This window comes from Pristis pectinata, chromosome 4, assembly GCF_009764475.1.
Source record: "Pristis pectinata isolate sPriPec2 chromosome 4, sPriPec2.1.pri, whole genome shotgun sequence".
Lineage (NCBI taxonomy): Eukaryota > Metazoa > Chordata > Chondrichthyes > Rhinopristiformes > Pristidae > Pristis > Pristis pectinata.
In genome coordinates, this window is record NC_067408.1 from 74,612,746 (window position 1) to 74,677,631 (window position 64,886).

Genomic DNA, 64,886 nt, shown 5'->3' on the forward strand with positions numbered 1-64,886 from the left:
CTGGGAGGCCCAGAAGATTGATGTGATACCTGGAAATATCACGCTGATATATTTTTTTCACATCAGTCTGATTTTACCTCATCTCTCTATTGGAGTAATTTTGATCTTGGGTGGCAATGTAAAAAAAAAGTGATATTTTGGCCTTTCTGAACACTGAACACTAGATCAAGCACCTATTATAGGCTCCATAGATCATGAGAGAAGCTTAATGAATGGTTAATCAGATAGTGGCTGTTTTACTCAATCAACTCGTGTCAAAATGAATCCCCATGTCCTGGTAACTAGGTTCTGATCTGTCATTGTTCCTGATCATATTATGCTTTCTAGTGTAATGCAAGTGTATCTTAGTCCTTTCCTCTTATGCGCAGTCTGCTTTCTCTTGTTTCTGTTGTGATGGTGCAGTTTCTTCCCATTGGTTCATTTGTCCCATCTCTCCAGCTGCCAAAACGCCAGCCTATTCACAAGAAGGAAAATTAAATAGCACTCACTATTGAAGATAGTGCGATATTTCAACAGCCTTATACTTAAATGCAAAATTCTTCCAAATTTCTTATGCAGTTCAGTTGGAGATTAGTTTCAATTAAACAGCATTGAATATTACTGAACTATCACTTTACAGAAATTGCACATAAAGCTTACAATTACATTAATGCCTCACCATTAAAAATTGAAATAATTACCTTTAGGTTGCATATTCTCTGGCTTGCAAGTATCCTTCAAATTACAAATATTATTAAAAATGGGGCAAAACCCATCACAATTGGAACCATATTAATTACTCAGATTACTCTAAAAGTGAGTAATAAATATGATTCCAGTTGTGATGGGTTTTGACCCTCTTATTTATCATACTTGTAATTTGAAGAAAAGTCTTTGTTTTTACATGTTGTAGTTCAGGCAAATGTTATAGTTCAGGCAAATGTTTCATCAAACCAGGCAGTTTCCATTCTTGAACTATAGGTCCATATTCATTTAACTTCATTTGACCTTGGGTAGCTTTGGGGAAATTACAAATAGTGCAGTGAAATATTTCAAATTGATAGTTTTTTTTAAATGATGTTCCTTCTGGATGATCAATTCTGTTGATGAGTGGAGTGTCTTCCCTACTTATAGCACAACCAAGATAAAAATCTTGGAGAACTGAAGATACTTAAATGTGCACGGCTATATTTCATAAGAAAAATCTCTAAAATGGTTTGTTACAAATTGGCTTACAGTTTCATTACACAGAGGAGTTCTTCTGTCCATTAGATCAAAACCCAACAAAAGGAAATCTCTGGGAAGTGTTTTTTCTATTATTTCTTTGCCTAAGGATGAACATAACGTTCAATTTATAAACGTAGCACAACTGGAATATTGTGAGCAGTTCTGGTCATCATGCTATAGGAAAGATGTTATGTGCTGGAGAGGTGCGGATGAGAATCACCAGGATGTTGCCTCAAATCAAGTCTTTTAATTTTGAGGAGGGACTGGAGAGGCTGGGTGGAGGAGTTTAAGAGGGGACATAAAATTATGAGGTATATAGATAGACTGCAGGAAACTTTTCCCCACATCAGAGGTAGATAAAACTAGAGAAAATGGTTTGAATAAAGGGTAAGAAATTTAAAGGGGATTTGAGTGGGACTTTTTTCATCAAGAGAGTGATGAGTACCTGGAATACATTACCTGAGAAAGTGGTGGAAGCTGGTTACTGACAGCATTTAAGAAATGTCAGACAAGTTCTGCATGTACATTATGCACATTATAATAACTGAAAACTAACCTGGCCTCAAAATAGGTCCAACTTCAGGTGTGGCTGCTTGGCATTTTGAGAATGACAATAGGACAATAGAAGTCTATTTTTACAACTGCTTCTTTTGAATAAATAAAAGTTTTTTTTTGTCTAAAAATTCTACTGCACTGTGGTGTGTTGGTGGGAGGGGAAGGCATTGGAGTCTTGGTAGTTTGTATGCTGGGGATGAGAAAGATGGATCATGGCTAGCAATTTAGACATGGTGCGGTACTAACAGTTTGGGACCAGCAATTTGGACGTTCAGGATTACCAGTTCTATCTAGTTTAGTGCACTCACAGCACCTATCATTCAGTTTATGATTCACGTCAGGGGAAATCAGATGTTCAAGATCCTGTATCTGTGATTCACAGTTACACAATGCATGGTTAGACTTGTTACACTGCTGAAGGCATCTTTTTCTGTACCTTACCTTTGTCTCTAGAGTATATTGACAGGGGCCACACATTCTCTGTATGTTCTCTGTATGAATATATAACAAAGAAAAACAAATGGAATAAAAGGAAATGAAAACAATCTTAGCCCAAAGTACATTCCAGTCCCTCTCCTGTCTAATCTTTCACAATGTTTTAATACTTGTTACTTCCTGGTAGTCTCATCTGTTGAGTCAGGGAATGATTCTCAGAGAAGATCTTTCATTTTCATGTCTAGGTACTAAAGCACAGAACAACTTGTGTTGCAGTGATTCAGCCACCTGAAAACTTCATCAGGAAGCAATTAATTCTCCTGATTCAAACATTGCAGAGTTCAATGCAGAATAAAGCTCCTTCTAATCTGTTCATCCCCAAAATGTATTGAAACAGCTCAAACCCATTTAATTTTGAACTATTACAGTCAGATATATTTTGGTTGAATTTAGAGTTATCTGTTAGAGGTGAAAGTACAGAGCACCATCAAATCATTGGACCATCAAAGCCTCTTGTGAAATGAGGCAGTTATATATCTGATTGTGTTTTAAGCTGCTTGAGGTACCTGGTGGGATTGTTTGCTCAGCTCATTACAAGGGAATATTGGGAATTGCTGTATCCATGATAAAGAAAGCCTAAGTATTACCTAATGAGACCGGGAGCTATACTTATCCTCAAAGTCAGAGTCGAGTTTATAGTCTTATGCAAAAGTACAGGTATGTACAGGTTCAATAAAAAACTTGCAGCAGCACTTTGGTTCCCCTCCAGCATATCACAAGATTGATCTGGTGGGAAACCTCTTCTGTCCTACTGCTGAGTTACAATTGTGGTTAGATCTCCATATATACATTCAAAGGAGGATCCTGCTGGTACTGGGCACCTATCACATATCCAGCTGATAAGTAACACAGGCAATTTGAATTATCTGTCTGTCCTCCTGATCATTATCACCTCCAGATTTTGTAGTTAATGGCTGAAAGTTTGAAATAGAATTCTTCAGGAAATGATAAGATAATTTAAAGAAAAATGATTGAAATAAAAACCAATTCAAGATAAGGAAACAAAGTTACCACAGATTATCTAAATGCTGTTAATTTTTTTCAAGAGAAGTCCTTTAAGAAATCCTTTAATTACCTTGGGTAACAGCCAGTCCATGATTCAATTGTATTTCGTAAATTAGATTTTCTTGTTTTAATTCAACCCCTCTGTCATCCTCTTACAAAGATGCTCATTTGTTGATGAACCAGGAAGCCAAGGACTGCTTTTTAAATAATGAAACACCATCTTTGAAAATAATGCTATAATGTTACAAATTACATCCAGTTAACTATGGGAAACCAGATGCCATAAATATATCAGTGCTACTGTTGCCAACTATTTCTCAAACCTATCTACTCTATGTAATTGACAGGGCATTCAAACTGAGCTGAATCCCAATATTAGCTTTTCATCCTAACAAGAAATAACATATATCAAGCTGAAAATAAAATGTTAAGATTAATACACAAAATAGGATAAGTTTTCAAAAGAATCTAAGACTATACATCAGCATTGGTGGTTTTCAGTGTTTATTCATCATTGTAGCTTCCATCACCATTTAAATATTTTTGCATTTACTTTATTTAAATGGAACATTTTGAACATGAAAACATTGAAGAAATACACACAAGACTAACAGTTTAATTCAAGTTGGAACTGAAAAGCTTTGGCAATATTTCAGACTAATACATAAACAAAGATTGATTCATGCAACCAATGTGGGTGAAAATTTTCAGACTACTTCCTAAGAAGAAAATACAAGTTGTTGGAATATAAGCCTCCTGGGCCTAAAAATTCTAGTGTACCCAGTGTAATTCTGACCTGACGCTGGAAATGCCAGCGGTGCCTGAAATCCAAAGACTTGGATGCTACTGAAACAGTGTTCCATATTTTCATTGGCAAAAAAGAGTGGGGATTAGGGGATATGGGGTTGGGGGGGAGAGACCTCAGTTTAGGAAGGTTTGCAAGGTGAGTGGTTTAGTGGTGGGGCTGTCTGCAAGGAAGAACAGGGGAAGAGAGGTTGGGAAGGGTGATCTGCCAGATAGATTGGGACCGGGAGGAGTGTCAACAAGCAAGATCTGGACCAGGGTGAGGGTGAAAGTGAATAATCCGATCAAATGGAGATTGAAGTCAATTTTGGCAACTCAAAACTGGGCAGCAGAAATGTGCATCACCATAATGTGTCAACTCATGGGCCAACATATCCCCTACCCCACCATTGTCGTCAAGCCAGGGGATCAGCCCTGGTTCAATAAGGTGTGCAGAAAGGCATGCTGAAAGTAGCACAAGGCAGCGATGCCAAACTGGTGATGACATAATATGAGTTGCTTGTCATAAAGCAGAAACATCATGCAATGGACAAACCTGATTGATCTCACAACCAATAGATCAGATCAGAGCTTTGCAGTTCTACTACATCCCATATTGAATGATGGCAGACAATGAAACAGCCAATGGGAGGAGGACGCTCCAAGAACATCCACATCCTCACCATTGGCAGGACCCAGTAGGTGAGTGCTGGAGATGAAGCCGAAGCATTTGCGACCATGTTGAATCAGAAGTGCTGAATGGTCCATCTCTGCTTCCTCCTGAGATTTCCACCATTGCAAAAGTCAGTCATCAGCCAATTTTATTCACACCATTTGATATCATGAAATGACCAAGAGCGCCGGATATAGCAAAAGGCTTTGGTCCCAGACAACATCCCAAATTCGTCACTGAAGACAAGAACTTCAGAACTAGGTATGCCTCTGGCCAAGCTGTTCTTGTACAATTACAACAGTGGTATCTATTGAACTGTGTGAAAAATTGCCCAAAAAGTAGGAGAAATCCAATCTGGCTAATTACTGCCCAATCAATCATCCCTCCATCATCAGCATAGTGATGGAAGGTGTCATTGACAATGCCATAAAGCATCTACTCACCAATAACCTCATAGATACTCAATTTGGGCTTCACCAGAACCACTGGTCTCCAGACCTCATCACAGCCTTGGTCCAAACATGGAGCAAAAAGCTGAAATCCAGAGGTGAGGTGAGAGTGATTGCCCTTGAGATCAAGGTAGCATTTGAATGGGTGTGGCTTGAATGAGCCTAGGTAAAACTGAAGTTCATGGGCATCAAGGGAAAAACACTCCAATGGTCAGAGTCTTACTTCGCACACTAGAAAATGGTTTTGGTTAATCCCAGCCCAAGGCTATCACTGCAGGGGTTCCGTAGAGCAGTGTCCTCAGCCTAACCATCTGCAACTGTTCTTACAATGGCTTTCCTTTCATTATGAAGTCAGAAGTGTGGATGTTTAATGATGATTGCACAATGTTCAATTCCATTCTTATCTCTTCAGCAAAAGAACCAATCCATACCTGTACACAGCAAGACCTAAACAACCTTCAGGCAGCGGCAAATTAAGTGGCAAGTAACGTGTATCATTAAAGCTCCAAGCAATGAGCATCAACAACAAAAGGGAGTATAACCATCTTGTCATGCCATTCAATGGCACTACCAAAGGTTCCCCTCCAATTGCTCACCATCCTGACTTGGAAATATATTGCTGTTCTTTCATTGTTCCTGGATCTGCAACTCTCTGTACAACAACGGGTCATTCTCTCTTCTCTCCTCTCCCATTAGGCAGAAGATACAGGAACCTGAGGGCACATACCACCAGGCTCAAGGACAGCTTCTTTCCCACGGTGATAAGACGATTGAATGGTTCCCTTCTACGATGAGGTGGACTCTTGACCTCACAATCTACCTTGTTTGACTTTTCACCTTATTGTCCACCTGCAATGCATTTCTCTATAGCTCTGACACTTTACTCTGTATTCTGTCATTGTTTTTACCCTGTACTACATCAATGCACTCTGTACTACCTCAATGCACTGTGTAATGAATTGATTTGTATGAATGGTATGCAAGACAAGTTTTTCACTGTGCCTTGGTACAAGTGACAATAATAAACCAATACCAATACGAGTACTTTCAAAAGAAAAGTCAGGACAGCTCGAGAAGGAGGCACATCACCATTTTCTCCAGGGCTAATAGTGACAGGCAATAAATGCTGGCCTTGCCAGCAATACCAAGATCCTGCAAAATGAATAAGAAAATGATGGCAGGCATTGGGGATTCATGGAGATAAGGGACCTGTTCATAGGTCTAGAAGTGAGATTGGGGTGGAGTGGTGGCAGTGGGGGCGGGTGGTTTCAGTGTTTGTGTGGTTGGGGAGGCGAGTGGGAATTGCCTGATAGATCACAAGTACGTCTAGGAATTCCAATCTAATCCCAATCTAGCCCTATGTTATTAAAGCTTGGCTGTCCTCCTAGGAGTGCCCAATGCCAGGACCTCCCAGGACAACTTGTTTCAATTTCCCCACAATGTGGCAAAAGGGACACAGCGTGGGGAATGGCATCATCCCATTCATGAACGATGAGGAACCAGTGCAGGCAATGCCAGCATGAAGCACTCTGTGAAGTGTCCCTGGCTGAATTCCTAGGTTGACACAAAATGTTCCAGAGATGGTTGTCATTACACTTCACTCTGGATAAGATCAATTTTCAATTATGTAGCACTGAAAAGCAGTGTTAAGCAATTCAATATCCTGGCCACAGTTCTTTAAATTTAAAGAATATCAGACAAAAGAATCAAGGAGTGAAGCTCTCCCACTGATCAGTGTGCTTCAGTTTTAATGTAAAAATTTCATTATTGGTAAGAAGTTTACATTAACAAAGTATATGTGTAATTTTAGTGAACACAAACCTAATGGATAATGGGAGCTGACTCCAATTAAGCAATAATTTTATTAAGGTGGTTGATATTAAGGGGGAGTTAACATTAAAATACCAGTTAGCAATATCTTGAATTAACAATATCTTTAAGACTTAATTCAGCAAGCTAAGATCCTGAGGAATGCTCTCCTGAACTCAGTGTTGAAGGTAGTGTAGATGATGGGATTTATTGCACTGTTGACATATCCAAGCCAGGTGGTAGCACTGTAGAGTTCTGGTGACACATGGCATTGCTTGCAGTGGGTGTTCAGAATGTGTGTGATAAAAAATGGCAGCCAGCAAATGAGGAATATACCTGTGAGCAGGAAAGACAACATCACAGCATTAGAACAAGCATCCGACAAACATTTCTTGGATGTCATCCTCAATTGAACATGACAGGGCCCCTGATAAAAATCCCTTTATTTCACCCCAGCACTACTCCCCAGTGTAATGTACCTGATCGGCAAACCACACATGTCCACATTTTCCTGACTGTAAAGGATGTGCTTTAACTGTTAGCCTTTAACATGAGAACTTTTCAATTGCAGTGTATTTGACTTTTCTTGTACTGTAGAGTGGAATATTCTGCAGACTCACTTAGACTAGGAGAATTAAGGAACATGTTTCTTCATTGTGACAGCAAATATTCAACTGGGTCTGAAACTTGGTACGTATAATATTGCTAATGTCCACCTGGTGACATTAGGGATGTACTTTCTTAAAGTGGTGACAACCTTAAGGCAGTGATCGCACTTTACATAGGTCAATATAAATAAATTATACCCAGGTCCACATCAGACCTCATTATGGCTTGAGCGACTGCAACAGCCTAGAGCCCAGGTGACTAATAGGTTTTAACTCTCAGTGAGCCATCTGCTCGATTTTGCCTGGTAGGTTTCACACCTGGGAACTTTACAAATAACTTGACCCAAGTTACTTCAGGCCACAGTGTGCTGACTGTAACAGGCTGATATGCAGGCCCTGAGTGGAGGGTTGTGCGGATGAGGTCCTTTTGGCCGGGAGTGACCAATGTTCCCAAATCCCAGGACCATTGTGACAATCGCAATTTAGAGGAGACACTGAAATAAATCTAGAGATTTCTCAGGTTTGGATCGCCAGTGCTGTGCCTTAACAGGTGTCCATGGCACCTAATGGCCTCCATGTAATATCCAGCTGTTGGATGGAGCTTTGAGAAGGGCTCCCAGTGAAGAGCTCAGTAAGTATGAGCAGTGGAATGGGAATGAGGAACTCCCTGATTAATACGGCAAGCTGAATTACAGTTGGTGCAACAACAGAATTATTATTGCAGTGAAGATACGTATTATTAACAAGTTCTTTTATGTAAAGAAGTTATACAGGTGACGCCTGTGTTATGGCCATTCAGGTTATGGAAATTCACCCTTACGGAATTCACAAATTACTACTCAAAACTCTGAGATACAGAATAAAATTTGCTCTTATGTAATTTATGTTGGGAAAAAAATTAACTAAATAGACATAAAATGTGAAAGAAACAACAAATTTTGTCTGCTTTTATTTTTTTCAACTCGCATTTCTTGATGCATACACAGATAATGTAATCTTTTTTAGCACGGTAGGTTCAATTTGCTGTCTAGCAGGTTTTTTCTTACAAGAGTTTTTCATGCTATTTACCCTTAAGCCGGCTGAGACAGGACCAGAAAGTTTATGTTCAAGTTGTACACCTAAACTACCACTGTTGTTTATGAGTTATATAATTAAAGTGTTTTGCCTATATTTGATATGCACTTAAAAGTGTATGTCTGCGTTCAAACTGAAGGCTGGGAGGTGAAAGCCATCTGCAGTCACTTGCGTCTCCAAATGCAGCCACTGGCCACTTAAAAGATTTGCTTTATTAGTTTCCAAAGCAAATCTCTTTAGTGGCCCACCGCTGTGAGCCAGCAGCTGCAATACTCATCATTACTGCTGAGAGAAAAACATCCCCTGGGAACACATCTCCACTTATAACATAGGATTTAATGGGAAATAAGGTTTTGCGTTACAGAAAATTACAATATGGATGCTTTTTTGTAATGCTACTCCTCCATAACGCGGGGGTCGCTTGTATCCTATTCCAAACACAGAACTGCCAAGTTTATAAATCTATAAAGATTTTGAATGCCCACTTTATATGAAAGCAAATAGAAAGAATGAAATTTAAATTTGGAAGCTAGAAGTGTCCAATGACACAGAGCAACAAATAGAATGCTTGACTACATAGCTAAAACTGTCCCACACCAGTCAGAGGAAACTGTACCTGAGCTCTGGTTAGACACACCTTAAATATTGTATTACATTCCGGTGAGCCAATCCATGCAAGACCTCAGAAGATTAGAGACAAGAAAGACTGATCCTTGGCATTAGAGGGCTGAGCTACGAGGAAAGAGTGTAAAGAAAACTGGAGCTTTTCACCGTTGAAAGGAATTAAGTGTATGATGATGTCATGGAGATGAAAGGCAGAAACTGGCATTGACCAAAATCTTTAACACTACTTCAAACTAGGTCATAATAGAGTCAAACTGATGAAGGACAAAAAGTGAATTATTAATAGGACTTTCATATCATGATTCATTCTCTAATGCTCCAATAAGCACTTGTATTGATGTGGCAATAACTAACTACATTATCTTCCAGATTCTCTTGAACACTTTCATTAAATAATAACAAAAGCAATATAAATTGTAGCTGCCACAATGTGTTCACTCCCATTATGGAGCCTCCTGGTATTCATTTAGTAATGCACAAGTACTGAACAGATCAAAGGCATGGAATGGACCTGTACTGGGGACAAACAAGTTGGAATTAATGAAGAAACAAATCTTACAATGAAGGAATCAGTCTTATAGTTCTGATGAAGGGTCTTCAACCTGAAATGTTAAGTCATTTTCTTTTTTTTCACAGATGCTCCTAGACCCGCTGTGTTTTTCTTACAATGGGGGAGGGGGTGTGGTTGTAGGATTATTCTAGGAGGACTAGGTAAATGACTGGAACAACATTTTTTTACCTCATTGGGTCTCCTACAATGAATGAAAGCTCCCGTGAGGCATTTCCTGACAGGAGCTGCACTGAATGTCTTGGATGAACCTCTTCTAGTGTATTTGGAATGTTTCTATAATTGCACATAAATGCTTCTCAGTTTTGTTCATCAACAATTTTTTTAAAAAAGCATACTCTAAATAACTACAATCATCTGTGGCCCTCTACTACACAGCTTACACAAATGCCATTCGCCCATATCAGTTACATAAATACGTCAGTCATGGACATTTCTTGCCATTTATTGCATATGAGAATTTGAAACTGAAACATCCATAAAACATAGGTTACAATATTAGGCCCCATAATACATGTTCCTTGGGCTACAGCAGTGCAATTGTTCTATTGGGACCGAATGAACATGTTTCTGGGTTATTCCCAAAGTCCTTGATGCCTTTACATCCTTATTTAATTTTCTAAGAGAGGAAGTAAATGACTGGACACTTACCCAGCACAACAACCAACATCCGAGTTGCTTTTCTCTCTCTCATCTGCAGGTTCCTACGTTTTAATATGGGTCTTAGGGAAGTTGCGGTTTTTCCACTGGGCAGGTTTTTCACTTCGGACGCATGCTTCGCTGCACAAACGCTCTTTCTCTCTGATTCTTCAATCCCATTCTCTGATTTTGTAAACAAAGCCTGGCTTATGCTACAGTAATTTGCAATTTTGATCGGGGAAAGCAGCTCGTTTTTTGGAGATAGACCCGTTTGCTTGCTAAATTTCAAACAAGCAAATGAATGTAATCTTCCAGGAAATTTTTCTTTCATTTCCTACCATTAAAAAAATTGTCATATTTAAGTAAATCATCTAGCATCAATAATTTGAAATAGCTATTAATTAAAGTCAAACACGAAAGCCCAACACTACCTGAAAGTAGTCTTGTTGGATATATTGCAGTGTTAAGGCAGTGAAATGCATGAAAACACAATCAAGAGCAGAAATGTAACCATATTTAAATTTACTAACCAATTGCTTTTCCTAGTTTTTAGAGCAGGTACGTTAGGAACAGGTTTTACCTTAAAGACTCAGAAATGTGTTAATAGAGTCCTCTGTTAGCACAATACATTATTTTTATTTTTTTCTGTACGGTGTTCAGAGGGAAAGGATTTTCCAGTGAGAGCTGAAACATAAGCAGATGTCAGAAACAATAAGAAGACCGGGTAAAACTTGAGGACAATACAGACTCATTCTTTGGATCATCTGAAAGTAAAAAAAAACTTGAATTTATAGAACCACTCCCACGATCTCAATGGATAAACAACAACAACAATTTCCATTAACATAGCATTTACAACTCATCCTAAGATGGTTCACAGTTGCACTGCCAAACAAATAAAAAAATTACATTGACTCATATGAGGATTCGTTAGGGTAGATGACCTAAAGCTTTGTCAGAGTGGTAACTTTTTTATGGAGCATCTTGAAAGAGAGGTAGAGAGATGATTAGGGAGGACATTTTGAAGCCCAAGGCAGCAGAATGTATGGTCATCAATGGTGGAGCAATAAATTCTGGAATGATCAAGAGGACTGAGGTAGAGGAGGTTGAATATTTTCGAAGGTACAAATTTTTTTTTAAAAAGCATACTCTAAATAGCTACAATCATCTAAGGCTGGACAAGAATGAAGACCTAGTAAGGGGTGAGAACATGGTGAGGTTTGAAAGCAAGAATGAGAAATAGTTCGTCTGGATCTTTTACATTTCCTTGAAAGAGCAGACAGACCCTTCCTCAATGTTTTGAACCAGGAATGTAAATTTGTCTGCTCACTTCACAAGTGCTGCCTTATGTGCTGAATTTTTCTTTTTTCAAAGTGACTTAAGTTCATTAGTTTCTCTTCCTGTTGATACACAGTGATCCAGTACAAGTGCGACAGCACCCCTTAGCTGGACAACCCTTCCCCTCTGAACACTGCACAGAAATAAAGAAAGTAATATTACACTAAATGAGTAACCTGTACCTGATGAACCCAATGTAAAATTCAATATTCATAGGTGTGGATTGTAGTAGATACAGAGGGACTACTATAAGAAGAGCAGGCAAGTTCTCTCCATTGTCATCATCAATATGTATCTGTCAACCAACATCACTAATCTGGTCATTATTATTGTATCTGTGGGATATTGCTGTGTGCAGAAATTGTAGTCACACTTCCTACTAAAGCAGGGACCAAAGTAAATAAAGCAGGGACTAAAGTAAATAAACAATGCCTAGATTTTAAAATTTTAGTTATTTTTGTTTGTTAATGCTCCTGTGAAGCACCTTGGTATATGTTTGCTATGATATAGGTGTTATATTAATGGAAATTGTTGTTGTTGTTAATTGTTGTAAATGGCTTTGAGGCATCCTAAGGTCATGGAAGCAGGTCTGTAAATTCAAGTCTTTTATGTTCAATTAAATACTCTGAATCTTTCTCAACCTGAAATGTTGCCTGGTCTTGTAATTGCTTCCAACTTACCATTTTTTTTTAACCTAGCTGAATGATTCTCCAATTCTAAACACTGTATAGTAATATATTGTGCTAAAAACAGTGCGCCATTGCTGAATTTCTGAGCCTTTGTGGAGAAAAAACCTCATCTAAAAACTGAGAAAATCAATAAGTTTGTAGATGAAATAAAATCACATTGATGTTCCTAATAGTGATCATATTCTCTTTATGCTTAAACAGTGCACCATATTCAAGAAGACTACTTTTGGGTGGCATTTTCCCTCTGAGCATTTGGATCAGTGTAACATTTAGTAACCTGGAGAATAGTGCAAACAAAGGGATCACTGTGTATTAAATCTTGGATCCAGGGTTTGAATTGCAAGGGCGGGTTCAACATTCTGTAGCCTTTACAAAGCAACCCAAAACTTTAATTCTCAGCTTTCACATGAACTTTACTAACACCTGCTTTACAATGCCCCTAATATCTCAGACTAACCATTGATAGAGAACTAAGGTTACAGGAAGTTAAGTTCTTGGGCAATTTAGTTGAATACAATATCTTATAGATGCTTCCATTTACCATGAATTCTATGCACCACCTTCTTTCTTTCTATGGTTGATGTAGCTATACAGCAACAAGTATAATCTTACATTTAAGTTGGATGATTGCATCAAACACAGCAGAGTGTGTCACTAACTCTAATGTGTTTGTGGATCAAGCATTCTTCAGTTTCTTCTGATGTCCAAAGTTGCACGCTGCAGAAATGTTAACTTTCCATTTGACCATCAACTATCCAGATTTGCAAAGATACAGTCAATGAGTCATAGAGTATAGAGAAATACAGCACAGAAACAGGGCCTTTGGTCCACTGATCCCAGGTAGACCATCAACCACCCAGTTACACATTCTACATTCCCTACAACTCCCCCCAGATTCTACCACTCACCTACACACTAGGGGCAATTTACAGTGTCCAATTAACCTACTAACCTGCTCGTCTTTGGGATGTGGGAGGAAAGTGGAGCACCCAGAGGAAACCCACACAGCCATAGGGAGAACTTTGCAAACTCCACGTAGGCAGTGCCTGAGGTCAGGACTGAACCCGGGTCTCTGGCTCTGTGAAGCAGCAGCTCTAATAGCTACACCACTGTGACTCTTTTGGAAAGTCAAACCCAGGGATCCTTCTATATTGGATCTTTATTACCGGTTTGTTTGTGAGTTCTTCTAGCGTCTGTTCAGCCTTCCAAGCTTTGTCAGAGTTTGGTTTTCCTCAGTGGATGGGGCCAAATGACTTGCACGACGTCATATGATGGCGAATGACTTTGATTGTGTCCTGATAGATAGGCAGATATTTATTTTCCTCCACTTGTTGTATTTCCCAGAAGCAACAATGGGGAACAACAGTTGCCAGCACAGGCAGCCACGGTGCTGGAGGGTTCCAGTGATACCTATCACGGATCTGAGTATGACCAGGGTATAGTGCTCAGTTACAGAGTGCACAAGGGCCATCACTGATGACCAAAGTCCTCTCGAGCAGGTGAGGCTTAACCTTTGATGTTAGCCTCAGAGGTGGGATCTACTTATGCAGAAGGAATCCTCCCCAATCAATCAGTTCACTCTGTCATTCTCCAGGTGCTTTCTGTTATTTCCAAATTCTCTCCTTTTTTTCCCCTCTCTTCCTCTCTCTCAACTTTTACCATTCCCTTACTTTGTGGATTGGCATTGCCTGCATTTTATACTTTCCATTTTTGCATATGTGAATTATTCTTAGTTTCTAAATGAATTCAACCATATCACTCCACCATCGTTTTCTTTATCCATCTTTCTGCTACCATCTCAGTTTGATTCAATTAATTCCTCTCTCAGTCATATGGTTGCCGCTAGAAATGTATTCCTGATCAGCTGCACTAAATATGTTATAAAATAACATGTGTGTGGTATAATTGACAAACCAAAAATAAATTGCAGATGCTGGAAATCAGAAATAAGAACAGAAAGTATTGGAGTTACTCAGGAGATCTGGCAGCATCTGAGGTAGAGAAATAAAGTTCACAATCAGGTTACTCATCTTCCATCAAAACCTTTCTGACAAATGATCATTGGCCTGAAATGTTATCTGGTTCTCTCTTCTGATGCTGACTGACCTACTGAGTATTACCAGCATTCTCTTCTTTATTCCTCTCAGTTGTACTCCGCCTCTGAAATTCAGCTCGGTTGAAGCCAGTGTAACTGAATTTCAGAGGAAGTGTCTGATGACCTGTTGCTACAACGTAACACTGAATAGGGATTCATTTCTTGTAAGTTTTAATTCTGTTTCAGGGCTTGGGAAAATAAATTTGGCTGCATTGTTTGTGGCAAGGTTCTTCAGATAAGATGTTAAACATAGTGCCGTCTGCATCTTCCCATGCATTAGAGAACATTATTACCTGTGACAGATTCATAGAGCTTCACAGAGTCTATTTAAAGAATATCTGGTCACTTTCCTGGTGTCCTAGGAAATATTCCTCTCTCATCTCACACTAAAAGATAATTAATTGAACTTTAATCTTATTGTCAGTGATAACTTGCACTGATGCACTTTGTGTTGTTTCTGAAATGTAATAAGATATTACATCAATGGATGTTTCTTTCTTGGCATCAAATTCTCTAGGCAGCAGAAATCCCAGAAGATTTCTCTTGAGTGCTGGATGAAACACTTTATTAGTTTTATCACCATAATCATTCTTGTCAGTTTAGCCTTATATGAGTTCAGTGACTGTTCCATCAGCCATTCTCTTGACCAACTAATTTTTAAGCATCTGCTGCAGTTTTACGCAAATATCTACAGCTATTGCCCTGCTTTAATGTTCAAAGTCCTACTTTTACATCAGTAGAATGTAGTTGACCATTCTTAGCATTTCATTGTTCAATTATAATTAATAATCTGAGTAAATTTATGGATACTTTTCACTGTATTTTGCAATTTATTATTCATCCTATGTGCAGGCCGAATAATATCCCTGTCAGCCATCCAGTATTATTAGATTCCTCATGCAAATCATTGTTAAAACCATTTACTTTATTTACATACTGTTTCTTCCAAAATTATTTCATTATCATCCTTAGTTTCATTTTTTTTGGCCTTAGAAAATTATCCTTTCAAGTAACTCCCAGTAATTTTGAGCATCAGTGTGATGTAGACTGATTATTAATTTTACAGTAATTTTGGAGCCATTGCTAATTACCTCTTTCATTTTTAGCTGAACACAGAAGGCAATATGTACACTGTCGTCCTTTATAATTTCCACTAACAACATCAGGTTAAGGTTCTAACTTCTGCTTTTGTGCTCTGCAGTGTTAATTTCTCATTGCCACCATCTTTCAGGGACCTGAAATGCCACCTGCTGATGTAGATGGTTGATAACCCTGCCAGAAGTAAGTAATGTGTGTTAATACTACACACATCTGTTGCATCGGGATGTTTGTGTTATCAGTGGCAGACCTGGGCAGCTTGGGCAAGATGGCTCCATAATTATGGGTGAAGTGGTACTTAAAGGAAAAATGACATTTTTACAGGAGTGAGAGCGAAAGCGGGAAGCAGTTTGGAGAGCAAGTCTCGTTGCTTAGCTAATTGGGCAGCAGCAGCCGATAAAAAGAAGGTAAGCTCAAGCAGAGTGGCCATTGTGGAGCAGCCATTGTGTGGGTGGCTCAGTGTCAGAGAGGGACCTTGAGGCTTTGGCTCGAGAGGCTTCGGCGAGAAGAGGCAGAATAAGTGGGTGGAAGCTAAGGTGAGGTTCAGGTAAGGTCTTTTTTTCTTATTGCACAGTTTAGAGCACTGGGAATGGCCAGGCAGGGCAGTAGTTTGCTCCTCTTGCAGGATGTTGGAAATCAGGGAGACCTCTAGTGTCCTTGACAACCACACTTGCGAGAAGTGCATCCGGCTGCAGCTCCTTACAGACCACGTTAGGGAACTGGAGCTGGAGCTGGATGAACTCCGGATCATTCAGGAAACTGAGGAGATGATCAACAGGAGTTACCGGGAGGCAGTTACACCTAGGTTGCAGGATGCAGGTAGCTGGGTGACTGTCAGGGGAGGGAAAGGGAACAGGCAGTCAGTGCAGGGTACCCCTGTGGCCGTTCCCCTCTATAACAAGTATATAGTTTTGGATACTGTTGGGGGGACGACCTACCAGGGGAAAGCCACAGCGGCCATGTCTCTGGCACTGAGTCTGACTCTGTGGCACAGAAGAGAAGGGGGCAGAAGAGGACTGCAGTAGTGATAGGGGATTCATTGGTTAGGGGAACAGATAGGAGATTCTGTGGATAAGAACGAGACTCCTGGATGGCATGTTGCTTCATAGGTGCCAGGGTCAGGGACATCTCAGATTGAGTCCACAGGGGAGGGAGAGCAGCCAGAAGTCATGGTAGACATTGGTACCAATGACATAGATGGGAAGAGGGATGAAATCCTGAAGAAGGAATATTGGGAGTTAGGAAGGAAGCTAAAAATCAGGACTTCAAGGGTGGTAATCTCTGGATTCCTGCCTGTGCCACATGCCAGTGAGGGTAAGAGCAGCAAGATATGGCAGACGAATGTGTGGCTGAAAAGTTGGCGCAGAGGGCAGGCTTTCAGGTTTGTGGACGATTGGGATCTCTTCCGGGGAAGGTATGACCTGTACAAAAGGGATGGGTTACACCTAAACTCGAGAGGGACTAATGTCCTTGCAGGTAGGTTTGCTAGAGCTGTTGGGGAGGGTTTAAACTAGGTGGGCTGGGGGATGGGAACTAGAATGTTAGGTCAGATGATGGAGCAGTTGGCGTAAAGCTAGGTGCATTATGCAGAGAGACTGTGAGGAAGGATAGACAGTGGATAGGTCATAAACGCAGTAAGTTGGATGGGTTGAAATGTCTACTTTAATGCAAGAAGTATAAAGAATAAGGGTGATGAACTCAGAGCATGGATCAGTATGTGGAATTATGATGTTGTGGCCGTTACAGAGAATTGCCTGTCGCAAGGGCAGGATTGGCTGCATGATATTCCAGGGTTTAGGTATTCAAAGGGATAGGGAAGGGGGTAAAAGAGGGGGGAGTGGCATTGCTACTCAGGGATAGTGTCACAGCTGCAGGAAGGGGGGACATTGTGGAGGGATCATTTACTGAGTCAGTGTTGGGGGAAGTTAGAAACAGGAAGGGAGCAATCACTCCATTGGGAGTATTCTATAGTACCCGCACCCACCCCACCCCCCCCCCCCACCCCCCCAATAGCCACGAGGACACTGACAAGCAGATAAATAGGTAGATTTTGGAAAGGTGCAAAAATAACAGGGTTGTTGTCATGGGAGACCTCAACTTCCCTAATATTGATTGGCACCTTCTTAGTGCAAAAGGTTTAGAGGGGGCAGAATTTGTTAGCTGTGCCCAGGAAGGATTCCTGACACAGCATGTGAACAGGCCGACTAGAGGAGAGGCCATACTGGATCTAGTACTAGGCAATGAACCTGGTCAGGTGACAGACCTTGAGGTGGGCGAGTATTTCGGAGATAGTGACCACAATTCCTTGACCTTTCGCATAGTCATGAACAGGGACAGGAGCAGACGATATGGGAAAGTTTTTAATTGGGGGAGGGCTAATTACAATGGTATTAGGCAGGATCTTGGGAGTGTAACTTGGGAACAGATGTTCTCAGGGAAATGCACCTAAGAAGTGTGGAGGCTGTTTAGGGAAAACTTGCATGGGGGTCTGGATAGGTTTGTCCCACTGAGACAAGGAAAGGATGGTAGGGTAAAGGAACCATGGTTGACAAGAGAGGTGAAATATCCAGTCAAGAGGAAGATGGAAGCACACTTAAGCTTTCGGAAGACAATATCAGACAGGGCTCTTGAGAATTATGAGGTAGCCAGGAAGGAGCTTAAGAGGGACTTAGGAGAGCAAGAAAGGGACATGAGAAGGCCTTAGTGAGTAGAATAAAGGAAAACCCCAAGGTGTTCTACACATATGTGCAGAACAGGAGGATGACTGGGGTAAGGGTAGGACCGCTCAGGGATAAAGGGGGAAACATGTGCCTGAAGGTGGAGGAGGTAGGGGAGGTCCTTAATAAATACTTTGTTTCAGTGTTCACCAGGGAGAGGGACTTTGACAAATGTGAGGTCAGTGTAGAACAGGCTAATGTGCTGGAGCATGTTGAGTTGAAGAAAGAGGTAGTGTTGGAGCTTCTGAAAAACATTAGGATATGTAAGTCCCTGGGACCCAGGTTACTACGGGAGGTGAGGGAAGAGATTGCTGGGACGTTAACGATGATCTTTGCATACTCCCTGGCCATAGGACTAGTACCAGAGGATTGGAGGATGGCAATATTGTTCTCTTGTTCGAGAAAGTTAATAGGAATAATCCTGTGAATTATAGACCAGTGAGTCTTACATCATTGGTGGGCAAGCTATTGGAGAGGATTCTTAGGGACAGGATTTACAAGCATTTGGAGAAGCATAGTCTTATTAGGGATAGTCAGCACGGCTTTGTGAGGGACAGGTCATGCCTCACGAGCCTAATTGAGTTTTTCAAGGAGGTGACAAAACATATAGATGAAGGTAGAGTGGTGGAGGTAGTGTATGTGGACTTCAGTAAAGCGTTTGAGTAGTTTCCCCATGGTAGGCTCATCCAGAAAGTCATGAGGCATGGGATCCATGGAAACATAGCTACGTGGATTCAGAATTGGCTTGCCCACAGAAGGCAGAGGGTGGTAGTAGATGGAGAATATTCTGCCTGGAGGTCGGTGACCAGTGATGTTCTGCAGGGATCTGTTCTGCGACTCCTACTCTTTGTGATTTTTATAAGTGACTTGGATGAGGAAGTAGAGGGATAGTTTAGTAAGTTTGTGTATGACGTGAAAGTTGGAGGGGTTGTGATAGTATAGAAGGTTGTCGTAGGTTACAACAGGATATAGACAGGATGCAGAGTTGGTCAGAGAAGTGGCAGATGGAGTTCATTCCGGAAAAGTGTGAAGTGATGCATTTTGGAAGAACGAACATGAAGGCAGAGTAAAGGTTAATGGCAGGATTCTGAGCAGTGTGCAGGAACAGTGGGATCTTGGGGTCCAAGTCTATTGATCCTTCAAAGTTGCTTCACAAGTTGATAGGGTGGTCAAGAAGGCATATGGTGTGCTGGCCTTCATTAGTCAGGGGATTGAGTTCAAGGGCTGTGAGGTAATGTTCTATAAAACTCTGTTTAGACCACACTTGGAGTATTGTGTTCAGTTCTGGTCACCTCATTATAGGAAGGATGTGGAAGCTTTAGAGAGGGTGCAGAGGAGATTTACCAGGATCCTGCTTGGATTAGAGAACATCCTGGTAAAATCTATGAGGAAAGGTTGAGCGAGCTAGGGCTTTTCTCTTTGGAGCGATGCAGGATGAGAGGTGACTCGATAGAGGTGTATAAGATTATGAGGGGCATAGATAGAATGGACAGCCAGCACCTTTTCCCCAGGGTGGTAATAGTCAATTCCAGAGGACATCCATTTAAGGTCAGAGGAGAAATATTCAGGGGAGATGTCACAGGTAGGTTCTTCACACAGAGAGTGGTGAGTGCCTGGAATGCACTGCCAGTTGTGGTTGTAGAGGCTGATACAAGAGGGATATTTAAAAGGCTCTTAGATAAACACATGGAATTAAGGAAAATGGAAGGATATGGCTGTGCAGGTGAGAAGGGTTATATTGATCATGTAGGAGGTGTTCATATAGTTCGGCACAACATTGTGGGCCGAAGGGCCTGTACGGTGCTGTACATTTCCATGTTCTAATTGAAGAAAGTTGCGGTAGGTGGACAAATGATTCCAACAGACTTCAGAAAGATTAAAAAAGGCAGGTCAACACATTAGCAAACATTTGTTGGGATAACACAAGAAAATAGGAGCAGAGATAGGCCACCTGGCCCTTCAAGCCTGCCCCACCTTTCAACATCATCATGACTGATCTACTCCATGCCTCAACTCCTTCACTCTGCCAGATCCCCATAGCCCTTAATTCCCAAGTCTTAAATAAATCCACCTCCACTTTAAGTACCTTCAATGATCTGGCCTTCACAACTCCCTGAGGCAGAGAATTCTAGAGATTCACTACTCTCTGCAAGAAGAAATTTCTACATACCTCAGTTTTAAAGTACTCGCCCATTATCTTGAAACTACATCCCCTCCTTCCAGACTCTCTTACTTGTAAAAACATCCCAACATCTACCCTGCCGTGACTGTTTAGGATCTTATATGTTTCAGCGAGATCACCTCTCATTCTTCTAAACTTCGAAGTTCAAGAAGTGACAAAGACAAACGACAGGAACAAATGGAAAATCTAAAGTAAAAACAAAAAACACAGGAAAACCTCAGCAAGTCAAACAGCATCTTTGGAAATAGAAAATGAGTGAATGTTTTGGTTTGATAATCTGATGAAGGGTGAAGAATCCAAATGTGTGGGTGATGAACCAACCCAGACCTGATTCCCTATTCTGATGGGTGCCAGTGGCAAGCTCTTGCTCACTTGAGGTGGTGTTATTTTCCATTTCTTTGCAGCATCCCTATAAAGTTGTCAATCAACTGCCAATAATGATTGGTGGTAGCTTAAGGGCACAGCTGGATGATAATGTCAGCGCTGTACCAGCTCTACATTTCCTTGCAGTGGATGGGGCAGCTCTGCATCTCAGTTCATGCAGCTGTTGCCAGATGCAATAGTGTCCCCCATTTGACTCTTTACAAACTGCAACTTCAGCTGGAGTGAGAGGTATTTTCCATGGGTATCTTATTCACTTTACATCAGGACATGCTGCCTCACGGTTCCAATAACTTGGGTTCAATGCTGTCAGTGTGGAGTTTGCATGTTCTCCCTGTGGCTGTGTGGTTTCCTCCCGTTGCTCTGGTTTCCTCCCACATTCCAAAGATGTATGGTTTAGTGTGTAATTTGGCTGCGGTAAATTGCCCCAAGCGCATAGGTGAGTGGTAGAATCTGGTGGGAGTTTATGGGAATATGTGGAGAATAAAACTGAATTAGTGTAGGATTAGTGTAAGTGGGTGCTTGAGGGTTCGTAGGAACTTAATGGGCTGAAGGGCCTGCTTCCTTGCTCTGTAACTCTATGACTCATTGGGGAAAATGCCAAGTACTCTTCAAAGAACAAATTCCACAGTCTAATTACATTCTTCTTCCATCTGAATTACCTGACTCTGTGTGACATTTTCTGTAGCCTTTGTAGCACTGTTTTGTCTTAAAGTGATGCGTTTCCTCCTCTTCTTCAATACAATGTAAATACGTATATACACCAGCAGTGTAATAAAAAACGGCAAGTAGAAGGATACAATGGATGAATACACAACAAAATCTGGATTGGATATAGAACATAACCTGGGGTCATCTGCAAAATAACAATAGCAAAAAGTCATAGGTGTTAATAATTTATTAAATGCCATTTTCTAATGTATTATGGACTTATCCATTGAGATAACCTATGTACAGTTAATAGCAATACGTAGGTAAACCTAAAACTGAAAACTTTTGCATTAATACTGCATTGTATACAGGGTGTCATATTCAATAGAATTGACCTTACCTAGGAAAACCACATCATTTGGCCCAACCAGCCTTTGATGACATACTGTATATGTTCCACTGGAGGAAGTGAATGTTTCAGGTAGCATGTTGGTATTGTGTGCCAAAATGCACATAGAAGTCTTTCCTCTTGTGGCTCTGAGGTGAGATAGGATAATTAAGGAGGAATGACTTGTAGTCATGGGTGAGGGGCATACTGGGTATCCAGAGAAAAGGCAAGTGTGAGGGAAGGGATATTGAGAGAGGTCAACGATGTGATGGGATGGTTGGGGGGAGCAAGTAGGATGGGGTCCAGCAGTGGAATGGTGGGGTTGGAGTAGCCTCCAAGCTAATTTTTTAAAGAACAACTGACCAACCAGATTATTACTTGAACTCTATGTCAGTATCCAGGTAACTAATACAAACAGTCTTCACTCCCTGTTAGGGTCTACAACAATGTGAGTGGCTCAGGCGTTTCATAAGCAGTGGTCGCTTAAAACAATTTTTTTTCCATCAAATGACAGAATATGAATTGCATGCAATCTGATTTCACTGCAAAGGGTGGTATTCAGAATAAACTTCAGAGACACAGCATGACTTTACCATATAGCATAATTGGTGCTACCAATTGGGGGCAATTTTCCAGTTTTTTAGGCATTAACTAAAAATAAAGTAGAGCTAACTGCTGCCAGTGTTTCTCTTGAATGAGGCACTTATGCAGAGGAAATGATAACACACACACTTGGAATGAAAAGTAGCAAGTAACATTAACCCATGCAAAGCTAGGCAAACAATATTTCCAACATGAGAGACTCTGGCCACTGTAGTGTGAAAGGTCGTGGCCATCATGTGACAGTGACCGCACTGACCATCTGGTTGGATGACAGCATTGCTCATCAGGTCAGAAGCACACCACTGTCAATCAAGGTTTGGCTCCACCCATGCCCCTCTAGGGTGCACCTAACCACTGGCTTTTGTAAAACACCTTTGCACCTGGCCCCAAGCGACTGGCTTGTTTGAATCACCTGGGCTGGCTGTACCCCCATCCCTCCAGCAGTATAAAGAGTGCTGCATGTTTGTTTGCTGTCTCTTTGTCTCTCTGAGGTAAGATGTGCACTACTTAAGGGTAATTAGTAAGGATTGCCTGGACCAAAGAGCTGGTGCTTGCACTGAGTCAAGGAGAGTGGCAGGAGTCATATTGTTTCTTCCTGTTTTGTTTGTACCCAGTTTGGGGGTGTGTGTGCGTGCACGTACATCTCACCCCGTTGTGATTTCCCCACAGTCGCGATCACCTGTGTGTGTGCAAGTGTATATTGCCCTTGTTATCCTGTCCCACGTTTGTCTTTGTGAATAAACTATTTTAAAAATCCAAAGACTGTGTCCTGAGTCCTTGCCCTTTAAGACCTCAAAGAACCTTTTCTCACAACAGCCAGATACTCCTGTTTTTAAGTGGCTTTACTATTTTCAAAATACCTGAAGAATCTACATCCTGCAAATCATCATTGACTAAAAGCTGAAATTGACTCAGCCACATAGACACTGAGGCTACAAGGCTACAGTATTGTACAGCAACTGACTCACCCCCTGACTTTCACATCAGGTGTGTGGCAGACAGAGGAGTGTGGCCCCAACAACAGCACAATCTGGGACAAAGCGGCCCAATTGATTAGTACCCCAAACACTGCCTCTAACTTTCACTCTCTCTGCCACTAATTAACTGTGCATCTAGCAACCTTAGAAATCTTACACGGCAGTGTAGCTGTTAGCGTAAAGCTATTACAGTGCCAGTGACCCGGGTTCAATTCCCGCTGCTGTCTGTAAGGAGTTTGTACGTTCTCCCTGTGTCTGCGTGGGTTTCCTCCGGGTGCTCTGCTCTCCTCCCACATTCAAAGATGTACAGGTTAGGAAGTTGTGGGCGTGCTAAGTTGGAGCCGGGAAAGCGTGGCGACACTTGCGGGCTGCCCCAGCACATTCTCAGTAACGCAAGGAAACGCATTTCACTGTGTGTTTCGATGTACATGTGACTAATAAATAAAATGTCTTGGCTTATCTTAAATTCACAATGGCGTTGTCAGCCACACTGCCAAACCTGCAACTTCTACCTCTAGGATAGGACAACAGGTGCAAAGGAATCATTAAGTGTTTTTGGAGTCACATACTGCCCTGAATTGGAAGTATGTTATTTGTCCTTCGTGGTTAGTGGGTCAAAGAGAACTCTACCTGATAGCTCTCTGTGAATTCCTTCCCCACACACACTGCAATAGTTCAGGAAGGCAGCTCATGTTCACCTTCTCAAGGGCTTTTAGGGATGGACAGTAAATGCTGGGATTGCCAGCAACATCTAAACTCCATGTATAGGAATGCACAACAAGTATTCATTGCTTACCATTGATGACAATTATTTCCAGGCCTGGGTGATTCACTGACATGTGGCGTAGCAAGTAGAGCCACTGCCTCACAGTGCCAAAGACCCAGGTTTAATCCTGACTTCAGGTGCTGTCTGTGCGGAGTTTGCATGTTCTTTCTGTGATGGTGTGGGTTTCTTCTGGGTGCTCCAGTTTCCTCCCACATCCCAAAGGGAGCATGTTGGCAGGTTAATTAGCCACTGCAAATTGCCCTAGTGTGTAGGTGAGGTGGTAGAATCTGGGGGGAGTTGTAGGGAATGTAGAATGTGTAACTGGGTGGTTGATGGTCTACCTGGGCTCAGTGGACCAAAGGGACTGTTTCCTTGTTTGTGTTTTTGACTCTGAGTCACAATGTGGTCTTTCGCTCCTTTATTGGTTAATCAGCAATGTTGTGTCTGGTGTATACAACCCAATCACTCTTCCAGTGGGACTAAAAAACTGAAATCCAGGTTTGCTAATTATCACCCTCTGAGTTGGTTTGCGTTGAAGTTGTGATCAGTATTGATCAAACTGAACCAGATTTCTTAACTGAGGATCCTTGATCGTTTTAACATTTTTCAAAATGTGACAAAAATCTTTCATTTAAACAAAAGATTTACCTGTTGTATTGAAACCAAACAAGAGAGGACAAGACACTGCTAATGATAATATCCACACAGCAATGATACATTACAGTCACCCGTCTCCTGGAGCTGGCAATTTGTATTATATTGGATGGGCATCACTACAGACAGTGTACCTGAAATTGAGGGGAAACAAGCTTCAACCAGAGTACTAAAATGATCACTTTATTCAGTCTCAGTACACAAAAAAGGCTCAGGGTGCTGTTTCAGGGTCATAACTAGCATGGGCTCTTAATATCATTGACTTCGTGCTGATATATTTTCTGTGTGGGGATAGTTTAGGGCAGAAATAGAGGGAATAATAGAGAAATTAACAATTTCCCTTGACCCAGGCACCTCTGGCACATCAAAGGAAATTGACTTCTTTTTTTGAAGGTGAATACTGATGTTATTTATTTTTGGATGATTTGAGGCAGTAATCTTGAGGATGCATTTCAATGTTCACCGCATCAAAACATTTAGGGCAGTAATCCAGAAATGGAATCCTGTGGAATGGGGATAATGATTCCCCCATATATAAGGTTCAGATTTTTTCCTTTTCTATCTTCATTGGCGTTCTACCAACTTCTTGGCTTTATCCTTTCAGCGGTAACCCAACAGAATGCTGAAAGGCTGATTGTGTGTAGAGCTGTTGATTGGACACTATGCACTGATCTGTATCCAACATGGCCTGTGATTGTTAATCATACCATCTCGCACAGAGGGAAGAGTGGTAGAGTACTCACCTGAGGATTGGGTAGCTGATGCAAGCACAATGATTTAGCACCTGCAGTGTCAAAATTGCAGCACAATAATGCAGTTAATTCCAATGTATTCACCTACACATGGAGGATCAAGCATTCAGCAGCAGGAAGGATCCACTGCCTGTTGCTAGGTAAAAGGAATCATCAGTCACTTGAATAAACAAACACATCTTCTGGGACTATTAATGTCAGTAAAGTAACTTTGGTACTTTCAGATGTCTTCAGAACTTGTGACGATTGTCAGAATGGTATGTTAGAAGTATAGGATTTTCTGCTGAATTCAAGGCTCCTGAATTGCCAGCTCCCAGACATGGGTGCATTAGAAACCATTCTTTCCAGACTTGGGAGACTATTGCAGAGAGCGTTCAAGCAGAGAGCCTTCTGGAAGAGAGTGGAAGAGAAGGTGGAGGAGAAAACGGTTTCTCTTCAGGAGGTTTGTTCTCTGTGGGTCTTCCAGGAGCAATCATATGTTCACCTCAGTGAGGAACAATGTGTGAGGCTCCTGTGATTCACTGTGTGGGGTCCTTGTGAAGCCACAGCATAACTGCTGGATCAAATTGCTCATGGCACATAAGATCACGCTAGCTATAAACTCTTTTGATAGTCAGGATCTTCAAAGCTGGAGCTGGTACATCTGCAACATATCCCAATTTGAAATGCATTACCTTGTGATGAAATTCACAGATGTGCTCTGTTTCGAGAAAGCTAGATGCAACTCATTTCCTCTTGCGGAAAGTTGCAGATAGACAAAGCATTCAGCTTCACTAGGATAGTGACTGTCCAAATTGACTCAGAATCCCATTGACTGCATTCTAGTTATACTAAGGGTGCCATATTTCATCTTGAACATGTATCAAAATGGATGGGATTCCCTTCCCTCAATGGTCAACTGTAGATGACAATGCACATTATCATGCATGTTAATGCCCAGTAACTAGGTCTTTCAATGACTTAAAATGCATGAAGAACTAACTTGCCTGTCATGCTGATAGCACAGAGGTTCAAATACTTGGCAGTGCACATCATAACATCCAGTGTCACAAAGATGTTGCAGCTTGTTCGACTGAATCTCCATACCCCTACCACCTGTGGGGAAATAAGATTCATTTTGTAATGTTTTGGTGAGGTAATAAAGTTAGGAAAGATGCATATGATGAAAAAAGGAAAGAAGTACAGGTATATTGCCTATTTATACAAGATAGGTGGAAGAATAGGTAGTGTCGCAGAGGCAGGGAGTTTGTAGAAGGACAGGTTGTGAGAATGGGAAAGAAGTGGCAGATGGAATATTGTGTTGGGAAGTGGGGGGTTGTGCAGTTTGGTAGAAAGAATAAAGGTATAGACTATTTTCTAAATGGGAGAAATTCAGAAATCAGAGGTGTAAAGGGACTTGGGAGTCCAAGTTCAGGATTCCCTCAAGGTTAATTTTCAGGTTGGAGTTGGTCATGAGAAAGCAAATACAAATGTTTGCACTCATTTCGAGAGGACTAGAATATAAAGCAAGGATGTACTGCTGATGCTTTATAAGGCATTGGTCATATTGCATTTGGATATCTTGAGAAATTTTTGGCCCTTCATCTAAGGAAGGATAAGCTGGCCCTGGAGATGGCCTAGAAGGGGTTCACAGAAATGATCCCAGGAATGAAAGGCTAAACATGTGAAGAGTGTTTGATGGCTCTGGGCCTGTACTCTATGAAGTTCAGAAGGATTGAGGGGGATCTCATGGAAACCTACTGAATAGTGGAAAGGCCTGGGTAGAGTGGATGTGGAGAGGATGTTTCCATTAGTAGGAGAGTCTAGGATCTGAGGACACAGCCTCAGGATAAAGGGACATCCCTTTAAAACTGAGATGAGGAGGAATTTCTTCAGCCAGAGGGTGGTGAATCTGTGGAATTCATTGCCACAGAGGGCTGTGGAGGCCAAGTCATTGGGTGTAATTAAGGCAGAGATTGATAGGTTCTTGATTGGTAAGGGGGTTAAGAATTACAGGGAGAAGGTGGGAGAATAGGGTTGAAAAAAATCAGCCATGATTGAATGGTGGAGCAGACTCAATGGGCTGAATGGCCTAATTCTGCTCCTATGGCTTATGGCTTTATGATCTTATATTTTCTGTCACAATTGCTGCGATAAAGATAGGTGGAAATAACATGTAAGAGGATGGTTTCTAGAGATTGGTCTGAATAAATGAAATTGGAATCATTATTTTCATCTTTTTCTCTTCTGTGCCTAGCATTTCATTGTATTTACATTAGCAGAGTCTGTTATGATTGATTCGGAATTGATTTTCTTTTATGTGGAAAAACTCATTGGTTTGAAATTGTTCGAAGGACCAGCTAATTGCAATGGGGAGGATCACCATATCATCCCAACAGCTGTAAGTGCCTCACTGGATTCAGAGTCTGGAGCTCCCTTTTCACTAGCCAGGACTATTCGGAGTTGCACTTGACCACTTGACCTGTGCAGTCGGAGACAGGAATGCTCAATGCAGCAAAATAGTAATAATATGAAGAAGTATGGGCATAAGTTGGATCATTGCCTGCTCTAGGATTACTTATCACCTTCCAGCCTCTGTCTCTATCTACCCCATCCCTCACCCACCTGGCTCCATCTACTCCCTTCTTTTCTCTTTCCTTATCTGTCTCTACCTATCACCCATCAGCTGGTGTCTCCCAACTCCACTCCTCCCCCACCTGGCTCCATCTGCCCATCATTGCCCTCCTCACCTGGTTCCTCATATTGCCTACCAGTTCCTGGCTCATCTCTCCCTCTCACCTCTTTTTATACTGGCTTTCTCCTTTCTACACTCTCAAACCTGTTGCAGGGTCTCTACCCGAAACATTGACCATCCCTCTGGCTCCACAGATGCTACCTGCTCCATTGAGATCCTTTAGCAGTTTGCTTTTTGCCCCAGATTACTGCTTCTGCAGTCTCTTGTGTCCGTAGGACTTGAAGATTGGTTTCCAATTTGGTGTTTTAGTGTAGTTCCCAGCCTAACAATGCCACAGCTATTGCTATTTGAAGGAAAACTTCAAGCTCAGAATCAGCTACAGTACTGTTTGAAAGAGCTTAGTATTCCACCACACTTATTCTGTAATCTGCTGTCAATCATTGACTGGCTTCTAAATAATTATCTCGGATTTCTGAGAGCTAATTTTTTTGAATGTGGACAGGCACATGTAGACTACCATGGCAGAATGGCCCTTTGTTCCATGCTTAGATTAGCTTTGAAAGTTGTTGAGTCCTGAGACTGTCACACTCTCAGCACCAGCTCTGTATTTGCTAGTAGCAGACAACTGTAGATCTGATGTTATGATAAACGCAAAAACTGAGTTATCTGATGTTATCGGGAGGACCATTCCTTTATTAGTATGGGCATTTCTGACAGGATTGTTATCTATCTCATATTGATGGCTTGCTTTCAGTACAAACTTGCCCAAAGAATCTGACTTTCATGCATCTTACACTGAATTAAATTATTGAAATGTATCCTAATGGTCCAAAAGAATAATACTCTACTCAGTTTGCACCTTGGCTATTGTGAGTAGTTTTGGTCACCAGTATACTGTATAATTTGTCATTCTTGATTTGTATTAACTATTAGCAAAGAGTTGAGTTCTGAGGAACAAATAGCATCTTTTAGACTTGAAAGAGCTGAGAAGTAATAATTTGTTATGGTGAGATAAGTTAGATCTGGTATATGATGTCAAGGACAAAAAAAAGCACTGAAACAGAACAGTACATCTTAAGATTGTTAGGTTAATTTTGGGAAGGTGCTTTAAAGAAATTTTTTGCATAAGTATATGATCTTCTGGCATGCTGGTGAAATCAAGAACTGCGGAGTCAAGACATGGGAGGATACTTAAAAGAAGAACAGAAAATGCTAGAAATACTCAGCAAGTTGAGAAGCATCTGTAGGGAGAGAGAGAAAGAGATAATGAGAGATAAAGACAGAGAAAATTAATATTTCAGGTTGATGACTTAGCTCCTTCCACCATCCGGGGAGGGATTAACCCATCCTGTGCCATTCTGTTTCTGTTGTTCCCTTCGTTGTCTTCGTTCCCTTCGCCCCTCCCCTTAAAACATGTTTGCTTTCTAATTTCTAATTTGCCTTTGACCAGAAATAAAGTCTATTTCTCTCTCCACAGATGCTGCCTGACCTGTCAAGTATTTCCAGTGTTTTCTGTATTTTTTCAGACTTCCAGCATCTACAGTTTACTGCTTTTCAGTTTCTGTAAATGTATATCCCTGGGTGGGTGTACCTCCAGGATACATCTGTTTTTGTTAAATTGTGCTGTTTGAAACTGTGTGCCACCAATCAGGTATTGATTTACTGTATAATGGATTGTATAGGAAACATGACTACAGAAATTATATCTTGATGGTGTCATATTTGGTGGAATTGGAGCCTTGGGTCTTAAATGAAAACATTTTCAAGTATCAAAAGTGATCATATGAATTCTTAAATTACACCAATTATCAGCTGTCAGTAAACACACTGTACGAACAACCCAGTTCATTTAAATAAAATCATGTTGTGTTATGAGAATGCAGAGGCTAACTTAAATTCATCATAACATTCAACTTTCAGGACTAGAATGACCCAGATTCAGTATTTGTTGATTTCTTCCTGTATCAGTGTTGGCTGCACATCAAAGCTATTTTAATTCCATTTCTTACACTCCGTATTGAATATTTTTTTTTATCTTGAATTGTTTTTCCAGTTCCCCCTTCCTTCTCCTTGTTTAGCTTGTGGTAATGTATTCTGTCTGCCAGCAAATGTTACTTTCAGCCTCTCACTATGCGATATAAAATCAATACATTGCATTTTATTACTGATTCATGTACCAATGGAAACAATTGTCTCCTATTATCCATTTAAATCCTTTCACACTTCTATTATATTTTCCCTTAACCGTTTCTGCCCCCGGTGAATGAAATTTTTCCTTAAAACTTCCTGATCAGGAATAAGGCAGCACATAAAGGGAGAACTTAGGAGTTACTTTTCACCCAACTAGTTATTAAAGGAAGAATAAATTATTGCATTTGGCATGCAAAGCCTGGTTATCCATTGCATTTATGAATGAATTAGAGACGGACATGAAGGAAAAATATTCAAGGGTATGAATAAAGAGCAAGTGAACAGAATTAAAATATCAATGAAGTCAAAAGCTCCCACTGCATTTCATGTCGTCTGTTTGATCTGGCTGAGTTGATAAGTATATGCTTTGTTACAATTTATTTTAAAAGGAGGGCTGCCAGAAGAACTGAGGATGAAAATGGTTGCCACACTGTTTGATATTACTTGATACCAAGGTCTTTCAGTCTGTGGTGTTTGCTGGGGTCTGGTAGCCCTGCTGTTGGCTGGAATGTTTATTGTTCTGAGGAGTTTGCATCATCTGTTTCCAGGGGTTAAAATAGAGAAGGACCTTGTTCAATTGTGGCTTTTCCTGATTTAACATCAGTTCTATTTCTCAGGAGATTGATCAAAAACAACATCTTAAAGTTGGTCCAGACGTTATTGAAATCTGAAATATCCCTAAAATTTCACTTCAGGGCAATATGAGATATGGTCTTCAGGAGGTTGCTGCATGATGGTTCTGTGTGCAGCAGCACAACTTAAAACCTAAGGTATCATGTTTGCTAAAAGAACAAAAGTGAAATAGCAAACCATTTGTTCCTAGTTCCTACTTCATATTTTCAAGTTTTACAAAGGATTGTTTGAGCAAGGCATTGAAACCTACATATCAATGTTACTTCCTGTTTATTAATAGTTTACCTCAATAGAGAAAATGATCCTTTTTGGCCACAATACTATTTGAGCAAATAATATTTTTAGGTGTTGGAAATGCACAGTGCAAAGCAATGGGAAACCATAGAAATATACAGCATTGAAGAAGAATTTTCATTCAGCATGTGCTTAATTCCGAACTCATGTGAAAACCACATGCAGTCCTCACAGTCAGTGCTGAACGTAAGTCCATGGGCAGTAATTGATAATGTGGAACTTGCTTCATGTTTTGCCACAGTTACAGTCTGGAGTGTTGCAAAGATGCCAATGGTGGAAGTCAGTCACAAACAGGCCTTGATCTATCTGGAATCTGTTCACCACTGGCACTTTGGTAGATTGAAGGCAGGACAATAGACTGAAGGGTCTGTGACAAGAATTTCTTTGGTAGTGATATTAACCTCCATTCTTCACACCAGAGCATCTCTGCCTTGTCATCCTGCTGTGGCAGTTTGGGCCATAGTGAGCACTGAGAGAGCAGACGTGCAGACATGACCATTGGCCCATAGTGATGGTACTTGCTCTTTGAAGGAATTGTACAATTCTTCTCTCCACCCTACTCTTTCCCCATATCCCTGAACCACCTTCCTTTTCAAACTTATATACAGTTTCCTCTTAAAAAGAACTATGAAATCTGCTTCCATCTCCTGTTCATGCATTCCGGTTCTTTGTAATGCTGTGTAAAAGAGATTCTTCTTGCCGCCTCTGTAGGTCTTCAGCCAATTACCTTAAATCTATGTTTATAAAACATTCACATTACATTTCATTTAACAGTGACATTAGCTGATTTGTTTTCAAGCCATTACTGTTCTGATTAAAAGAGCTGATAAAGGAACTGCAATATGAATGCATTAAAAATTCAAGTAGAAATTTTCACTCAAGGCACATCCAAGACCTTAGCTGAAGACTTCTTAAAGTATTGTGCTGTGAAGATTGCCAACCGTTGTCTTTCCTTAAGATTCATGATTTGCTAATGATTCTTGAACTATTAAGTTCACTAATATTGAATGAAATATAATGAGAATGGTTCTCATCTTTAATCTTGATGCTACTGAGTTCATGATGACATTTAACATTAATGTTAATAGCTTGGACATTTCACTTTCAATTCACAGTCTCGGGAAGATTTCATGTAAAATGATAAGCCCATAAACTTCATTAACAATCATTTTCCTTCTTTAGTTTGTTCATCACTCCTATTAAGCAGTTGGGTGGTAAATCATTGAGATTCTCGTGATTAGGGTGAAAGTTCTTCTTTAAATTATGGCATTCATTGTTGAAGGAAATTTGATGAAAGGCACTCTAATTGCAAGCAAGATGTTGGATCCAATCCTCAAGAGAGCTTGTCTGGACACTGACAGTACTTCTGCTAGTAGCATATAAATGGCCTATATATAAATAGTGTAATGGAACGTTTTACAACAGAGGGACAGGCAGGGACTCCATTTAATATCTCATTTGAAAGATAACAGCTTAGCAGTGCAGCAATTCACCACCACCATTTGAGATCGCATTTGTAGTAGTAGAGCTGCTGCCTCACAGCTTCAGCAATCTGGGTTAAATCCTGACCTTGCATGTTGTCTGTGTGGAATTTGCTCATTCTCCCTCTGACTGCATGCATTTCCTCCTAGTGCTGCAGCTTCCTTCCACATCCCAAAAAACATTCGGGTTGGTAGGTTTATTGGCTGCTGTAGATTGCCTCTAGTGTGTAAGTAATTGTTAGAATCTAGGTAAAGTTGAGAATGTGGAGAGAATGAAAACGAGATTGGTGTAGGACCATCAGCATGCCTGACCATCAGTGTGAACTCAGTGAGCCAAAGGGCATACTTCCATGTTATATGACTCTGTGATCCACAGATGTATCACTTTAGATTGTGTCCCAAGGCCTCTGAATTGGGTTGTGAACTCACAACTTTCTGACTCAAGATACATCAGAGGTAGAAAAGCTACCAATGATCAAAGGTCTACCTTGTAAATGTCTCAATCCCATTGGACATAATTTCCTTGGCGGATTGATACACTACAGTTAGACAGAAATAGAACAAGGAATCGTAGTAAAATGGAGACACAAAAGTCTGCAGAATCTGGCGCAACACACAAGATGCTGGAGGAGGTCAATGGGGTCAGAAAGCATCTATCCTGGGAAATGGACAGTCGATGGTTCAGGTTGAGACCCTTCATCTAGACTGAAAAGAGAGGGGAGATAACCAGTAGAGAAAGGTGAAGGGAAGAGGTGGGCCAAGAGCTAGCAAGTAGTAGGTGGGTCCGGGTGAGAAGTGGTAGCACCTTGATGTCATGCAGAAGCTCAAAATCCAGAATTTAGGCCCCTTGTTTTCAGATTTATAGTGTGCAGCAATTTTAAACATCAAATGTGAAGTGTCAATAAAGTTTGAGTGCTCACAAATTATCAAACTTGAGTGATTCAAAAATGATTGAAACAAGTCTAAACAGCAAGAAGGGTTAGGTTAGGAATAAATCATTGTAATTGATTAGAAATAAGTAGTAGAGTTTGTAAATTGGTAATAATTCTGAGGGAAAAGTAAACAAAAAAGGTAGTTGCTGGAAATCTGGCATGGATTGACGGTGCAGCCACTGAAAACATGAACTAGGATTGAGAGCAGAGTAAATTTATGTTCTGAAGTTGAAGATTAATCTGTACTGAATACAAAGGTGAAGCTTACTAATCTTAAACTATTCGGAGGTGTATATAATCAATCTCTTAAAAACCAGTCTCCCACTGCATATCAATCAATATGCAAAAATACTGGAAATTCACAAATACTTCAAGGCAATAATATAACTTTTGAAAAATGGACCTTACCTCCAGGTACAACGACCCATGGCATCACCAAAGTTGCAACTAGCAGGTCTGCTACTGCTAAGCTGACAACAAGGGTAGTTTGTAGTTGTTTTGTAAAGATTTTCTTTCAGCACTGCAAGGCACACCAATACATTCCCAAAAATAATGGCAAAGATCAGCAGTATAAAGAAACAGAGCAAGTAGTTGTGAGAATGATCTGTTGAATTAAGCCATCCGAGAAGAGGTCCGTAATGTTGGCAATCTAAATACCATTGCAAAGGGTGCCATCAGGAATCAAAGGTTCCAGAGAGCTGACAAAAAACAGAACGTCATTAGTTTGGTTTCAATATATCTCTTGAATTACACCTTGAGAAGTTTGTTATAATTTTTAATGATTAATCTTGGAGAGGCCTTTGACAGTTAAAAAAGCATTTGGAATTTAGGGCTTTATAAACAGGTAAAAATATGAAAGGTAAGAAGTCATAAAAAAAACCACTGGTTGTGCTCAGTTAGAGTAGTTTGTCCAATAATAGGCACTGACTGCACTTTGGGAAGGATGTAGCTTCAGATTCAGATTAGTTTTTTGTGCATATACACAAGGATGCAATGAAATGCCTTGCTCACATGAAGCTCACAGAATAAACAGTTTTGCAAAAGGGACAGGGACATTTACAGGAGTAGTTAAGGACTAAGCAATTGTATAGAGGAACATCTGCCATTGATCTCCATAAATTGGCAACATTAAGAGGAAACCTAAAATTTTATTAAAAATTCTTGGAGGGTATTTATAGAGAAAATATGGCAAATCTGTTTCAAATGATTCAAATGTTAATAACCAAAGGGTACCAATACAAAGTTAATGGCAAAAAGAATCAGAGAAGACAGGAGGAAAAACGTTTGCATAAATGATTAATACTTGGAATGCATTGTCTAACTGGGATAGGACAGATCAAGTAGTATCTTGAAGGAGAAAATACCAAAAGGAATACAGGGACAGAGTTGGGGAGTGAGGTGAACCGGATGACCCTTTAAAAATAAACAGGTGAATCTCATGGATTGATTGGTCTCTTTCTGTGCTTAACTATTTTACAATTCTTTCAATTAATTAATTTAATTTGGTTCCTATCTATGTTTGCCTGGGTTGAAGGTCAAGCCAATTCAGTTTTCTGAAGTACAAGTATGTACATAGCATCAACACCTAACCTCTATAGTTTTGGACGTTGCTGTAACTTGGTCCATCATCCCCAACATACTGTGGAAACATTAAAGGAAATAAACATAAAATAGCTGATGTTTGTTTTAAAATAACTACCAGTTTTTTGTCACAATGAATGAAGCCATGCAGACATTATTCCTTTTCACTTTTCTTTCATTTTTCTGTGACTCCCACACAGCAGCAGAAGTAGGTTTGGAAACCACAGTGTGGGAGAATGGGCAGGTAAAAGAGAATACTTGAGACAGTAGCAACACACACAAAAATGCTGGAGGAACTCAGCAGGTCAGGCAGCATCTACGGAGAGAAATAAACAGTCGACGTTTGGGTCGAGACCCTTCATCAGGACTGGAAAGGAAGAGGGCAGAAGCCAGAATAAGAAACGTGGGGGGAGGGAGAGGAGCACATGCAGGCAGGTGATAGGTGAGTCCAGATGACAGGGGGAAGGTAGGAGGATGAGGGAGGGGGGAGATGTAAGAAGCAGAGAGGTGATAGGTAGAAGCATCGACTGTTTATTTCTCTCCATAGATGCTGCCTGACCTGCTGAGTTCCTCCAGCACTTTGTGTGTGTGTGTGTGTGTCTTTGTGTGTGTGTGTGTGTGTTTGTGTGTGTGTGTGTGTGTGTTGCTACAGATTCCAGTATCCTCAGAATCTCTTGTGTCTCAGACTTGAGACAGTAGGACTGGCTTTCCTTCATCCACATGAACTAGCTTGATGCTGGCAGAAATTCAGACTTTTATATTAAATAAGAAACAGGGCTGAGTAATCTCAGACAAATAAAGTGGGTAAGATAATGTGAACTTATCAATATTACAAATGAAGTAAAAATATATAAAAGTATCACCCTCAAAGCAGTATTGGAGGATGAGGTGATGAGATCATGAGGGATCTGGAACAGTATAAATAGCACTAAAATCTTACATTGAACAGTTTGCTTTGCTTGCTACTACATACTAAATAAAATGTAATACGTTCTTTAATGTATAAGAATTTCCATTCTTTCCAATGTGTAAGAATTTCCAAGCTTTCTTCTCACTTTGATCTTATAAATGGAGTCAAAAACCATTTGTATATTTTTGGTAAAAAAAAACAAACATCTCAAATAATTGAGTGAATTTGATCCTGGCACTTTGATGAGCACAATTTTAGCATTGGAACCCCAGCTTGAAGTTGTCAAGGCTGGCAAATTGGCCCTGCTAGATTTGTCTGAAATGGGAAGCAAGTTTTTGGTGGTGGTAACGCTATTACAACACCAGCAACCAGTGTTCAATTCCTGGCGCTGTCTGTAAGGAGTTTGTACGTTCTCCCCGTGACTGCGTGGGTTTCCTCCGGGTGCTCCGGTTTCCTCCCACATTCCAAAGATGTATGGGTAAGGAAGTTGTGGGCATGCTATGTTGGCGCCGGAAATGTGGCGACATTTGCAGGCTACCCCCAGAACATTCTATGCAAAGATGCATTTCACTGTGTGTTTCGATGCTCATGTGACTAATAAAGGTTTTGTCTCGTCTTGTTGACAGGAGGAAAATCCATTGTTTCTTGAAGGACACTGAAGAGGTCAACATGCATTGATTCAACCATTTCACCACACATCTGATGACACAAACTGTACTTGTAAGGGTTGACTGAATACTTGGACCCTCTCTTGGTGCTCAGTCAATTGCTTAAGTTTTGTTTCCTATTACAGGAATGTAGAGTCAGAAGGTAATCTTAAACTAAGTGGTGGTATTGGTTTATTATTGTCACTTGTACCGAGGTACAGTGAAAAGCTTGTCTTACAAACTGATTGTACAGGTCAATTCATTACACAGTGCAGTTACATTGAGTTAGTACAAAGTGCATTGATGTAGTACAGGTAAAAACAGTAACAGTATAGAGTAAAGTTTCACAACTACAGAGAAAGTGCAGTGCAATAAGGTGCAAGGTCACAACAAGGTAGATCGTGAGGTCATAGACCATTTCATTGTATAAGGGAACCGTTCAATAATCTTATCACAGTGGGGTAGAAGCTGTCCTTAAGTCTGGTGGTACGTGCCCTCAGGCTCCTGTATCTTCTACCTGATGGAAGAGTAGAGAAGAGAGAATGTCCTGGGTGGGTGGGGTCTTTGATTATGCTGGCTGCTACACCAAGACAATGAGAGGTAAAGACAAAGTCCAAGGAGGGTGTCATATAATCATAGACCATTGAATAAATTGGGCAATGCACATAAACAGTAAATCACTTACATTTGTTAAAATGATCGATAATAGCTGACAACATATGTCTGTTTATGTACAATTCTATTATTTGACATGTTACAAAGACCTGGTGATTATACTTTGTTATTAAAGCCTGGCATTTTGCTTTCTCTTGATATAGCAATGTGGATGGGATTATTAAAATCATGTATTAGTATTACATTTTTTTCTTAAAACAATCTTGAAATAATCTAAAAATGTATATTTAATTCTCTGCAGGTGTGAGCTGACCTCAGAATATATCAAAACCACCGAATGACACCAAGATTAATTCAAAATTACAGAACATGGCAAATGTAATATTGTCCAAACTGTAGCAAGCTATAAGAGGTTGCAACCATCTTCAGCTCCCACCTAAAATGATTACATTATATTGCGCTCCAGCTTCTATTTGAAATCTTTGGTCGTAGTCTGGCTCCAACATAAGTATAACATGTTCCTTGTCATTCAATCCAGCAACACAGGCTATACTGACAAGAAAATGAACTGATACCCATGGTTCTTTACCTGTTTTCCTACATGCAAGTAATTCCTTTACACGCATTTCCTCATGGAATAGTTGTTCCTCCAGTACTTTCTAAATATTTTACCAAAGGCAGAAGAGGATACGCTTCTGTCTCTTTCTGAAGTTTCATTGGTAATGCATCTTTGGGGTTTCTTCAGTCTTAATCTTGGAGTTTCGTTCTGTAACATCATGGTGTATTTTTGGATTTACATAACTCACTTATATTGTTCTTTTATCTCTCTAACTAAATTTTGCCCCCCATGTTTTCAACCATATGACTAATCTCATCCATGTTCTTCAAGTTTAGATTAATTCATTGAAATAATCTTTCACACTCTAAGTCACCATTCCAAGCAGAAGTCAATTCTTCTGACATTCTTACAGTAAACTCATAACCTTTGGTGAGTTTGCGACATGCTGTTCTATATAGGTGATGCATCTCATCAGCTTTCTGCTTTCTCCTGTTAAGTTTATATCACATAAAGGAATGCTCTTGCATGGTTGGTACTACTGAGACACTGTCTTCAGTACTAATGCTAATTTTTACTTATCTAGATCTTAAGCCCAATCTGTTCTATCCCAGTTGCTGTAAGAAGTGTTGCCTCTGGACTTGTTTTGCCTTCTGGTGTAGCACCATCATAAAGCACACATTCACCAGGTCGTCTTGAATCTCTTCCACTTTTCTGCCGCATTCTAGTTGTGCATTCTGAGAGGCTGTACTACTACTAGAGCACCTCCTGACACCACCATGCACACAGTTTAGTTTTTGAGTAATTATTAAACAAGTGTCCACTGAAGTAGAAATAACAATTGAAAATACTGTCACTCCTATCACTGCCACTGTGTATCAATTTCTCTTTAGCTTAGCGAGTAAGTATAGTTGGGGTTTTGGTAAAAGTTCAGGATTTTGGTATAAAGAAAAATAAGTGTTCCGTTTAAACATAAGAAAAAGAACACAACCAATTGAAATGACACACACCAGAGAGAAACTGGATTAAATGTTTGGGTCTCTCTTGTATGAATAAGCCACATATAAAAAGTACTTTGTGCATAATTAGAAGTGTTTGTACCCAGTTCTGGTGGAAATCCTGCCTATTAGAAATTAGATCAGACACTTTGTTTTGCATTTCACCCATTTCCTTAGCATATTTTGTGCATGTAATGATGTCATCAATTTACGTGGCATGTGTTTCTAACCTGTCAACAGAAATTGGATCAGAAGATCAAAGCTGTGATTGTAGATTTTTGTTCATGTTAAATGAAGACATCATGCAGAAAGTTGGGAACCACTTATAAATGGTCCCTGCTGTGGCATTGTTTTTAGCTTTAATGATTCCTCCATATTGAGTGGTGTGTGCTGTCTGCTTAATGACAAACATTACTGACAAAGGTCACAGGTTTCTTGCACAAGATCCTGTGATTTGTGGTCCCGATAAATGCTGTGGTAGTGGGCTGATCATCACACTGACTGCTCCATAGCATTGGAGAGGGAGCTCATCTCCCACCACTGTGCATTAACTTTACTTCAACCCCAACAGAAACTTACATAGAGAAGCCCATAGGTTAAATAAACATGCTGTGCAGCATAATTGGGAAGAAGACATTGCTACTATTTGAGGGGACTGTTTAGCTTATGGGAAAAAAATAATGCAGTGTTAACTTGTTTTATAAATGCTTGGACAAAAAAGATCACCTGTGGTTCTTGGAAAATGGGGCTTGAGCAGAGGGAGAGAGAGGCTGTACTCACTGGAAAAACCAAGGAATAAAGAAGTTTCCTATATGTGAGATATTAGGTTGTGCTGTGTTTCCCCATTGATGGCTACTGAAGTACAGACCAGAATAGTCATTAAAACTATAATGTTTACAGACTGCACTTTCTTCAATGCTGTAATGCTATTGCTTACACTCTCTCCTTGTTGAATTGCAATTCATACTTTCCCTCCATTTTTACCAAGTGAGCTCAACTACCAACTCCACTTTTCAATAATCCTTCAATATTCTAACATTGTTGGCCATGTACTTCCTATTTCTGCATTTCCCCTCTCCTATTCACAAAGTGAATGTAATTCCATAACATAAGGGCATGAACACAGGGTACCTGCACCAACAGTCTAGGATAAGTGGTATTACAAAGACCAGGGAATGTGGGGAGAATAACAAAAGGATCAGTGTAGAATTACTATAACTGGGTGCTTGATAGTTGATGCGAACTCGATGGGCCAAAATGCCTGTCACTCTATGACTCTATGACATAGGTCTTGAATCAAGAGGGATTTCAGGTGACCTTTTAATTTTATTCACAAGGCAGGAACACATCTGCTGAAATATTGGTTTTACACCCAAGCAAATGATATTCTTCTCTAATTCACTGGAGAGTGAAACCAAGCCAGTGGTAACACTATGTTGTTCCAACCTCATTAACATCCCGATTAATCTAAAATTATTCCCATCACTAATATGATTTTGAGACATTGACTGAACAGAAACAGAATGATCTGAAATTGAGCTTTGTTCGAAATCTTCCTGTGCTCTGTGCTGACATTGATGGGTTGCAAATGGCTGAGTACTTTTTATTTAACAACAGTGCAAGATACTTCTGAGCAATTGGATCCAATGTTTAAATTATCCTATAATGACGTGTCTAGTGTAGTTGGAAGTAGACTTGTAATTCTGATGCAGGGAGACACAACTGGAAAAGTGATATGATTTTAAAGTTCTCCATGGTTACCCTAAAGATAAAACTTTTAAGATAATTATTCTGACCTTGTAATCCAGAAAATATTACAGTGGTGATTGAGCACATCATATAGGTTCTGAGATATTGAATATGAATGATACACCACAATTCAGCTGTTTTTTTCCAAGAACATTGAGCCCAATGATGGGAAAGTTGACCGGAATTCTTCAAGATTTGCTTATGAAATGTGTGCAGTCATTAGACCTGTGGCTAATGGCTGCCATATCTGGTCTTGACTTACTAGCAATGTTTTCTGAAGAGAATCTCACGAATAGAGCACCTTAAACACTAGCCACATATTGGTGGCACAGTGGCGCAGCTGGTAGAACCGCTGCAGTGACCCAGGTTCGATCCTGACCTCAGCTGCTGTCTATGGGGAACTTGCACGTTTTCTCTGTGACCACATGGGTTTCCTCCGGGAGCACTGGTTTCCTCCACATCCCAAAGAAGTGCAAGTTGGTAGGTTAATTGATCATCGTAAGTTACCCCGATTGATAGACGAGTGGTAGAACCTGGGGGATTTGAGGAGAATGTGGGTAGAGTAAAATGAGACAAGTGTAGGATTAGTGTAAATAAGTACTCAATGGTCACACAGCAAGCCGTATGGTCTGTTTCCATGCAGTCTGTCTCTATGACTATAACAATGAACTGAAGTAGAATTTGCAACTATAAAGTGAGCTGATCCACTGTGGATGCATCCTCTTCATTGTATTTAATACAATAGGGTATTTGGAATTGGAATTGGTTTATTATTGTCACTTGTACTAAGGTACAGTGAAAAACTTGTCTTGCATACCATTCATACAGATCAATTCATTGCACAGTGCATCGAGGTAGTACAAGCTAAAACAATACAGAATGCATACTAAAATGTACACCTACAGAGAAAATGCAGTGCAGGTAGACAATAAGGTGAATGGTCATAACGAGGTAGATTGCAAGGTCAAGAGCCCATCTTATCGTACTAGGGAACCGTTCAATAGTCTTATAACAGCAGGATAGAAGCTGTCTTTGAGCCAGGTGGTATGTGCTTTCAGGTTTTAGTATCTTCTGCCCAGTGGGAGAGGGGAGAAGAGTGAATGTCTAGGGTGGGTGGGGTCTTTGATTATGCTGGCTGCTTTACTGAAACAACAAGAAAAATAGACAGAGTCCATGGAGGGGAGGCTGATTTCTGTAATGTGCTGAGCTGTGTCCACAATTCTCTGTAGTTTCTTGCGGTAATAGGCAGAGCAGTTGCCATACCAAGCTGTAATACATCCAGATAGGATGCTTTCTATGGTGCATTGATAAAAATTGCTGAGGGTCGACATGGACATGCCAAATTTCTTTAGCGTCCTGAGGAAGTAGAGGCGCTAGTGAGCTTTCTTGGCCGTGGCGTCTACGTGGTTGGACTAGGACAGGCTTTTGGTGACGTTCACTCCTAGGAACTTGAAATTCTCAACCCTCTTGACCTCAGCACCATTGTTGTAGACAGGAGCATGTGCACTGCCCCCCTTACTGAAGTCAATGACCAATGAAAGAGAAGGACCAACATTTCATCCTATATCCCATTGGGATGAAACAGCTATAGTTTCTGAGAAGGGAAGGAGACTCTACTCCTTCTGTGGACTTTGAAACTTCTTTCATATTTGTTTCCAAATTGTGGACTTTATTAACTTGTTTGGTTCCCTACTTTCAGATGGCAGAGGGTAAATTAATTAGGAGTTCTAAACAGGAATATAAGGACCTCACTTGACATGATTAAATAATCCTCACTCTGTTTCTCAAGGAATAGTTGACTACATGTGTAAGGTATCATATTGTTTCCTTTGGAGTTACACTTGCTCTGTCTGCTTGCCCATTCAATCCACCATCAGCTTTGATAGGGGGAAGTGGGAGGGGTATGGTCTAGTGGTGGCCCTGATCAAGAGCGCTCATTTGCCTAGGTTGCCAGAAACCTTGGGGCCAACAAGTGATGTGAAGGGTGCCTAGACTCGTTCTGAAGATTTTGTGTAATCCTTTAGCTCCTTTAGTCGAGGGGACCAATATTGATATTGAAGATCCATTTGATAACACTGGAGGAACTCAGCAGGCCAGGCAGCATCCGTGGAGAAAAGCAGGCAGTCAGCGTTTCAAGTCAGGACCTGTCCTGAAGAAGGGCCCTGACCCGGAACGTTGACCATCTGCTTTTCCCCACGGATGCTGCCTGGCCTGCTGAGTTCCTCCAGCATCATAGTGTTTTTCGTCTAGATTCCAGCATCTGCAGTCCTTTGTTTCTCATGAAAATCCATTCAATAGGTCCTATCTTTGGTGAGGAGTTCTTAGAGATTTTACAGGCCAGTATGTCTCATCTCACTAGACATACAGGCCCCCAATGTTGTGCTCTTATGAGTCAGTAAAGCAGAAACTTGACAAGTCAAAGTGTAAACACATAAGCCCTGTGGCTCAGTAATTACACTGAATGACCTTGAAAAATCCCAATTTAGATCACATCTTAGATATTTTTGCAGCTATTCCATTTAATTTCTGCCATATTTTTGACAAGTCTGGTGAAATAAATGAGGAAATTCTTCATTATTTTTAGAAGAATCCTAAAAAGTAGAAAACTACTTTCAAAATGTGGTACTAAACAGCCCTTGCTGCTTAGCATTCCACCACCCAGATCTTTGTGGGTGAGACCAACGTTAAGGACAGAAATTAACCAGAATTTATGACATTTACAGGGATAAAATTTGCTCATATTATTCCTCCTAAATAAATCCCACACGTGCCAAATGAGTGGCCTTTCTTTTGATCCTAAACTCACAAACTAAACTTAACAAAACTGAAAATGGAATCCAAACAGTGCACGTTTGGATTCCTTGCAAATGAAATACACATGCGTAGCTGATACATTTCGACAAATTAGGAACAGGAGTACACTACCTGGTTCCCTAAGCTTGCTCTGCCATTCAACAATATCACGGTTGAACTGTTTGGAACCTCAAGTCTGTATTTCTGACAATCCTCAATAATCTTTCACCGCTTCCGCACCCACCTCTCCACCCCGCCCCCCCAACCCACCCCCACCACCTCCCCCCCAGTCCTGGCCAAGCCCACCTTGCTTATCAATCTTCTATCTTCTGGGACATTTGGTATAAATTGGCATCAAGATCAGCACAACATTGTGGGCCAAATGCCCAGTCCAGTATTGTACTGTTCTATGTTCTACCTTAAAAACATTCAAGACTGCTTGAACTGACTTTTGAAGAAGAAACTTCTAAGGACTCTTAAATGGGTGACCCCCAGTTCTGGATTCCCCCAAAAGGGGAGACATACTCTCCACATCCATTCTGTCAAAAGTCCTCAGAATTTTATATGTTTCAATCAAGTTGCCTCTCAAACTCCAACAGATATGTTCTTAGCCAGCCTGACTTTTCCTCAGAAGACAACCTGTCTTTTTCAGGTGATTCAGGATCTTACCAAAAACTCACTCATATAGTTGTGGAACATTATCTAGTACCATTTAAGAACAGAAAGTAGGATCTGATCCAACCTCTTCTGTTCCTTTTTATTACATAGTAAAAGTAATAAAAGAATGCTCAGATAAATTACCTAAGAGAGGTAACTTCTTTACACAGAGGGTGGTGAGTGCCTGGAATGAGCTGCCAGAGGAAGTGTTCAAGGCGGATACAATTGCAACGTTTAAGAGGCATTTGGATAGGTACAAGGAGGGGAGGGTCCTGGAGGGTTATGGGCCAAACACGGGCAACTGGGACTAGCAGGGAGGATGCTGTGCTCGGCATGAACCAGTTGGGCCGAAGGGCCTGTTTCTATGCTGTATTGCTCTGACTCTATGTTTGTGAGTAATTTTAGAAAGCATATTTATGAAAAAAGATCTCCTTTATTGCTTCAAAATCCTTATGGTTCATAACTTTTGTCCTAACAATACATCACAATAGTGTAGACACAGTTCTGAACCTTGCTTTATTGCCATGACAAGTACTTTGTTATCTATTCATCAAAATACATTATAATGATGTGCGAGTACTTTGGTAGTCCTTTAAGAACTGTGGCAATGCTGATACACTACGCACAAAAATATAACAAACCAGGAAAATGCATTTGTTTATAATGAATATATACTTTCAATTTTAATGCGCTACATTTCTGTAGTGCTTGCGACTTCTAATATTCCAAATAACTATAACTGCATTTTATTAAATAAGTCATGGAATGCATATGATTTTTTAAAATGTAAATCCTGTAACTTGCAGTGAGAATCAATAAAAACATCGGTATATTTATGGACCTGCTACATTATCACTTGGACTTGGGTAATACTTGCCATAGTATTCCCCTACTCCAATAATGATTTTAGCATTACTGAGAAACTAGTTATGCATTTTGAAGAAAGGATGGTGCAACTGACTTACTGTTATCCTGCCATCTAGTTTGAACAAGATATTTCTTGCAGGCTGGATAATCTTCTTGAGCTCTATGAGATTCAGGGGTATTCCAGGCTGTAAATGATTGTATTCTCCTTAAAATACCTTGAAGCAGAGTTTACACTTTTGGTGTAATTGGCAATCTAAACAAAGGTTGGATACTTTCTGGTCTGACCTGCACTAGTTTCTATATTCGATTCTACTCTCTGCTCATTCTAATCTGCATTGTCACAAATGCATGGTCTTTATGAAACAGAGCTATGCATAAAAATATATTTATTAATGTGAAAAAGGTCATTACAAAAAATAGAGCATTTTTTACGAGAGTATAGATCTCTACTCTTGAATGACCTGATGTTAACTGAAAATAAACTAATGTTGATATTAACTGAAAATAAATTACAAAACTACATAATGCAATGTGTTAAGTAATTGCTGTATACCAATCATTTTCATCAAAAATGAAATACTTAATCAAATATTTGAGCTTGCACCTTCAAAAAGCAATTTAATTTTGACAATCTTTGCAAAAGGTCATAAATATGCACAGAAAGCATAAACCTGCCATCTATGATCCGGGGAAGGTGTGATCAGTTTTGTGGGCAGGATTAGTTTCCAATGCAGTGCTTTTTGAACCAATGGAGAAGACTGCAGATTGTGCTTAATTTAAACAGAATTGTTAAGATATCTCTCAAATTGCCAAATCAAGTATCATAAGGGATCACATTCAAAGAGATCCAGACAAAGAGTCACTCTAAGATTAAGCTGACAACCCTCATGTGAAAGTGTTACAGTCAACACTAGAAACAATAAGAATGAGATATATGATATTGAAACAAATTACAAATCCAATTAAAGGAGCATGGTTGTCATTTTTAAATTAAAATGAATGTCTCCCTTGATAATCTGGATAACTTGACAACTCTGCAACTGTCAACAAGGCTGATTAAATGTGTGAAGTAAATTTTCCAACCAAGGATAAATTGTCTCATCCACTGCCAGTGTATTTTGAATATTAAGGGCAAACTTGTTTGTCATCACCTAGGAATATTCAGAGTTTAATGTTTAAACAAAGTCATTCACTTTCGATATTGCAGGCTGTTTTATGCTTAGACTTTGATGTTTCAGCAAAGTACAAAGAACAACCAGGATGATTCCAAGGTTAATGTCTCATTTAAAACTAATTCCGGGCTAGGAATGAATCCATATACAGTATATCCACTGGTAATCTAGACGTCTAATTTGCTGTAAACTGATATAAATCTTGAGCAGTGAAAGTCAGAATATTATGAAAAGTTAGCAGACAGTGGAAGGTTTGTTTGGCACAGATAGGGATCCAAGTACATGAATTTTGATTAATTCATTTAACTGAATTTTGACCTTCATTTTACCTTTTGTATGATGAGTTTTTACATCCCTTTATGTGATGTCCTGAATGTAAGTTACCTTGAGCTTTTTTTTTCCTCCACCGCAGTTCCTTCTAGCCTCAAAACAGATCTATTCTTTCCTTTGTTATCCTCAATGCAGTCACATAAATAAAATGATCTCCCCGTAACACAGATACAATGGATAGGCAAGGAGCAGATCTGAGTTGTACCTATTGTTTGAAAATTCTATCAGCAGCATTGGGGAGGGGATTTTCAACTGCTGAGATGCAGAGAATACAAGTTTTGACTGTGTATGTGCACAACACGTTTTTGCATCATCATGAAGTGCTACCAACCATTGGAAAGTTGAGTTTTGATGCAGACGGGCTTTGTGCTCATGGAAGACCTGGACACCCTCAGCACCTGGGAGGGATTCCAAACAGTGACTCCTCCAAGTGACAGTGCTGCAAATCTTGAAGTAGTGCCCATAGTCTGTGTGGGATTGAGTTCCAGATTTCACTCCCGTTTATGTGAAAAGTTGCATACTTTGCCTTGCCTAATTGAAAGATCATATCCCGTTGTTTTGGATTCTGCTATTGAAGATCATTTTCTCAGTAAATATCCTTTGATTGAATCACTTCAGCCCTGGTAATGCAATGATGAATCTGTGCAGCTCTTCATTCCTCTTCAATATTCTGTAATGCCCAAAAGCAAATCTATCCAAGATGGGGTTTGACCTAGTTTTTGTACAATTGAAGTGTTATTCCCTTATCTTAGAACCCTAACCATCTTAAGGTAAGGCCCAATATTCCATTAGTCTTTTTGGAATTGTGTTTTGTGTCTATATAGAGAGTGAACTATGCACAAGAGGATTTAAATCACTTTGCTCTTCCATGTCTCCTTGACTCTCACTGTTAAGAAAATATTTGAATTCAAGAGAATATTCTGTTTTGCATTTCTCAAATCCTCAGGGCATGAACTCACACTTTCCCACACTGAACCTGGACCAGCAGTGGATAAGGATGTCGGTCCAGGACCTTGGATCATAATTCTGGATTTTCACATGTTTTTCGACAGGATGTTTCAGAGCAGCTTGTTGGAAAAATTTGGCTGTGTGGCACAAACACAGCAGCGTGATTGGAACTGAAAAGCTAAAGTGAATGGGTAATGTTCACAGGAATCACTGTTACTTCTCACTTGGGCATGGGTACACAAATGAAGACACAAAAAGGAGGATGACTGGAAATTACCAGAGAGATGTGAAAAACATCTTTGAACAGGTATAGAATTGTGCCTCACAAAAGAAATCTGGAAAATATCTATTTCCTTTTCTAGAGTTCAGTGGCATACTGCTAACCATTTGCAAACAAGATCTTATAAGCATAGAATCATAGAGTACTAGAGCACAGAAACAGGCCCTTAAGCCCATCCAGTCCATGCCGCCTGATCTTCTGCCTAGTCCCATTTACCTGCACCCGGACCATATACCTCCAAACACCTCCCATCTATGAACTTCTCCAAACTTCTCTTAAATGTTACAATTGAATCCTTTCTGCTGGCAGCTTGTTCCACACTCTTACGACTCTCTGAGTGAAGAAGTTTCCACTCAGATTCCCCTTAAGTATTTCACTTTTCATCCTAAACCTATGTCCTCTAGTTCTGGTCTCACCCAACCTTAGGGGAAAAAGCTTGCGTGGATTCACCCTATCTATACTTCTCATAATTTTGTATACCTCTATAAGATGTCACCGCATTCTCCTGCACTCTAGGGAATAAAGTCCTAACTTATTCAACTTTTCCCTGTAACTCAGGTCCCCAAGTCCCGGCAACAACCTTGTAAATTTTCTCTGCACTCCTTCAAGCTTATTGATATCTTTCCTGTAAGTAGGTGTTGGATTCGACTCTTTTAAGTAGTTTTTTTAACATGTAATGTGTTTAATACACCTCAAGTGGCTGCATGAGGAATGGCCGCTTCTTAGCTTATTGGTTTGTCCATCAGGTGAATATGTGTTTTCTCAGTGGTTGATTTTGCCACAGGTATCTAATAGATAACAATAGTCCAATCAGAAAACCTAAGGAGTACCTCTTATCTCAGGTATAAAAGGTGTCTTTTTTTTGTTATAATCAGTCTCTTGCTTATCTCTCTCTCTTGCCTCAATCTCTTGCTCTCTTCCCCCAGCCGTAGCTCAGTTTTAGTTCCTTTGTCTCGGCTCATCTCCTAGTAGTAAAGCTAGTGCCATGTGCTCTGTGGCTGTTTCTTTGTTTAAAACTTTTCCAATAAAACCTTGTGAAGCACCAAGTTGTTTTCCACTCGTTCTTGTACTCCTGAAAGAACCTGTGGATTCGAAAATAACCGGATCCGACATAGGTGACCTCACCAACATTGGTGACCTCACCAACATCTTGTACAACTTCAACATAACATCCCAACTCCTGTACTCAATGCCCTGATTTATGAAGGCCAAGGTGCCAAAAGCTCTCTTTTTGACCCTATCTACCTGTGATGCCACTTTCAAGGAATTATAGATCTGTTACCCCAGGTTCCTTTGTTCTACCGCAAACCTCAGAGCCCTATCATTCACTGTGTAAGTCTTACCCTGGTTTGTCCTCCCAAAGTGCAACACTTCACACTTGTCTGCATTAAATTCCATCTGCCATTTTTCAGCTCATTTACTTAGCTGGTCAAGATCATGCTGTAAACTTTGATTGCCATCTCACAACAGAAGCTGGGCATGAATTTGGAGAAAGATTCCACGTAATCTGACATCTATGGAAAGTTATAAAGCTCAGTCTGTGAATAATGATTTGCTACATGTCTTCAAGATTACCTTTAATATTTACCATGGGCGCTGGGCACCATTTACCATAGAGAGAGAAGCAAATTACTTTGCAACATTGTCAGTAAAATACTCAAAATGAATCAAACAAAACAAACCAGATATTTGTTGAAAAATTAATATGTCTGAATCACATCAATGGGGAGCTTCAGTAGCAATCTATGGCAAAATTTGCTTGCAGTCTTGTTTTCTTCAGTGCTTTGTACGAAAAATCTGAGGTTTCTTTAAGAGTTGATCACAATTACAATGGTTTCTGGGTTGAAATGTGCTGCTGCGGAAATTCGACTAGGTGTTTTCTGACGCCAATTATATTTGCGCCAGTGATGTATTTTCCACACTGGACACACAGGTAATGACATTATTCCCTGCATAATGCTCAGTTAGAGTGGATTCAGGAGAAATGAGTCTACATGGTTCTGAAGAATGCCTGGCTTTGGGCACTCTCAGGCCAAGAAAGTTTTGAAATCATTGCTATTTCCTCAGGATTTAAAGGGGCTTCTCCGAGCAGATTAGGTCTGAGAAGCCAAGTCAGGTAGGTCTACTTTAATTTGTTTACTTATCTACTCATCATGGTCTACACTCCCACTCCCAAAGGTAGTAACGCCTGATCAGTGCTCAATAGGCCCACCCCTACCAACTGCAAGCAGTCAACCCTCATTCCATTCCACCTTCACTCCCAAACCCTCCACTCCTTCTCCCAGCCTTTTGACACCATGACATTCTAGACCAAGTCCAGTGCTGGATTTACCTCCTTTACTTTGTACTTCAATAGTGCAGTAGGCAAAGAAGTGGCCTTGTTTAAGATTGGTTCAAAGTTGAGCTGATTCTTTGGCATCTGAAGCCTTGAGCCTCTGGTAGTACTGAATTTTTCCATTGTGATCCCATGACTGTAATAGTTGTTTGCCCACTGCACTGTATGACCCATGAATGTGGCCCTGTGGGCATTGATTATAGTTTTAGATCTACTATTGGAGTTGTGAATCCTTTCTGTTTGTTTTGCAATACTCCACTATTAGATTAATGAAAATTGCTCCTTGCCATTGCCCTCTGTTATTTTCTTGAAGTAGTTACATTTAATTTTCAGCATGAGCATTGTTTCAACAACATGACTGTCATTAATGACTGCCAAGCAACCTCTCTAGGTCAGAAAAAAAGTCACTCTATGTATGGGATAATAACAGAACATGCTGGAAAAACTCATCAGGTCAGGCAGCATCTGTGGAAAGAGAAACAGTTAACGTATCTGGTCTGTGATCCTTCATCAGAACTGAGAATTGGAACCTCTCTTTCTCAGTTCTGATGAAGGGTCTTCAACCTGATACATTGAGTGTTTCTCATGACCACAGATGCTGCCTGACCTGATGAATTTTTTCAGCACTCTTTGCTTTTATTTTATTTCTGATTTCCAGAGTCTGCAGTTTTCCTTGATGTCTGCAGCTTTCCTCATCTAATCTCTTCAGCTGTGTGTTGTTCAGTTAAAAAATATTAATTCTTTTCATTTTAATTTTGTTTTACTTTTTCTTTCTCTGCCCGGTAATCCAATCTCTCATTTCCTCCTTAATTTCTCTTTAATTTGATATGACGTGCATGCATTGTACTTCATGGTTCATATCTTTCTTCCTCCATTCTCTTCAGATAAGGAGACATAGGGTCGATCAGGGTCCCACATGCTCTTGTTATCTTTGCTAAGTTAAAGTCAAAGTTGAGTTTATCGCCATATGCATAAGTACATGTATGCACAGGTGCAATGAAAAACTTACTTGCAGCAGCATCACAGGCATATAGCATCAGATAAGCAGCATTCACAAGAAAAACATAAATTAAACAAATTATACACAATTTTTACATGAAAGAACACAATTAAAACAAAAAAGTCCATTTTAATGCAAGGTGATCAAAGTGGTCATAGTGTTGATAAATTCTAGTGATTAAGGTTGTGCCAGTTGGTTCAAGAACTTAGCTGTTTTTGAACCTGCTGGTGTGGGACTTCAGGCTTCTGTACCTCCTGCCCGATTGTAGATGCGAGAAGATGGCATAGCCCAGGTGGTGGGGATCTTTGATGATGGATGTTGCCTTCTTGAGGCAGTGCCTTCTGTAGATACTACCAATGGTTGGGGAGGGATGTGCCTGTGATGTATTGAGGCAGAGTCCACTACTCTCTGCAGCTTCTTACGTTCCTGTGCATTTGAAGTTGTTATAAGAATGCACTTTCAACAACTGTAATGACAGAAGTTTTCACAGAATGCTGGAGGGTGCACCATTGGGCTTGTTAAACAACCAATAAGGTTTCATGGAAAGTCACAGAGAGATACAGCACAGAAACAGGCCCTTCAGCCCTTCAAGTCCATGCCATCTACTACCCATTTACTCTAATCCTTTTTTTATATATTCCCCCCACCTTCCCAGCTCCTTCCCAGATTCTACCACTCATCTACACACTAGGGACAATTTATAGTGGACAATTAACCTACCAGCCCACACATCTTTGGGAAACCACAACACCTTGAAGAAACCCACGGGGTCACAGGGAGAACATGCAAATTCCACACAGTCAGCACCCGAGGTCAGGATTGAACCCGGGTCTCTGCGAGGGAACGGCTTTACTAATGGCCCCACTGTGTCGCTCAAATAGGTTTAATAGATTAACACTCAGCAGTTAAGACTGTTGATAGACTTCGCTTAAGGATAAACGATCAATGTACAGACTAAGTGGGTTGAGGTACGTAGTTATAACAGTGGACATAGGGTTTAATTCACCTGGTCGACCAATTTTTGGACGAAATGTTTGCCACTGATGTTGGAAAACATGCACTCTAACTTACTGAGTTCCAATAAAAACTCGATCTTGAAAATTCGATTATTGTTGCTTATACAAAACAGAACAAACGCATCCCTATATCATTGCTAAAGTGAAGACAGTACAAAGTGCAGTTAATAGTGGTTAATAGTTAATAGCTAATAGTTAATAGTGGGAACAATTTCTCTCACATTTGTCTGGCGGTAAAGGATTAATAGTAAGGTCCAGCTGCTAAAGATGGTTTAAAGAGTCTGTGTCCTTACCTTCTTCGATACAGAGGCACATGCAAACGAACAAGCGGCCAGTCGCGAGTTTCACTAGGCTGAGAGAAACCGTTATCTCCGCGTTCAGCGCAACAATAAAACCCGAAGCATACCGCGCTCTCACTTCACTTCGGCATCAAGTTCACCAGATGTGCTCCGAGACCAGAAGGTCTATCCTTGTGCTGTCAACTGCCGGAGACGTGTTGTTCATCATGGCTCAAAACTCACGGACTGCCTGTCAGCAGTCCCTCTGGAGGATGCAGCCTGATGGAGCCAGCTGTAAACTGGCAGGGGACGGCTCAGTGAACTGCAGCGGATAGCGGCGAGGGGAAGGGGGGAGGGGAAGGGGGGAGGGGAAGGGGGAGGGGAAGGGGGAAGGGGAAGGGGGGAGGAAGGGGGGGGGGGAGGGAAGGGGGGAGGGGAAGGGGGGGGGAGGGAAGGGGGGAGGGGGAGAGGGGAGGGGGGGAGGGGGGGGGGGAGGGAAGGGGGGGAAGGGGGAGGGAAGGGGGGGGAAGGGGGAGGGAAGGGGGGGGAAGGGGGGGGGAGAGGGGGAGGGGGGGGAGAGGGGGGGAAGGGGGGGGGAGAGAGGGGGGGAAGGGGGGGAGAGGGGGGGGAAGGGGGGGGGAGGGGGGGGAGAGGGGGGGGGGGAAGGGGGGGGGGGAGAGGGGGGGGGAGAGGGGGGGGGGGGAGAGAGGGGGGGGGGGGGAAGGGGGGAGAGGGGGGGGGGAGAGGGGGGGGGGAGGGGGAGGGGGGGGGGAGAGAGGGAGGGGGGGTGAGGGGGGGGAGAGGGAGGGGGGTGAGAGGGGGGGGGGGGGGAGGGGGGGGAGAGGGGGGGGGAAGAGGGAGGAGGGGGGGGAGAGGGAGGGGGGGAGAGAGGGGAGGGGGTGAGAGGGAGGGGGGGGTGAGAGGGAGGGGGGGGGTGAGAGAGAGAGGGAGGAGGGGGTGAGAGAGAGAGGGGTGAGAGAGAGAGGGGGTGAGGAGAAATCGGGGCAAACACAGAGGAGGAAAATGTACCTGCTTGAAAAGAGTTTATCTGCAAACTTGGAGTTTATTCTACTTATCTGGAGTTATTCTACTTTTTTTTCTCAACAGTGTTAAAATGTCCTACATTTATCCAATTCCTTTTAGCCAGTTCTATTGAAAGTATTTCGTTTCAACCAGACAATATTCTTCGTACGTTTTTTCTCTCTCCTTCGTATGGCATCAGATTTTTTCTCTCCCTTCACCCTTCCCGTCCGCTGCTTGTTATGACGCCCCCCAGCCAGATGGGTTTCAATAACATCAGATTATATCACTAGCATGCAATTTCAAACAACACTAGGTTCGCTTTATTAGCTCCAAATTAATTTGCTCTTGCCCTTAAGTATTTGCATCTGATTTTTAAAAGTGATTGAAGTCCCGAAGAACAAATGGCGACGGGGAAAACTCTCGCTGCAGTGCAGAACTAGAACAATTGACATAAAATCAGCTGTAAAAGTGGCTCCTAAAATAAGCTTCCAAATTGAGATGGATTAGGTTTGAACAAGAGCAGATAAAGGAGCATTCTTTATCACATACAGCAATCCATTTTTTTTCACCCACCCATTCCCCCAGATGACCAAAGATTTGACAGAGAACAGTCAGGACAATTCACTTCACTCCCTATACACTTGTGACTGTGTGGTCAGATTCTGCTCAAGCTCCATCTCCAAGTTTGCAATGACACACCCATAGTGGGCCAGATCTCAAACAATGACCGAATATAGGAAGGAGATAGAGACCCTCATATCATGATGTCAAGACAACAACTTTTCCCTCAATGTCAGCAAAACAAAAGAGCTTGACTTCAGGAAGGGGGGGTGGGGTGTTTGTCCCTGATATATCAATGGTGCTTGAAGTGGAGATGGTTGAGAGCTCAAAGTTTCTAGGTGTAAATATCGCCAATAGTCTGTCCTGGTCCAGCTACATAACAGTATGGCCAAGAAAGCTCACCACGCTCTACTTCCTCAGAAGGCTAAGAAAATTCAGCACGTCCCCATTGACCCTCACCAATTGTTATAATGGACCATAGAAAGCATCCTATCTGGATGCATCATGGTTTGGTATGGCAACTGCTCTGCCCAAGACTGCAAAAAATTGCAGAGAGTTGTGGACACAGCTCAGCACATCATGGAAACCAGCCTCCCCTCTATTGACTCTGTCTACACTTCCTGCTACCTCGGAAAGCTACCAACATAATCAAGACCCCTCCCACACCAGACATTCTCTCTTCTCCCCCCTTCCATCGGGCAGAAGGTACAAACACTTGAAAACATGCCCCACGAGGCTCAGGGACAGCTTCTATCCTGCTGTTACAAGACTATTGAATGGACCTTTTGTACGATAAAGATGATCTCTTGATCTCTCAATTTACCCTATCATATCTCTTAGTGGTACCATAAACAAATAGGAACAGCTTTTCTTTGTTGACTTTATCCACCTGCTGCCTATTATACCTTATTGTCTACCTGCACTGCATTTTCTCTGTAATTGTAACAATTTATTCTGCATTTTTTTAGAACATTACAGCACAGTACAGGCCCTTCAGCCCACGATGTTGTGCCGACATTTTATCCTGCTCTAAGATCTATCTAACCATTTCCTCCCACCCACATAGCCCTCCATTTTTCGATCATTCATGTTTCTATCTAAGAGTCTCTTAAATGCCCCTAATGTATCTGCCTCCACCACCTCTGCCGTCAGAGTGTTCCACGCACCCACCACTCTCTGTGTAGAAAAAAAAACTTGCCTCTGACATTCTCCCCTATGTCTTCCTCCAATCACAATAAAATTATGCCCCCTCTCATGTTAGCCATTTTCACCCTGGAAAAAGGTCTCTGACTGTCCACTTGATCTATGCCTCTTATCGTCTTGTACACTCCATCAAGTTACCTCTCATCCTCCTTTGCTCCAAAGAGAAAAGCCCCAGCTTGGTCAACCTATCCTCATATGACATGCTCTCCAATCCAGGCAGCATCCTGGTATATCTCCTCTGTATCCTTTCTAAAGCTTCCACATCCTCCCTATAATGAGGCGACCAGAACTGAACACAATACTCCAGTTGTGGTCTAACCAGAGTTCTACAGAGCTGCAATATTACCTTGCGGTTCTTGAACTCAACACTCCAACTAATGAAGGCCAACACACTATACGCCTTCTTGACAACCTGATCGACCTGTGTGGCAACGTATCATAATCAGTCTAAACCTGTCATAATCTTGTATATCTCTATCACACTCTCCCCTCAGTCTCCTTTTCTTCAAGGAGGGTTCCAGTTTGAACTGCATGGAGTTCTGTGTGCTGTCATCACACCTGTTTAACAAATGCTTGGAAAACTCAAGAATAATATGCTAAATATGTGGCTGCATTGAAGTGGCTCTAAAGCACGCACCGTAGAAAATTTGTCAGTAAATTCTTTTACACTTTTTTTTTCTACACTTCTTGCTGCCTCGCCTCGGTAAAGCAGCCAATCAAAGACCCCGCCCACTTCAGATATTCTCTCTTCTCCCCCCCCCCATCGGCAGAAGATACAAAAGCCTGAAAGCACGTACCACCAGGCTCCAGGACAGCTTCTATCCCACTGTTATAAGACTATTGAACGGTCCTGTAGTATGATAAAATGGACTCTTGACCTCACAATCTACCTCGTTATGACCTTGCATCTTATTGTCTACCTGCACTGCACTTTCTCTGTATCTGCAACCCATTCTGCATTCTGTTATTGTTTTACCTTGTACTACCCCAATGCACTGTGTAATGAATTAATCTGTATGAACGGTATGCAAGACAAGTTTTTCACTGTACCTCGGTACATGTGACAACAATAAACTCATTTACCAATTTACCAAGAGAAGGATGAAATTGATGGCAAATGTATAAGATGTTGATACCTTCAATTCTCCCAATATTTAACTGGATAAGCTACAACTTATTCAAATTTTCCAATAATATGGAGTCAGAGAGAGATTGAAAAAGGAAACAAAGAAGTAAGGTGTTGTCAGCATGCACATGGAAGTACCTCTGTGTTTGGGACTGATGGCACCGTGGGACAGTGTGCAGATGAGAAATCTGAGGTGCTGCTTTTTGAATGAATCATTAAAGAAAGGTTCTTCCTGTCTTCTTTGGTGGATATGAACTGTTCTGTTTTGGGTGGATCTTATTGAAAATGGTATAATACTGCCACCGTGACTAAATAGTTTTCACGACACTAGGGATAGAATGGCTAATATAAAGTTATGGGTGCAGAAACTTCCTTTGTCTAAAGTCATTTTATTGAACTAACCTAGCAATCATTTATTGATGTTCTCCAGCATGTACATGTTTTTCTTTAGAGCATTACTAGATACTATAAATATCATCAATTTTATCCTCCTCTTTGGCCACTACCTCAAGCTCAAACAGATAGTTCACAGCCTCAAAAGATTATTCATGTGCTGAGGGGTGGAATTTGCCTCAGCATGATTTCTAGCCATTATAGACTGACTGCCACACAGATTTGACAGCAAGGTCTTGATCCAGTAGCAAGGGGTTCCAAGAAAACTGGAAACCAGGCTCTGCTATATAATTCATACTGACATTTTTTTCTATTTGTGTATTTATTAAAACATAAATAAATAGTTAAAAGTAAGTCCTTCACTATCTGTTCAATTGAGTTCAATTTTCACTTGCAAATAGGAATTAACATCTTCCATTGGGTGTGTGTTGACTTATCATTCAGGGAATGATGTTGAAAATGTACCCCAATAATGCATTGAAAGAGCAGGAAAACTGATCTAGTTGCACCTTATTCTGAGAACCTTGTGATTTTCTTCAAGGCAGAGTTTAGTTAAACCTTAAACAGTAAATTCTCTGAAATCTATATTGTGCTTTCAGTGTTACTTTTGATGGGTGAAAGTTAAGTTTTATCCTGTAAGCTTTACTTGTTGAGCCATACAAGTTTTAAACTGATCACAACAGCTTCACACTATTTTTTGTCAATTGTTTTAGTTCTGCCTAGGTCTCATGAGTAAATGATTAAGTTGACAGGCAAGGTTCCATGTTATCTTAATAGTAGATTTGATAAATGTTGAAATTGACAAATTAGAAAATTCCTTTTTGTAACCCAAATATAATTCCCTGGTTTGACTAACTGTTTTCAATTTAAAATGTTATCAGGAGTTTCATAGATTCAAGAGTCCACCTAATGTTCACCTCACAGAACTCTTCTGATTTGGAATACCTCAATAAATTCTACCCTTAATGCACATTTGTCCAAAGCAGACATTCTGTCTTCTCATGGCGGAAATCCCATATTTCTGACCAAATCATTTCTGTGTCATTTAAAAAGTCTCGAAATCCTTGCATTTTTTAAAATCATAGTACGCAGAACTGCCCACAATAATTCAGTTGGAGTATAGCTGGTGCTTTATTGTAGCTTTCTTGCTTTTGTACTCTTACTATTATCTAAGGATTCTGTGTGGTCTTAAGAATCTCCTCAACTTATCCCATAGACCTCCAAGATTTGTCACATATGCCCCAGATATGTTTTTATCATCAACTGAAGGGGGAAATTTATTTGATTTTGAGTCCATAAAATCAGTAATTCAAGTTCCAGTAGTTGAAGAGCAATTCTTCAACCTGCAACATACTACTCACTTGTTATGTGTGCATAGTTAGAAGTTACAGTTCACAAGAAATTGCTAATGAAAACCACTCCTTCAGCATGAGTAAACTGCTGAGAGAAAGCTTGCATTGCAAGAGGGATTCCTCTGCATGTTGGCAGAAAAATTTTCCATTACATCAACAAAACAGGAGTCTGAGTGTCTCTAACAAGTTCTCTTACATGCAAAATCTATGTTATCGTCCAGAAATGTTGACTCTGTTTCCCTCTCCACATATGGGGAGCTTGCTATGTTTCCAGCATTTTCTGTTTACATGCCTTATAAAAGATTTATTTAAAATGAACAGGTGACATCAGTAATAATCAAATCCTCCTGAGCAGCTGGTCCTCGATCCAATCTGAAGTTTTACTAAACAACCGTGAAAAATTAGAGCGGCAATATAGAAAAATCAGAGTGGGAGGCCGTTTGAGACTGCTCCACCAATATAATCATGGCTGACAGTTTATCTCAATACCACATCCCCACTCTCTTCTTATACCCCTTGATGCCTTTTCTGTCGGGTATTTAAGCTTTCTGCTGTGACTGTGTAGATGTGTGCTGTCATTTTCAAACTTTATTTAACTTCCAAATGACCAGAATTTCAGTGCAGCAGCTAAACAATCCTCCTAGTCTAAAATTGCATCCATCACTTCTGTAATAGGAGGGCCAGGAGCTGACGGAATGACTGCTGGATGCCTATTACTCATACTGGCTCATAATGCCTACAATTGTGTCCCCAGCTGTTGCCTGGCTGGGAAGCTTCTGTTGTATTTTAGATAATGGCTTCCAGCTGTGGACTCTCAGTCAGAATACTGGCTCTAAAGTCCTTGAACTCTTATTCCTGGGTTTTGCTTCAGTGGTAATAGGGGAACATAGAATGGTGCGGGACAGAAACAGGCCCTTTGGCCCACGATGTCTGTGCCGACCATGAAGATGATTTAAACTAATCCCATCTGCCTGCATGTGGTCTTTATCCCTCCATTCCCTGTCTGTTCATGTGTCTGTGTAAATGCCTCTTGAACGTTGCTCTTTCCATCAACAATCCTCCTCAGTCGTTGTTCCAAAAATTCTATGTGATTGTTCTTTTGTTTTTTTCCGGCTGCTTTCAATAAAAAAGAAAATGGGAAAAAGACCTCTGAATGCTTAAGTGATTCATTGGCTGCTCCACACACAAGGTGATGATTCTAGGTTTGAATTGCAGACCCAGGCCTCAGTTGTCCTCAGTTAGCAAATCTGAAGTTGTGCAGGAAAGAGCTAATTTTAGCATCCCGAAGTCTATTTTGAATACTTTATGTTATATTATGGCTATTTGGGTTATGGAAATTTGCCCTTACAAAATTTACAAATCACTGCCCAAAATTTTGACATACAGAATAAAATTGCTCTCATGGAATTCGTACGAAAAAAGTAAATAAATCAACACTAAGTTTACTTTTTTCAACTTGCATTTCTTGATGCATGTGGAAAATTGCAATACAGACCATTTTCTAGGAATGCAACCCCCCCCCACCACCACCACCCCCCCCCCCCACACACACACACACACACACACACACACACACACACACACACACACACACACACACACACACACACACACACACACACACACACACACACAACATAACCCTGGAGCCGCCTGTATTAACGTTTCTTTGATTGAAGTAATTCCTCTGAAAGTCATACCTGGGCAACTTCTACGTGACAATGTGCAGAAAGTATGAATGGCACAAAGAAAGACTTCTCTGTGCCCAATGACTGAAACTGAAATTAATAAGAGAAAACGTATGGAATATAACTACTAATAAAAAAAGTTAATTGATTAGAAATCTTGACTACATGCTATTTGGGCATCAGGATCCACAATCCAATGCCCAGGAACTCCAAACAATGAAGAGAAATGAGATTATTGGGTCCTGACAATCACTGGCAGTGAAACATTGTTATTCAAGTGTGAAAGTAAACCTGCTGCCAAGGGAGGAAATAGCTATACTAAATGTTGTTCTAGCACAAGATCCCAGAAATAATCAGTGGAAACTCAAGTTCTTTTGTTCACTGGTTTATTCGAGCATGTGTGAGGGAACCATCCAGATACAGATTTTTGGGGTGACTTGAAATCATAAGTCATTCAGAGATTATTATACCCTAGGCATAATTACATGTGATTTGTATTGTCTTGTTCTAAAATTACAGATCATAGTTGAGCATTTTCTTGATCAACCTACAAAAAAAATAACATTTACTTATTGATGAAACTGACATGAGCCCCTGCCCTGGTCAGTATTTGAATATTAGGAAAACATCCCTTTAATTCACCAACTAATGTCATATCCCTTCAAAGGACATTTGTACTCAACAGGCTTTCTATTAGTGCTACACTTCCTCTAGAGATCAAATGTGTTCACAAACCCTTCCCACTTCCCTCTGTTAGACCATAAGACAAAGGAGCAGAAGTCAGCCATTCAGCCCATTGAGTCTGCTCCGCCATTCTATCATGAGCTAATCCATTCTCCCATTTAGCACCCCCACCCCCCGCCTTCTCACCATAACTTTTGATGCCCTGGCTACTCAGATACCTATCAATCTCTGCCTTAAATACACCCAATGACTTTGCCTCTACAGCCATCCGTGGCACCAAATTCCACAGATTCACCACTCTCTGGCTAAAGAAATTTCTCTGCATCTCTTTTCTGAATGGGCACCTTCAATCCTGAAGTCGTGCCCTCTTGTACTAGACTCCCCTACCATGGGAAATAACTTCGCCACATCTACATTGTCCAGGCCTTTTAACATTTGAAATGTTTCTATGAGGTCCCCCCTCATTCTTCTGAACTCCAAGGAGTACAGCCCAAGAGCCATCAAACGTCCCTCATATGTTAACCCTCTCATCCCTGGAATCATTCTAGTGAATCTTCTCTGAACCCTCTCCAATGTCAGCACATCCTTTCTTAAGTAAGGAGCCCAAAACTGCACACAGGACTCCAAGTGAGGCCTTATAGAGCCTCAACATCACATCCCTGCTCTCATATTCTATTCCTCTAGAAATGAATGCCAACATTGCATTCGCCTTCTTCACCATCAATTCAACCTGGAGGTTAACTTACAGGGAACCCTGCATGAGGACTCCCAAGTCCCTTTGCATCTCTGAATTTTGAATTTTCTCCCCATTTAAATAATAGTCAGCCCATTTATTTCTTCTACCAAAGTGCATGACCATACACTTTCCAACATTGTATTTCATTTGCCACTTCTTTGCCCATTCTCCTAGTCTATCCAAGTTTCTCTGCAGACTCTCCGTTTCCTCAACACTACCCGCCCCTCCACCTATCTTTCTATCATTGGCAAACTTAGCCACAAAGCAATTTATTCCATAATCCAAATCGTTGATATACGACGTAAAAATAAGTGGCCCCAACACAGACCCCTGCAGAACACCACAGGTAACCAGCAGCCAACCAGAATGGGATCCCTTTATTCCCACTCTCTGTTTCCCACCAATCAACCAATGCTCTATCCATGCTCGTAACTTTCCTGTAATTCCATGGGCTCTTATCTGTTTAGCAGCGTCATGTGCAGCACCTTGTCAAAGGCCTTCTGAAAATCCAAATACACAACATCCACTGCATCTCCTTTGTCTAGCCTGCTTGTAATTTCCTCAAAAAATTGCAATAGGTTTGTCAGGCAGGATTTTCCTTTAAGGAAACCATGCTGAGTTTGGCCTATCTTGTCATGCGCCTCCAGGTACTCTGTAACCTCATCCTTGAGAATCGACTCCAACAACTTTCCAACCACTAATGTCAGGCTAACAGGTCTATAATTTCCTTTTTGCTGCCTTTCACCCTTCTTAAATAGTGGAGTGACATTTGCAATTTTCCAGTCCTCCGGAACCATGCCAGAATCTATTGATTCTTGAAAGATCATTACTAAAGCCTCCAAAATCTCTACAGCTACTTCCTTCAGAACACAAGGGTGCATTCCATCTGGCCCAGGTTATTATCTACCCTTAGGCCATTCAGCTTCCTGAGTACCTACTCTGTTGTAATTGTGACTGCACACACTTCTCTTCCCTGACGAAGTTCTGTTCCTGCAGAAGTTAATGTGCTTGCTCTCTTTGCAGCCACCTCTTCTAGAAATCCAGGGATTTAAACCATCAGTTCCATGAGATTAGATTTTTTTTTGCCTACTAATTTTTATAGAACTTGTTCTTTAATTGTATTATTTTAAATTTCTCACTTGAATTAGTGAATTCCAGTGGGTTGTTCAATTATAGGAATGAGGTACAACTTGTTTACCTGGGCAGGGTTAATTGTTTCAACATATTTATAAGATATCTTAATGAGTCATACATACGTCGATACACACAGTGAAATGCATCTTTGTGTAGAGTGTTTGGAGGCAGCTGCAAGTGTCGCCAGGCTTCCAGCGCCAACGTAGCATGTGCACAACTTCCTAACCCGTACGACTTTGGTAGTTACAGCTATGCCAACACTCCAACTGCAATAAATAGATAATCTTTCTGTATATATTACATTTTATCTTACCAGTTTCTGGAATCAGTACTCCTGTATGAACTGTTTCTACCTCTACCGTTCCCTGCCTGCTCCCTGGCTCCATCTGCCCTTTTTATCTCTCCCTTTATTTATCTCTACCTATCACCCACCAGACATGGTCTCCCAACTCCATCTCTGCCCCTCCTGGCTCTATCTGCCCATCATCCCTCTCCATACCTATTTACACCTATCGCTTGCCTGTCCCTGCCTCCCCTCTCCACTCTTAGTCCTGATGCATTTGTTGACCAAAATGTTGATTATCCCTTTGCCTGTTGAGCTCCTCCGGCAGTTTGTTTTTTGCCCCAGAAATAGGCATCTGCAGTTTCTTGTTTTACTACATGTTTTAATGGGGGAATAAATTACTATTTACATAAAGGGCAACTGCGTTTGATTTTGGGGATTTTTGTGGAGGACTATTCCATCAAAGGCTAATTTAACCAAATCAATTTTTCCTATGTTTTAATTTTTTTACATTGTTCTATCCATTTCCAGTGTTCATTATCAATGTCTGCCTTCGCTAAAAGTTGGCTCCTGAGACAAGGAAAGTGACACATAGTCAATGGCGTAATCCATCACGGAAACAGGCCCTTCAGCCCAATTTGTCCATGCTGACCAAGATGCCATCTAAACTAGTCCCATTTGCCCATGTTTGACCTATATCCCTCTAAACCTTTCCTATCCATGTACCTGTTCAAGTGCTTTTAAATGTTGTTAGTGTACTTGTCTCAACCACCTCCTCTGGCAGCTCATTTATGTACACACCATTCTTTGTGTGAAGAAATTCTTAAATCTTTCCCCTCTCACCTTAAACCCATGCCCTCTTGTTTTTATGTACTTGTACTCCAAGGTCCCTCTGTTCTACAACACTCCCCATGGCTCTACTGTTCACTGTGAAAGTCCTACCCTGGTTTGACTTCTCAAAGTGCAACACTTTGCACTTATCTGAATTAAACTCCATTTGCCATTGCTTGGCCCACTTAACTAGCTGATCAAGATCCTCCTATAATTTTTGAAAACCCTCTTCACTGTCTACAACACCTATTTCAGTGTCAACTGTAAACTTACGAACCACACCTTGTGCATTCCCATCCAAATCGTTTATATAAGTGACAAACAACAATGGGCCCAGCACCAATCCCTGTAGCACATCATGAGTCACAGGCCTCCAGTCTGAAAAACAACCTTCTACCATCACTTCCTACCATCAAACCAATTATGTGTCCACTTAGCGAGCTCTCCCTGGATCCCATACAACCTAACCTTCCATGCGTGACCTTGTCAAAGGCCTTGCTGAAGTCCATATGGACAATGTCTACCGCCCTGTCCTCATCATTCCTCTTGGTTACTTCTTCAAAAAAACTCAAAACAGATTTCTTATTTTCAAGAGGTTCATGGTTTCCATAGTCTCATTGTGGACCATTATTGTTGGATTTGGTGGGTTGGGCAGAGGCAGGTTGATGCAGATTTGACTAGTTCTCTCATTTGCTTTAGTGAATGAGTTAACGAGGTCTTGGAGCTAGGCATCTGAACATGTACTTGTGTAGTGTTGTCTGTGTACTGCAGTTCAATATCTGAGGTTAGAGTGACCTTGCTTCAGGTGCATCATGGTCTTTGGTTGAACAGTTTCCCATTCATCCTGAAGATTAGTTCCACTCCAGGTGGATCTTGTTTGGTGCTGAGCACAGCATTGCAGAGGAAAAAGTTGAGGAACAAACACACTCGGCCTTCATGAGCTTAAGAAATGAAGATTAAAAAAGAACTTCAGATGCTGGAAATCTGAAATAAAAACAGAAAATGCAGGAAACACTCAGCAGGTCAGGCAGCGTCTATGAAAAGGGAAACAGTCATCATTTCAGGTCAGGTTTCATCAGAACATTTCCAAGCTCGTTACAGAGTAAGCACATAGTCACATAGAGTAATGCAGAAGGGAAACAGCCCTTTGGCCCAAC

The 64,886-nt window shown here is 40.9% G+C and overlaps 1 protein-coding gene across 1 annotated transcript; it reads right to left on the minus strand.

Annotated features, from left to right (window-relative positions):
- Positions 1-7,114: 7,114 nt before the first annotated feature.
- Positions 7,115-39,015, minus strand: drd3 (dopamine receptor D3). Its single transcript, XM_052014454.1, is given in 10 exon segments — positions 7,115-7,311; positions 10,501-10,822; positions 21,651-21,844; positions 25,022-25,088; positions 25,090-25,119; positions 25,121-25,161; positions 26,766-26,867; positions 34,392-34,464; positions 34,466-34,587; positions 38,943-39,015. Coding segments are annotated over 10 exon segments (1,221 nt in total).
- Positions 39,016-64,886: the final 25,871 nt, after the last annotated feature.